The 72,089-nt window shown below is 40.3% G+C and overlaps 1 protein-coding gene across 1 annotated transcript; it reads right to left on the reverse strand.

The window, feature by feature from the left end:
• Positions 1-25,852: 25,852 nt before the first annotated feature.
• On the reverse strand, positions 25,853-32,621 carry CBLN1 (cerebellin 1 precursor). Its single transcript, XM_088471960.1, has 3 exons — positions 31,827-32,621; positions 29,825-29,944; positions 25,853-27,223 (listed from the first exon to the last, which is right to left on the reverse strand). The coding sequence occupies exons 1-3, from the start codon at positions 32,085-32,087 to the stop codon at positions 27,026-27,028; spliced, it is 579 nt and encodes a 192-aa protein (XP_088328086.1). The 5' UTR covers positions 32,088-32,621; the 3' UTR covers positions 25,853-27,025.
• Between the last annotated feature and the right edge of the window lie 39,468 nt (positions 32,622-72,089).

The following is a 72,089-nucleotide window of genomic DNA, read 5'->3' on the forward strand; positions in this document are numbered from 1 at the left end:
ATTGACTGTCTAACATCTGGGGTCTATCTAGACATTGTCTACCTTTTTACTGTAGATCTTTCAATCCACATCCGCACAGGAGGAATGGCCGGCACAGGGAGCAATAAAGCCCTGTTATCTAGCAAATGTCTACCTTTTTACTGAAGATCTTTAGACCGGATCCCCCCTGCGCGCAAGACATTATTATGTCAAGCAAAGGGGGTGGGGCCGCCAGTGCCGGGAACAGAGCCATCCCTAGCCAAACTGGTGCCCTAGGCAAGATTTTGAGTGATCCCCCCCATTACAGCACAGTACCCCTCACCCAGCAACCCTGTCCTAGCACAGCACAGAGCACAGCACCCCTCGTCCAGTACAGCAAACCTCACAGCCCCCTTCATTCCTCTCCCAGCACAACACCTGCTCTAACCACTAGCCATCATCCAGATGCCCTGTCCCCGCAAACCGCCGCTACCTGCTCACTGTTGGCAAGTCCCGATTGGAGCTGTCAGCTGAGCTCTGATCATAGATGCTGCATAGTGACAGTAGCAGCTGCCATAGTCTCTGCTCAGCCAGCAGCAGATGCCATGGACGTGCCTGCCCCAAACCTCTGCTGGCTGTAGGCTGCCTTGGGTGCCCCTAGGCATTCCAAATGCCCTATGCATTTGCTTAGTTTGTCTATGCCTAGGGCTGGCTCTGGCCGGAAATAACAGCACTGCCTGTAGCATCCACAGGATGTTCCGTGTGGCTGTACACGCTGTAGTGTGCATTTATGGAGCATCCAAAGGACTCTCCATGCGGCATTGCAGGGTGCCATTCCAAGAACGCTGCTAGCCAGATTCAGGGGCTGTGGCACAACAATGGTGCTGCCCACAGGGCTAAGCACTCTGTGCAGCAGCACTGCTCACAAACCTCTAGTTATGGCTCTGTACAGGAAAGTTGGAATGCATGTGTCATTGTTTTTGAATACACCCATAACCTTGTACTTACGTTCATATGCAAATGAGACAATCTGAGGAAGTTAGCAGAAAATCCAAGCTACTGAAAGTGGAAGCCTATTCCATCCACTGGGTAACCTGTAGACACAACTATATTAATTAGTATATGGACCTGCACCAGCCCCATGCTAGGTGCAAAACAGATGTTCTATCTCCATTCGAATGCCACAATCACGCATGGAAGCTGAATTACCCACCTATGACAATACTGCAATATGGCGCTGTACCTTGTGCATGCATATTCACTTCTCTATTACCCCAAGAAATTCTCATTTCATGGAATGTGTGGTCCATCAACAGACAGATCAATACATTCACAGTAGCGATCTTCATCAGGTGTAAGTATTATGCATGCACAGTCACCGATTTCTTTCTTTCTTTCGCACATGCCCATTATGCTGAAATCCACAAGATCTTTCCATATTAGAGTTGTGTAGTTTGGTTTTTCAGAAAACCGAACACACCTGAACTTTTTGGGTTCCGAGTCGAATGCAGTCCCAAATCGGATCACTCTTGGGGTTCTGAGTAGAACAGAGTCCTGGCTCAGGTCTGCTGTAATTTCGGAAATCTGCTTTAAAAAATAAATCTCTCTTTTGGATTGCATATAAACAGGTCCAAATTACTTGATTTTAGCTGTTTATATAAATTTTTAATTAATTCAAACCAAAAAAAAAGAACCAAACACTTGAGGGTGGTTTTGTTAAATCTAAAACACAGGGGTCCGTGCGCATCTCTACTATATGCTGAGAAAGTGTACTGCGTGTTACAAAGCCAAATTGAGGGGTTTATTATATGCTGAGCAGCTTTATTTTATTCTAGACCATTAGGAAGCTGCATTATATTGTGCACAATTAGCGTTTGCAAAACATGCACACAAGCGAGGTGCCCTATAGCATGATTAACTATAGTAAGCTGAGTTATCTGCTGGACCTCTGGGAGCTGTATTAGCTGCCAGACAATTATGACTGCCTTGTATAATGAACAGTTTGGGTTGGATAATATGCTTGAGGATGTTAATAGATGTAGAGGGCTGGGGATGAATACAGAGACCCATGTTAGGGCAGAGTATGAAGTAAGCACTTCATTGTTTGGCGTGCTAACCTGAGCGCTCTATTTCTTTATTATTATGCTGTTTGTTCCGCCTAGCCTGCTGCCACACAATATCAATTTAACACATTTGCAATTAAATTAATTGATATCACCAATAACTGAATTCAATGCCACAGCTTAATTGGGATTTTAAAAAAAACCCAGTAACCGGAAAAATCATAATGGTAGTATGAGATACCTTACGTTAACTTTATGTATAAATGCATTGAATAGAATAAAATGATTACATTTTGGATACTTATTCATATGCAAATGTAAAGTTAATATCATTAATTTAGGATTTACAGTGACCTGGGGGGAGATTAATCAATTCTTGGAGAGAGTTCAAGTGGAGAAGTTGATCATAACCGCCAAGCAGCTTCTAACTGTCATATTTGTAGCACAGCCCGTAAAATGACAGTTAGCAGCTGATTGGTTGCTATGGGCAACTTCTCCACTTTATCTCTCTCCAAGATTTTCATAGATCTCCCCCCTGGTACTGTAAAGATTTCGAGGTGGGATGCATCAAGAATCGCATTTTGGATGTGATGCATTCCACCACTGATATCATGCATAGTGGGCCTTTATTAACGCTGTTTGCATGTAGATTTAACCACAGGACAGCAATCCGGATAAGAGTTGCCCTTTGCCCTTTGGGGACTCCTGGGTTTATAAGTTCTTCTGCACATGTGTGGCTGTTGGCCACGGCATGTGTGAGCTGCGGGAGATTCTGGGATCCCTCTCTGTCCCAGATTCTATTGGATCCCTCTCGTGGAAGTCTCCAGAAAGTAGCCATCCGCTCCAAGCTCCAGTAAGTTTTACTTTCCAGAGCTTGCTGCCTATAGGAAATGCTGTCATACCTCCAAAAACTGCATTTTCGGAGGTTTGACCACATTTTTAGTGTTCCCGCCCTCAGGGGTCTATTTACTAAGCAGTGTTAGGAGACTGAAAAGTGATTAGGTGCCAGCCAATCAGCTCCCAACTGTCATTTTTCAAACACAGCCTGTGAGATGACAGTTGGGAGCTGATTGGCTGGCACCTTATCACTTTCTTATCACTTTTCACTCTGTCTCCTAACACTGCTTAGTAAATAGACCCATCAGACATGTCATAAATGCTTTATGGCTTACAACACTTTAATTAGTGGACTGCACAAGCCATTAACCAATCAGAGTGTGTCACAATTGGTGTCTGGGAGTTACCTGACTCAGGTGATGAACTGGATTCAGTGGAGACCGGCTTGACTGGATGACGTTAATAGCTCTATTGCATAAGAATTGTGTAGCAGTAAGAACTGCCTTTGGTGATAAATGACAGGAGCTAGAAATTTGAAATGTTGGAGTAGGATCAGTAGTAAACTTGGATGGACTGGCAGGAAGGCTTGCTGAGCTGGACGGGGTACCAATTGGTAGACTTGGTGTGGCTGGGAATCCATAAGGAGAATGATGGTAGCACGGGAGTTACTTGATGCGGCTGGGAAGCCGTATGGAGAATGGTGGTAGCTCGGGAGCTACTTGGTGCGGCTGGGAAGCCGTAAGGAGAATGATGGTAGCGTGGGAGCTACTTGATGCAGCTGGGAAGCCATATGAAGATTGATGGTAGATAACTGGACTCCAGGTATAATGGAGGACAACTGTAACTCCGGTTAGGACCGGTGGGTAACTGGACTCCAGGTGTAATTAAGGATAACTGGATTATCACCTAACTGGACTCCACGTAATTGGAGGACGGCTGGTTCACTGGTGGGAACCAGTAGGATTTCCAAATGCGCCAGGTATTTCTATTAGCAGGACTGCTAGATGAACTGGTCTGGGAACCAGCAGGTTTTCTGGATATGTCAGGTATTGCTGTAAGCAGGATTTCTGGATGTGCCAGGTATTGCTGTAAGCAGGATTTCTGGGTATGCCAGGTATTGCTGTTAGCAGGATTTCTGGATATGCCAAGTATTGCTGTAAGTAGGATTTCTGGATTTGCCAGGTATTGCCGTAAGCAGGTTTTCTGGATTTGCCAGATATTGCTGTAAGCAGGATTTCTGGGTATGCCAGGTATTGCTGTTAGCAGGATTTCAGGATATGCCACTAATTGCTGTAAGCAGGATTTCTGGATTTGCCAGGTATTGCTGTAAGCAGGATTTCTGTGTTTGCCAGGTATTGCTGTTAGCAGGATTTCTGGGTATGCCAGGTATTGCTGTTAACAGGATTTCTGGATTTGCCAAGTATTGCTGTTAGCAGGATGACTGGTCTGAGAACCAGAAGGTTTTCCAGATGCACCAGGGGTTGCTGCCAGCAGGAGCCTGGGCTACACTAGTACACAGAGAAACAGATATAGCACAATCTGGACACCACAGGAAGTAATGAGATGTTCAGGCACAGAATGCTATCAGAGAAGGATATACTGTATATACCCTGGGTCTGGCAGGAATTGGTGGACATGGTCAGGTGGTCTGGTAGTAGCACTCTGAGTGGTGGAGGGCACAACATGCAGAGAGAGTAATCATCTCTGCAGTACTGAGAATCAGAACTACACCTGCGATTCCAATCAAGGCTAGCAGTGTTCACAGACAGAGGAGGTCCCAGGTGAATAATCACTGTGGAAAGGAAAGCACAGTCCAAATGCACACACAAATCCACGGAGCAGCTGGCAGAGGTAAGTCTCAAGGCAAAAGGTAAAAACTAGCCAGGGTTGTGACAGAGTTATAGAGGTGGCAATTACTCATAGGTAGTTATATGACACCACAATTTAGAGGCAAAAATATAATGCAAATAGCAAAATACATACTGTTCTTGTTATTATCAAGCAGTCATTTCTGAATTAAATAATGCCCAAATGCATTTATGTGTCCCATCATGAAGAACAGAAGATTCTAAAAGAATATTTATAAAGGAAATTTCCTTTTTGTGAAACTGTCTAAATTATATTTTATAGGCCTCCTTTAGTAAGATAGATAAACTATCTAGTAGTATTTATAATAGCATAACTGAATGGGAAGAATATTCTTTTTTTATTGGGATGGTCATGTGCAGTCCAGACTTTCCAACATTTAGGCTCAAGAGGTAGTCTGTATAAAACTGCTAGTTTGGCCAATGGTGTATTTATTTCTATTTGGGTTTTCACCCTTGTTTTGCAGAGAGTTTAAAGATTTCTCACCCAAGTTTGCATTTAGTTAATTTGCGTATTATAAAAAATAGCTAAACACACCCGTGATTGACATCTCGGACCACCATGATTCTTCCTAAATTTACCCCATGGTGTCTTCACTACATTTTTTATTTTTCAATAATTATTGATGAGTTGACAAAAGATAAAAGACAAACTTTCATCTTTACAATAAGGGCAGATAAAAACAACAATGTCTGATGTTATTTGACATTCGCATACAGTCGAGGTAAAGCTATTGTTAACGGTACAGTGACAGTGACAGTCAGGGAGGATGGAGCATGTATTTTGTTGGAAGTTCTTTATCCTGGGTAATTGATAATTTCATCCCAAGACACATACACACTGTAGGTAAGACATACAAACAGGCATAATGAATATTATAACCATCAAAAACTGCATTTCAGAAAGGTACACCATTAGTGAGGATTTCTAAGTTATACCAAGAGGTTAGTTGAAAACAAGTTCTTAAGGCAGTTTTCAACTCAAGTGAGAGCTATGTACAGTACAGAGGGCATCAAGGTGTCAAAAAGTATTTCTACTAGTTTTGTGCTGCGTTGCCTCTGCCCAGTCCATCATAAACAATAATTATATTCTAGGAAATAATAAGGACATTGTGGGTGGATCTTGAGCTATCCATTGAGACAATATTGTCTTTTTGGTAGCTGCCGTTAATTTAGTGCTCAATAAACAAGTACCTTCCAAGAAGTCAGTACTAGTGTTATTAGAGTATTTGTTCCAGAAAGCCCATTCCTTGGAAATTCAAATATCTATATTCAGGGTGTTAATTATATATATGTATATCTATCTATCTATCTATCTATCTATCTATCTATCTATCTATCTATTATCTATATATATATATATATATATATATATATAGTTTTGGAGATCTTTCCAAACAATGTGTATTTTGAGGCAGTCTCAGAGGCAATGCACAATGGGCCTGGTTCACTACAGATCTCAGTACTGCTTATATGCACACAATGCAACATAGCGAAACAATCGGTAACATCGAGTAACATCGGACCCATATGCACAGTTAAGGCAGGTCAAACCTCACTCAGGAATTGCTTACTTCAGCGCACGCTATGAGACCTCAGGCTGCGTCTGGTATCGCAGTGGCTAATTTATGCACGCCCATGCAATGCCATTGAAATGCACTGACACACCTGCATTTGCCCAACCACCCCCCAGTTACCACCCACAAACTGCACTTCTTGTCAATCACTCTGCCATGGGTCTGTGTATCCTCTGCGATCGCAGTCCCGGTTACAGCGCCTGGCTTGCGCACGCACACTGCAATGCATACTCATGCACAGTGCAAATTAACAGGCTGATTACGTGTGTTTAAGCAACTGCGATCCTTGCTGAATCAGGCCCAATATCTGCATTGGGAGCCGGGCACTTACAGCAATTAGAATGTGGTGCAACCCCAATAAGAAATTTTAGTTTTGGTGTAAAGTAAGCCATATATACAATTTTATGGTGCATTCCCATATGTGAGATTAACACCAATTATTTGTTCATTTTAATATGATGTCAGGATGGTTTGCATAGACAACTCTGGAAAATCTGCAAGCCATTTCATTAGGCCTATAGTTCCTGAAGCAACAATTAGTAGAACCCTCGAGTGAGAGTAGATTTGAGAGGTCGAAAAGATACCGAGTTCCATGGCAGATTGCACCATCCAGTCCACACCCTAAATCATTAGCTGATAATGTATGTAAAACTCTCTGAGTATAGCTCACTGCCTGCTAGAATTGAAATAAAGGAATGGATAACCTTAGGAATGTTTCCTTCAATTGGGCCTGTAAAGAATGGTTGTAAAGAATCAACATCAAGAAACCATACACTACATTTTTTAATGAGTGAGTGCACCCATACTCCATTATTGGCCACACCCTCATCTTGCACCCCGTCCCAGAGTATTATTAGCCCCCATACACCTACGCGATTTCTGCACAATTGCACGATTCTCGACTCGCCGTACGATCGAACTTGTAAGAAACGTGTTTTTTTACTATGAAATGATACGATGCGCGCTCCCGCTGTTCGTACAATCGCCTCTTCTGATCATATGTGCAGCACATCTTGCCCATCGTATCCGTATGCGGATCGTGTGTTGTCAGCATCCGACAAATCATGTGTCCGAACGTCCGAATTCCGGGACTTGACTGACAAGTTCCTGTGTATGCCCACTGCAGACAGAGAGCCCGAACGGACAGGAGCAGCATTGAATCTGGAGAGAAGATTGTGCAAGTATATATATATATATATATATATATATACAAGGCCACTGACCACCAATTTTTTTATTGAAGCATAGCAGATGTATCCCTGCACAGACTTGTGTGTTTAGTCAGCAATGGCCACACCCTGTTTGCCCATCCCTGCTCCATGCCCACCATCTACCTATTGTGCCCCCCACAATGGCCACTGGCCACCAATGTTTATGCATAGTGCCCTTCCCTGCTCCATGGAACTACATCCCAGCATGCCCTTCCCCCATTTTTAAATTACAGTATGCTAAAAAAAACTGTGCTAGGGCATCCTGGATTCTGTAGTTCCACAGGAGCAAGAAGGTCAAAGGTTTAAAGACCCCTGCCATAAACAATTATGCACAATTAGTAACATATTTACACTTTTTTATTATCCTTAAAAGAATCTGTAAAAAACACAGGAATAGTTTATTTTCACACACATATTTGCATTTTTCAAATAACACAATGAAAGTCCACAGGGGGTCCCATAGTTCTTTTGGCCACCCCCACTGTAGGGGGTGGGCTTAATGAACCTACACAATGAATATGTCCTTTACATTATTTTCTCTAATTTTCTCCATAGAAATGTCTCTGGATCGTGAACCAGAATTCATCACTGGATTTATCGAGGTTTTTACTGGCAGCATGAGTGTCTTTGGCGTACAAAGTCAAAAATATACAACAACCGGCCAAAGTGTACCCAGGACTTAATGAAGTTGTCAGAGTATAGTAAGCCATATCATCATGATGCATCTTCCCTAGTGTGGGTGCATCAAAAGATACAGAATCTACGTACTGCCTTTGTTAAACAGCACAAGAAGGTGCAGGACTCCAAACGTTCCGGAGCTGGTGTGACAGCATATACACCCCAACGCTATGGTATTATGAGATGATGACATTCCAGGTGCAGCAGGATCCCGTGAGACCTTCTCTAGAGGTGTTGGCTAAGACAGAGGACTGCAGCCTGCTGGAAGAGGATGTTGGTGGTTCCTTAGAGTCATCTATGGTAAGTTTATTTAATTTTTTAAATTGACTGTTCTTGCCATGACACTGCACCCTCCCCATTAAAATAGGCCATATATTTTTCTCTGACCTTTTTGGCCAGAGTAGAAGTGGTTTCCATAACCACTGGGACCGCCACAGAGGAGAATGGAGCAACCTCTTCCGGATGATTGGGGTCTTCAACTGAAGGTGTGTCCAATGACCTTTGCTGGGTGGCTTTCTTGCGCGTGAAGTTGTGCAGGATACAGCAACCCATGACCACCCAGTCAATCTTCTCCACTTTTAAATTTATGGGGGTATTAAAAATCCGAAATCGTTTGCTCAAGATCCCAAAGGCGTTCTCCGCAATTCGCCTTGCACGTGATAGGCGGTAATTGAACACCCACTTATCATGGGCCAAGGCCCTCTGTGGAAATGGCTTCATTAAATGTTCATGAAGGGCAAAAGCCTCGTCAGCCACAAAGACAAAATTGAGGCCATGTTTTGTTGCCTCTCTGGACGGCAAATGTAGGGTGTTAGTGGTGAGCCTCTCGTAGAATGACGTCTTCTGAAAGGAGACTCCGTCAGAAGAACCCCCATTCTTACCCACATCGATAAACACAAACTCATAATTTGCATTCACCACCGCCATCAGAACTATACTGAAGTAGCCCTTATAATTATAGTAGTAGGAACCACTGTTGGCAGGTTGGTTAATCCTTATAAGCTTGCTGTTGATTGCTCCGCCGCAGTTAGGGAAGTGCCAATGGCTCTCAAACTCCTCCCCAATGGCAAGCCACTCTTCTGTTGTTGTTGGGAACTGTGAAATAAATTTGAAAATACATTAAACGCTTATATTTTTATGGTTTTCTATTTTTAAACAGACATCAGAGAACTCAAGCACAGATATGAGAAGTACACCGGAGCTACAAACAGAAGTTAATCCAGTTGACATTCCAACCACCACGACACCAATTTCCAAAAATCAAAAGAGGAAAAACAAAAATGCAGAAAGGGAAGAAGACCAACTAATTTGTCAGGCCAGACAGGCCTTATTGAAGCCACCCAATCAATTTGACAACTTTGCGGCCTATGTCAGTGCAGCAGTCCGAGAAATGATCAATGACCAACATATTCAATTTGAAAGACTGACATCAGACCTTATTTTTAAAGCAAGGTAATTACTACTGACCTCTGAAAGTTACATCATGACTCCACCAGTCGTCCAAACACCTGTACCTACTATTCCAGACAAACATACCATCCACCAATGGTAAACTACCCACCCTACCATCCAGAAACCCCACCTACCTCCACCTACCAAACTCTGCATCCACCTACCTCTTTCTACCAAAATCCAAACCAACCATCCTCTTCCTACCTTCCTACACCCCCAAACACCTCCAAATTCCAAACAAGTCAGCAACCACCCACCTCCTCCTACCAACCTATTCCTCCCCCCCACCTACCATCCTGGCCCAGCAAACACCTCCAGCCAAACAACTCAGCCCCCCCCTAAGCACTTGCACCTACCAACCTATTCCTCCCCCCCACCTACCATCCTGGCCCAGCAAACACCTCCTCTAGCCAAACAACTCAGCCCTCCCCAAGAACCTCCACCTACCAACCTATTCCTCCCCCCCCACCTACCATCCTGGCCCAGCAAACACCTCCTCTAGCCAAACAACTCAGCCCTCCCCAAGAACCTCCACCTACCAACCTATTCCTCCTCCCCCACCTACCATCCTGGCCCAGCAAACACCTCCTCTAGCCAAACAACTCAGCCCTCCCCAAGAACTTCCACCTACCAACCTATTCCTCCCCCCCCACCTACCATCCTGGCCCAGCAAACACCTCCTCCAGCCAAACTACTCAGCCCTCCCAAGCACCTCCACCTACCATCCTACACCGCCAAACAACTTCTTATTTGAAAATATCAATACAACCTCAACCTCATACCAAACGACTTCTAGCCCACCCTCTCCACCAAATTTATTTGCACTATTACATATAGATAATGAGGTCAATTATGTTTTTTAAAAATTAATAGGTGTTTGACCAAATCATTCAAACATTTTTTGGTTAAAAAGGAAGTTGCACACTCCCTTGTAAGTATGTTGCGGAATGAGTTTTGCTGTTTTGGCCCCAGCCTCTCAGGCGGCTTAGAACACATGCTGGAAGTGCATGACAGTGGGGCCGGGACCACTGATTTTGCACTTTCAGCTTGTGTTTGCGCCCCTGGATGCTGGGGCACAAACAGCAAAACTCATTCCGCAACATACTTATCAGGGTTTGGCTACCTTGCTGATAGTTTGAACATTTTACCCATGTTTATATAAACATATAAATCTATTTATATTTATACGTTTCACATAAGAGATTGTTTTTATGCTAATTTCAGTCACAATTAAAAAAATACAGAAAGTACTAATAAAAATTTTCTGATATTTAAAAAAAAAAACAATGGCGGTCTGTGTGTTTTAACTTACCTTACAGCAACAGAACTGCAGTACCTTGACAATAGCCTTGCACGTCTCCGGGATAATGCGTCCCAAAGCTTGAGCCGAGATGTGGGTCCCAAACTTTAGGTCCTCAAAGGAGGGTCCCATAGCCAGGTACCTCAGCGTAGCCATGAGCCTCTCCTTGGTCATGAAAGCTAGACAAAATTTGGTGCCCTGCTTCCGGATATAGGGGGTCACTCAATCCTCAGGAAGTTGCGGTAGTCCGGATTGTTCTCTCTCATCTCCATCAGCATGGGCATGTAGGATCGACTCTCCCTCTCCAGCAGCCAATCCTTGGTCCAGCAGGACCTCATCCTCCTCCTATGCTGGGCTGTCTCCCTCTCCTCACTCAACTTGACCACAGCATAGGACAGCAGTGCTCTATAACGGCAAGGATCCATCACCACAAAAATGCAGAAAACAGACCGACCACAGTAAATAGAGCAAGAAGCACTTTGTAAAGCCAGGCAATACAAGGCAATGCACAGTAGCTAGTAATGTGGAGCGTTCAGTAGGGTAAACAACAAGCCTCACTAATCACAGAGCAAACAGGAGTGCACAGAGCTGAAGAGGCAGGCTGTTTTTATACCCCCAGTTAAGCACAGCCCTCTATTTATATTTATGCCCAATCGATCGCATGGTTTTTGTGGTACACACTATCAAACGATTACACAATCTGTCGTATAGTGACGCAATGATCTTACGATTGATCGCAAGAAAAACGTATGTAAAAATAGCATCAAAACAACGGCTTGACTTGCAGTGATTGAAGGGAAATCGTATAATGAATCGGTTCTTATGTGAATCGTTTGGGTGTATGGGCCCTATATGACTTGACTTCCCTATACATAATTCAATGTAAAAATAGGCAATACATCGCATCCATGTACTTTTATGTTCAGTACACAATGGGATCAATACAATCAGAGGTGCTCCCGAACATCCCATGATGAAACTGAGGTCATAATGGGCACAAGCTTACCAAGACTGGATCGTTATAGATTTGAAAATGTCGCCTGGTCTGATGAATCTCAATATTTTCTGTGACATGCAAATGGCAGGATCATAATCTGTTGCAAAAAATATAAATCCATGTATACATCATGCCTTGTGTAAATGGTTCAGGCTGGTGGTTTGTGTAATGGTGCGGTGAATATTTTGCTGACTATGTGAATCCTTTATGGCCACACTCCTGTCCATCTCTTAATGAATACTAATGTGTCTTCCTACATCCTTGCCGTTTGCACTACAAACGTGTGCACGCATCGTGCCATGCAATTACACTCAGCAGCATACGGTACGCTATGGGGTGCACTGCGATTGCACCATGCAATCCTTTGGACTCACGAGTGTGAACGTAGTGCTCATATCCACTCGCGGGTGCATGCCTCGCACCATGGTGGCGTGATTTGCCACGTACGCAGCATAGATGCAAGAAGACACATCTGTGCTTCCAGCAGGATAATGCACCATGTCACAAAGCACACGTCATCTCAAGCTGGTTCCATGAACATAACAATGAGATCAGTGTATTCCAATGACTACTGCAATCACCAGATCTCATACCAAAGAGCTCCTTTAGGATGGGTTGCAATGGGAGATTTTAAACATAAATGCTCAGCCAAGAACTCTGCAGCAACTGTGTGGTTCTGTCATGTCACCATGGACTAGAACTTTTAAGGATTGTTTCAAGCAAATTGTTGATTTCATGCAATAAATAGTTTAGGAAGTTCTGAGAAAATGGGGCCCTAGCCTGTACTAGAAAGGTGTGGCTAATATGTTTAGGAAGTTCTGAGAAAATGGGGCCCTAGCCTGTACTAGAAAGGTGTGGCTAATATGTTTAGGCAGTTCTGAGAAAATGGGGCCCTAGCCTGTACTAGAAAGGTGTGGCTAATATGTAGGCCTCTGAGTGTAGTTTTATATTGTTTTTAGGTACAGGCTATGAGCACACTTAACAGCTTGACTGTAATACCATTGCTTACTCAGTAATTGTTTTATCTATAGATCCAGCAATACCTCCAGCAGATACAAAAGTTCACATCAGCTGCCTGGAGGTGAAAGAGATGGTAGTGCCCCCTTTCCCCCTCAATGACCCTACCCCCATCGCAGCCCATCAGTGTCTCTCCAGCTAGCACTCTTCTGTCTAACTAGCTAGCCCCCTTCTGTCTCACCAGCCAGCACCTTTCTGTCTCTCCATCCCCATCTGTCTCTTCAGCCAGCCCCATTCTGTCTCTGTAGCCCTAATTTGTCTCTCCAGTCAGCTCCCTTCTGTCTCCCCAGGCAGCACCCTTCTGTCTCCCATGCAGCACCCTTCTGTCTCCCCAGCCAGACCTCTTCTGTCTCCAGTAGCCTTCTGTCTCTTCAGCCAGCCATCACAGCCAGCCCCCTGCAGCCCACAAACACCCACCTTCTTCTGGGCGACTACTCCTCTGTCAGTGGTGCCCCGGCTCCACTGTCAGTTACATTGTTATGGTAAGTCTGTGCTAGACTCACCATAAATAATCTTGTTGACTGACAGATTTCACAATATTCTCATTAGCCGTATGGTTACATTCGTTGAGTTTCCTGAGTATCATCAGTATAACTAATTATTTAACTTATGCTTGTCAGGAATAACCTTGTCTTTCTTGACAAATTATAAGTGGAGGTATACCCCATAAAAACAAATCAGATTGTAGCTATCATTTTATAGAATAAACAAGATACAGTACATGACAGCTAGATTGTGATTGGTAGCTATAGTATGTGCAATACCATCGATTTGATAAATTTCCCCCTAAATTCCTAACAGTCCTCACCGTGGTGTACAGGTTCATTCCTTTTGCCAATGGCTTCATGCGGGGGGTGTCACCCTCAGAGAGGGTGACACCAAAATGCCAGCTCCTCTGCAGTGACTGGAGCTGAGTGCTACAGTGTGACATTCTCCTGCAGCACCTGGCTCCTGTCATAGAAGAGGACGTGACAGTGCAGACTGCCCAGTCTCAGGGGGCAGCCCAGCATCTCCAGTGATGCTGGACTGCCCCCGGAGTGATGTTTTCGTGATCCCCTACAAGGCCACACACCTTTATTTAGGCGATGACTTTTTCGTCCAGACATGCCTCCAGCACGCAGGGGGTATCCAGAGTGTGCACCCGGTGTAACCAGACCCGGCAAAGCCTCTGCCTTTTGCTCAATCTTTTTTTTAAAGTCCAAGCCAGGCATATAATGGTCATCCATTAAATGGTCTTTTGCTGCAGTTACTCATCACATTACTATTCTATTACTTATCTGTTTTTCATAATATTACTTGTTATGTGGTTATAGTTGTTTTCAGCTTGCTCTATTAATAATGACAAGATTACCAATCACTCTTAAACTGTACTTGTTGATTTTGTTCCTATCCTGCCCACATGACTTTCATTAGGTCCTTACTCTGTCATATTCATATCATGTTTCTCTATTTCTGGTCACTGAAAATCTGTAGACCTCCTAAGTAAAACCTCAGACCATGTACCTACAGCAACAGAACACTGGCGGTCCTATCCAGAAGACAAAGAAGCTGTTATAGGTGTTTATCAGGCATGTAGTCAAAAGTTTGGCAATGACAATGTCAACACTATAGTGTTGACTATTATGATGTCGACATTGTTAAAATGTCAACAGGCAACGGGTCGACATTCTCAGAATGTCAAAAGGTGGCATGTCAACAGTTCAGAATGGGGTTAGTGGTTAGGTTTGGGCTTTGGGCGGGAGGGTCAGGGTTAGGCTACGGGGGGGAGGTTAGGTATAGGCACCAGAGGGAGAGTACGTATTATGGTTTGGGGATGGGGGAGAAATGCTCACTCAAATACCAGAGGATTGAAGGTCTGACCCGGAATTTACAGTCACATGACTGCTGAGACCCGAAAGATGCCAATGGATGCGTCGTAAACAGGTCAGTCACTACTGGACTACCAGGGACAATTCACATTCTAACAAGAGATGTCTGTGGACCCCCATGTTTTGGCAAAACCACCCTTAAATGTTATGGTTTTGGTTTTGGCACTGATTTGATTCTAGTAACAAACAAGGCATCTTTAAAGGATGAGCAATGAGACTAGAGTGCAGCTGAAGACCAGTACAGGAAAGTATGCACCCAGATAATACTTAGAACAGATACAGCAATAGAAGAAATGTATCAGTAAAAAGCGCTCTCAAAGTGACATATTAATAGTAAAAAGCGCTGTTTTGGTTCTACTTAGGACCCTAAAAATTATTTGAGCTGGGTCTTGATTTCACTTGGATCTTCAAAGTTCGGGTATGTTCAGTTTTCAGAAAAACCAAACCATACATCTCTAATTCTCACATGTCACCACTGCATCATTGTCTATATGATAAGTGTCGACATGGTCAGCATTAACATTATTCCATTCATCATGTTTATATGAGAAATGATTGTTGATACATAATACCCAAACCATTTATCAAGTGTTTCTCAAATAACTATTGGTATTTTCACTACATGAAAACTACAAAATCAAATACACTTAACGTCTAACTTTAAATCAAATTCATTGTATTGTATTGGGGCCTCATTCAGATAGAAGCAAATCCAGCTAAAAGGTCCAAATCTGCACCTGGACAAATCATGTTTCAAGGGAAAGGTTGCAAATGCATACTTTTTAATATCTGCCTTTCACTATAGCACAAACAGATATATAAGGGACAGGTGTGCTGATTGATCAGTAGGATTAATATATTGTCTAATGAGCAGCTTGGAAAGGGGGAACTGCTACCCACTAAACATCAGAAAGAAAAAAGGTATTTGCAGCACTATAAGACTATATATAAATATATATACATTATATATATATATATATAATCAAGTAATTATAATTAAAATAAATAAGAAAACAAAAAATACCAGAACAATCAATTATAGAGTGCAAAGTAAGGCTTTTGCCATAAATTGTTGCCAATTTATAGTAATACTATGCCTTTACAGTGAGGAGATGAGAAAATAGAACATTCTCTAGTATATTTCGGGATATAATGTCAATCCAAGAATAAGTCCACAATATATATGTGACACCCCTCATACACAGGTAATGCTAGGTGTGGTGTAATAGATTGTTTTCTACACAAGCACACGGTCTCTGGTTCATCTGAGAATCTTCCAAATAATTTGAGTCAGATACAGGCAATAAATTGAACAATTGGGTGAATTAATTCAACAATGTTCGTTTCACAAAGTAGCAATTACTTACAACATCAACAGTATTGTCACACTAAATAACAATAGTGATATTAGTGTGTGAGCAGGGTGCAGGGCCAGAACCATGCCAGAATCCAGTGTCCGCTGGACTGGCTGGTGATGGTGCTCCAGGCGGGTTGGTATGGTGGCAGGAAATGCGGCTGGACGAGATTGCATCTGAAAAGATTCAAGCTCGTCCAGTCAAAGATGCCGTGTTTGAAATTGGCACCATTTGGCCAGTAATGGCTCACGGGACCCAATTAGGTTCCATTGCTGCAAGCCAATCACGGCTCGCCGAGTCATGGCTCCGCCCCGTCTTGGCTCCTTATATTAGGCGCTGAGCGGGGTGAGTCAGTCCATCGGCGGGGATCGAGAATAGAGGATCGCCTGCAGGAAAGAAGAGCTCCAGCGGAGCTAGAAGACGTCAGAAGATGCCGCGGTCAGAAGACGCCGCAATCAACAGCAGAAGGCAGAAATACTGCGGCTGAGCACTGAGGATGCCGGCTGTCGGCAGTGGGTGGACCTGAAGCTGAGGACTGAAGAGATCTGCAGCCCACTGCAGGCTGTCCCTGCATTATGGGTAGGTGGCCTTGGTCCACCTCCACTTATATGTAATCCTCCCTAGACCACCAGGGTTCAGACACCAGGCCTGTGGTTACAGTCAGGCATTAGACCTGTGGGCAGATAGGCAGGCACTAGGCCCCTACTCTATAGGGGGCATTAGGCCCTATAGCTACCTACTGGCCCTGTTAGGAGTGGGTGACCTGGGTGTTAGACCCAGGTAACTTATAGCCGAAAGCAGGTGGGCCTGAGAAAATAAAGTGATCTGGGTATTTGGCCCAGATCACTAAGTGTAGCCCCTCTGATAGGCGGACCTGAGCTATAAATAAAGTGCTCTGGGCATTAGGCCCAGATCATTAAGTGTAACTCCTCTGGTAGGCGGGCCTGAGCTATCAATAAAGTGCTCTGAGCATTAGGTACAGATCACTGGGTGTAGCCCCTCTGATAGGTGGGTCTGAGCCATCATTAAAGTGCTCTGGGCATTAAGCCTGGATAACTAGGCATATCCCCTCTAGGTACAGTGCGAGAGGCTGTCCGGTGCCAGCACTGAAATTGCCTCATATCCATGCTTGGGTAAGGGAGGGTTGGTTCTTCTAGGAACATTCTTCTAGGAAAACGCAATATACGGAGGGATATTTTGTGCTTCATAAAGTTGCAGACGGGAAGAAACAACTAACATTGAGAGTGTCGCCAAATCTAGTTTGTTTTGTAATGTTCAAAGGAATGTTTCAAAACTTTCTGTGTTAAACTTTACAGTTGCATTAGTAGAAAATTTATAAGGAAAATACACTTCCTCCCTTTTTATTTTCTAGCGTGGAGTTCTTGCTTTTGGCAGACAATCAGGTAAGCAGGTTTGTTCATACTTTCATCTTTTGTTTGTCAGTTAGGGTAGGTAGGTTGTTCTGTTTTCCAACAGGGGCTGACGATCAACTTGTGAAGGTGACAAGAAACCTAGTGTGAGTATCTCTCCTTGTCTGTCTATCCTTCACGTGAGCACCGTATAGGGGATCTCGCACAATGGTGCGAGATCCAAAAGTACACCTGCGTGTGCGTACACTGCATATGTGATTACTGGGTATCTGAGGCCTTGTGCCAATGATGACCATTCACCCAACCGGTGAAAGTCGCAGAAATCTTTAGTACTTGCAGTGTCACCAGAGGAAGGAGAGTCAGTATTGACTATCTGTTCGCTTAGCCCCAGGCATATTTGAATCCAGCGTTTAACAGACGAAGAGGATCAAAACTACATCAGGCTGTTATATCAGAGCAAAGCCCCTGGACTTAGACCTGGTGAAAGGGGTGAGTGCTGCCTAAGGGCATTCGTCCTCGACTCCCTATGTTTACATTTGTACACATACAGTTGCCAAAGCTTTATTAAACAGGAACACTTCTTTCTTGAGCTGCAATGTAAACAAATTAATACAACTCATATAACAACTCTAATATATTTAGATTCTGTAAGACACCAATTCTTAAGAATTATTTTAAGAGTTCTAGTCACTTAACCCCTGGCTAGTTATCTCACTTCGTTGGAACACATTAACAGTATAGACAATTCTCCTCTCTTATTTTAACTGTGAGGTAAGGGCTGCCACAGTCTCGGGTTATACTGACAGCTATGCTGGTTCTTGTATGATGTAAGCCCGGGCTTGCGTTGAAACTGAAGGTGATTTACTCTTCCTACACTGGCATAATTTCCTGACCGGAATCAAGGTCCACTGTATATAAACTGAGCCTTATAAGATCCTATATTATTGTACTGCAACTAATAGTTTATGATCACTGGCTGCCCTGTTGATAATACCAGAACTTCCCTTTATATTTTTGTTTTCATTTCTTTTAACTGGGACCATTGGGTTAATAACTTGAACTGCCTAGTTAAGAGCTGCTGATACAAGTTCTGTTTTAATCCTTACTGGAAGAAGGAGCTGCTGACTGGAATGTATATAACCATTTACTGTAACTTTCTGTATTGGTCTCTCCTCCAGTCCTGCAGTCAGATCCCTGGCTGACAGTCAAGGGAGGTTTTTGGGTGGTCCCGCTGTTGCTAAAGCTGCTTCCTCTCAGGAGTGTCCTCTCAGCTTCCTATGTGCTCCGATCCCGGATGTCTCCTCACAGCTAGGGGTGGCCGTTGTTATGGTGGCCTTCGATGGTAATCAACTATGCAAGAGATAACCATCGATTTACCGAACGATGGACATCCCTATTCCATGACTGACTGGAATCAGAACTTGAGGGCGGAGCTATGTTCCATGTCCAATCATCTTGAAAAAAACAAATAACTTTTCGATTATGTTCTTCCATCGATGAGCATTCTACCTGAATTGATGGCCAATACATTCAATACTGCCCATAAGCCATAGATGATTATGAATCATTGATGGTCAATGGCCATCCCTATTCACAGCAGCTGCGGATTATTTTAGTGCACTCCGGTAAGCACGGCACTCCTACTCCGGTCCTGTCACCTCAGGTTCTCATAACACCAGCGGTCACGTGTGGGGCTCCTTCCCGCCAGGCCGCACGCGCTGCTCTGCCTTTGCACTCCACTGATCTGCTATGACGACTGTTTTCCTCTATTCTGCGAATGGCAGTGTTTTGTATCTGGCGCGTGTCCATAGTCTAGTGAGGACAACTCACTCCAAGTTTCCCTCTGTGAAGGGTTAACATATATAAATTAACTGGCAGCTTCTCTAACCTCAACAACTGTGCATATACATTAACCAGCACTCTCTCCCTCCTCCAACTATTCCCAAAAGTAAAAGTAAAGATCCTTTGTAGCTGATTCCCGGTCTCCTATTTCCTGGGCTGCTTGATAATATAGTGTAATACCACCATGATATTAAGTGTCTACAATAAGGTTGAAACAGCCATAGCCTGCTGTTAGGTGAAGCAGCGCAGTCCCGGCGAACCTGCTCATGGGTTCGGCGGCTGACTAACCCAAAAGTTATTGGTGTTTCAAACAAATGGCAGTAATGATCCCGACACGTCTGCTCTATAGATCAGACAGTTTGGTGATGCAGCAGCTGTCTGTATTTCAGTCGGGAAGTAGCGCAGAAAGTCTCTGGGTGGTCTGTGGTAGCAGTTCCTTCTGAAGAAACTGGGAAATTACAATCAAAGCTTTTTGGCTATTGCCACATTCTTGCCAATAATACTATCCTATCGCCAATTGTCCTATACCCACACCATTGGACTTAACTGCTGCCACAGACCACCCAGAGACTTGCTGCATATATATTGTCTGATAGCACTGTAAATTCCTTTGTTCTTTGGCTATTGCACATAAATACTGGATAGCTTCATTTCAATGGGTTTGGTATATATATATGCTCACAGAGACTGACATGGTGTGTTTGGAGCTGCAGTCAAAAGTGGTTGGTTAATTAATCTGGTAGTAGACTGGAATTTCTCACATCATAACGTGAACATTTGAGATCGGATCCAATAATTTAATAGGACACGTTATGTCTTATGGTAAATATACGAACTCCGGAAAGAAAACCCTAAAGCAGTCCTTATAAGGACGAAACGCGTTGGGTTGTGTTAATTGGAGTCCTTAAATCCACTTTGTGGGACCTTTAACTAAAGAGCATGGATGTGGATATCCTTTGAATGTGATTACACTGTATCAATCTTTGTGGATTACAATTAATGTAAGCTGAATTGTCCAATTTTTTTAAATTTGTTCTTATATAGAATAAATATTTTATATTTACTAACGGAGGCCTTTGGGCCGTGTTTTGGGTGACTTTTTGGTGTGAGGGTTTATTTCAGTATAAATCAAGTGGATTACCAATACTTGGAGGAGCAGTGTGCTGCTACCCTATCATATAGAGATTTTTTGGAATTGCCAGGTCCATCTGCAGGAAAGGAATCTCATTGACTTCGATCCAGAACTGATTGATCTTTTGGACTTATATACACAAATTAACTGCTATTTGGAATTGTTATATACAAAAGTTTAATGATCTTCAACAAGGCAATTGCATTACAATTGTGCGGAGCCCTTTTTCATTGCTTTTATATATATATATATATATATATATATATATCAGCATGTCGAAATTCATCAAGGCGGCATGGTCATAATTTCAACGTTGAATGTCTACATGTTCATGATGTTGACATTTACCATGTCATTCAACATTCAGGATGTCGATGCGGATGGCTTCTTATTCTGTCCCTAACCATATCCCTTACTTTAGCCCTAACCAATGTTCATCTTCTACTGTCAACATTGTAAATATCCACATTTTCAATGGCGACATTGTCACTGCATAAACTTATATCACTGCAGGTTAGAATTCAGCTAGGACACACACCTCTCCAAAATGTTAATCTTTTCACACATGTTACCATATGCCGCCCTTCCCCCTGCAGTGTCAAGGTGCATCTGTTATGCTGGATACACACTACTGCATATTTTGTTCAATCGAGTGAAAAACAATATGTCAGTAGTGGATCGGCGGGTATGTACATCCGATTTTTACCCCTGATATATCTGTGAATGATTTCATTGAGGATCAGTCCTGCAGCACAGCCACTGCCAATATATCAATCAGAAATATCTGTGCATCTGCCTCTGTGTACAGGCGACCCTCTAACTGCCCGTACCCTCGTTGTAGAGACCGCCGACACTGAAATCACAACTGGGCGATCAAATTTAAATGCCTGTCCTGAGCGGCCGATTGATAAGTGTGAGTGGCCAATTGGTGTGTATAGTTTACCAAACCGGCCACTTGGTTGCGATGACTGAGTGGCCGGTTTGAATGTATGTGTGTACTTCAGACACATACATTCAAAACTCTCTACACCACAGGTTCTCAAACTCGGTCCTCAGGACCCCAAACAGTGCATGTTTTCCAGGTCTCCACACCAGAATCACAAGTGAGATATTAGCTTCATCTGTGGATCTTTTAAAATGTGTCAGTGAGTAATGAATACACCTGTGCACCTGCTGGGTGTCCTGTAAAATGTTAACTGTGTGGGGTCCTGAGGACCGAGTTTGAGAACCACTGCTCTACAAATTAAAAGTCATTTTATGTTGTAAGTACATTGGAGGATGGAGAACTGGCCATTAGAGAAGTGTGTGTGTGTGTGTGTGTGTGTGTGTGTGTGTGTGTGTGTGTGTTTGTGTATGTATATATATATATATATATATATATACACACAGAGAGCTCAAGAGAGCTGGGACCACAGTCACAAAGGTTACCATTAGTAACACACTACGTCGTCATGGATTCAAATCCTGCAGGTCCCCCTGCTTAAGCCAGCACATGTCCAAGCCCGTCTAAAGTTTGCCAGTGACCATCTGGATGATCCAGAGGAAGATTGGGAGAATGTCATGTGGTCAGATGAGACCAAAATAGAGCTTTTTGGTATAAACTCCACATACCCTGTTTGGAGGGAGAAGAATGATGAGTGGCATCCCAAAAACACCATACCCACTGTGAAGCATGGGGGTGGAAACATCATGCTTTGGGGATGCTTTTCTGCAAAGGGGACAGGACGACTGATCCATATTATGGAGAGGATGAAGGGGGCCATGTATTGTGACATTTTGGGGAAAAACCTCCTTCCCTCAGTAAGAGCATTGAAGATGCAACGTGGCTGGGTCTTCCAGCATGACAATGACCCCAAACACACCACCCGGGCAACTAAGGAGTGGCTCCATAAGAAGCATTTCAAGGTCCTGGATTGGCCTAGCCAGTCTCCAGACCTCAACCTAATAGAAAATCTGTGGAGGGAGTTGAAAGTCTGTGTTGCCCGGCAACAGCCCCAAAACATGACACATCTAGAGTAGATCTGCATTGAAGAGTGGGCCAAAATACCTGCTGTAGTGTGTGCAAACCTGGTCAAGAACTACAGGAAACATTTGACCTCTGTAATTGCCAACCGAGGTTACTTTACAAAGTATTGAGTTAAACTTTATGATTGTCCAAACACTTTTTTTCCGAAAGAATATACAAATTGTTTAAGAATCATACAATGTGATTTCTGGAATTTGTTGTTCAGATTCTGTCTCTCATAGTTAAAGTGTACCTATGATGGAAATTACAGACCTCTCTCATCTTTAAAAGTGCACCAACTTGCACAATTGGTGGCTGTCCAAATACTTTTTTGCCCCACTGTATAAATATATATATATATATATATATACTAGCGACTCACCCCGGCTTCACACTGGACCAATTTCCTCTCACCACAGCAGCCCCCTGCATCTCATAACAACTTATGCTATGTCACCATGGTCCCCTGCATCTTACCACAGCACCCTGCATCTCACAACAGTCTCCTGCTTCTCAATACTGCCCTCTGCATTTCACCACAGCATCCTATATTTCACCAGAGCCCCTTGCACATCATTACAGGCTGTTGCTTCTCACTCCTGCTTCTTACCACAGCCCCCTGCATCACACCACAGCCCTCTGAATCTCACCACAACCCCCTGCTTCTCACTCCAGCCCCCTTCATCTCACCAGCGTCACCACAACCCCTACTACTGGCTGGGGCTCGGCCACTGGGATGTGCTGGGAAGGGCAGGAGGATCATGGATGAGATATTTGTATTGCAGCTACATAAACATTATCAGCAGAATGGTTTTCTGATGGTTGTTTGTGTTTTATTCAATTCCTGATAGTTATGCCTCCTCTGGCTGCTTCCTGGCTACTGTGACTGTATCAGGGCATCTTCATGGGTTCATTGGAGGCTGTCTCTCACTCTCTGGACCTGATTAAGATTCGGGAATAGAGTAAGATATAGCATGTAACTCTGCACCTGGACAAACCATTTAGCATTGCAAGGAGTACAAATACATACTTTTTTTGTTGGGTAAGTACTGGCTGATTTTACATGTAGCTCACAAATGCTGGGCAGCTTTATTTATTATAAACTGGAATTAAGATTTCTGTTTGGACACCTCCCTCCCAAATCTAAATCTCTCTGCACATTTTAAATCTGCCCCACCTGCAGTGCAGCATGGTTTTACCAAGATGCAGTTAGTTGCTTTGTCTTACTCTATTCCCAAATCTGAATCAGCCCCTCTGTCTGCCTCGGACATAATCCTGCTCCAGTCATTGACTCATTACTAGCTCTGATTGGCTCTCATTTTGCTGTTTCAGCACTATAGGCAGCTACTGTACTTAAACTTGTAACATTAGATTTTTTTCTGTGACTACTTCACTAAAATAGTCACTGCTTGGCTCCCTTTTGTCACAGATGAATGGTTCAAACACCTAAGCCATCCGCGAACAATGTTGTATAGAATAGTGAAAACCCAATCAAAATCTGTTCAATGGTTCAAAAGATTAGCCTGAATGAACACACAGACCCCAGATTTGGGAACTTTATTTTTACATTGCTTCCTCACTGCTTTATATAAAGATTTTTCAGGATGATATCTAAACACAAATCTTACATATAAGTATACGCACAGCACATAAAGCATAAATTATTCTCTAATTATCCTAAACTTTCTTGGATTAAATAAAACCTTCCATGTTTTAAATACATCGTCAAACTTTGCAAATCAGTCAAATCCACCTCCTTAGTCCTAAACCAGTATCTTTACTTATTATCTTGTTGATATGAATAATAGGTTGTGTTTTATAGCAGCATGTCTAGTGTTCTCTTCTGTTGGGGTAAAGCAAGTAATCGTGCACCTGTTTACACGTATCTTCTCTGTATTTGGTGCAATATACTAAGCAGTTGTAGATAAAATAATAGGCTGCTTGCCAGAAGACCAAATACATAATATGCTCCAGACAACTTGCTTTCTGCAAAATTGAAAATAATGTATTTCTCTTTAATATACATTCTCTTCAGTATGTAAACAGAGATTGGTCTGACACAAGAACAGACACAACTAAATAATATTGAATAGGAAGGGCTTGTGTACAGGCAAAGCTTGTTTCCTTTATTAACCTCTTCATAAATTGTAATTGGTTTGAGCTAAAGCCACCAACCAGCTGCTGCTAAAGTATCTGGATGTGTTTATAATGAAGACTGGGTGGCAGGTCTTGTGTATCAGCAGATGAAAAGCAGCCAGATTTCTTTTTTGTCTTCTAGACAAGAGCTGTTCATCAACTGAAGAGCACATGGGGGACAAAGTATATGAGAGCACCCGGAGGTTTGTGCAAGAAAAAAGATGAAGAAAAAGACTTCAATATTTACCCTTCCTTTGCCAGATTTATATAAAAAGGTTTTGTTTGAGTTAAAGGAAAATATATACCAATCAACAAAGCAAAGGCTCTTGGAGCAAAACATAGAAAGATTCAATACTTTGTGAATTTTTGAAAAATTGGGATAATATAAAATTATTTGCTCAGTCAGTGACGCAATCTACTGAGGAACCTATATATTGAATTAACAGTAATGTCTGATTAAAAGTAATATGTTTTCAACAGTTTTTTATGTTTTGGTCAAGTATTCCTATTTTATTACGCTTGGGGAAATATATATATATATATATATATATATATATATATATATAAAATCTGTGGCCATACTGTATGTAATTTTTTTTTTGCTAAAAAAAAGCACAATAGACACATTTGCAAATCTGCAATGTAAGGAAACAATGGTATTTGTGTATATATAGCCTATTTACACTTCCCATAAATGAGTCTAGTAGTAAGGGAATTGCATCTTGTCATTGTAATAATAACCTCTAAAGAAACAATCAGGTTGTAGCGATGATGGAGTCACCTGGCGTGTTAGAAGATTTTGCAGTGTCCCCACCAGCTCAACAAAACTATTACTAAGACAAAACTGAGGATAAATAAGGAGACTTTGCTTATTATGCTGGTATTAATTTTCCCCTTAGGAGCTAATTAAATTCCTTCTTGAAGCCAGAAGCTTGAAATAACGCCATAGAATATTAACTCTCCCATATCCACTCACACTCTGTAGTTTGTCTGGAGAAATGCAAGATTCCGTAATAGCACAAATAACGGAATTTGATACATTGTTCTGAGAAACGTTATACGCATGTCTTTTCTACAAATAGCTGCAATGAGAAATTAGAAAGTCAGATTTATTACACCTTTATTTCACTGGTATTTAAGGTACAATCAAATTTCCTCCCATATTCACTTTCATAAAAGTAGTCATCTCTGAGTGCTGCAAAATTATAGTATTTAATATTTATATATTTTTTTGGAAATAACAATAAAAATTCTAAATTAGCAAACAAATAACAATAGTATGAAATTATAAACAGTGACATACCAGACGGCTGCATACAGATAACATCTGAATAAAGAAAAAGGCTTTAAGTATATTCTAATATGTCTATATACAGATATTTCTATGCATTTGTATACACACCATCACTTTCTGTGAGTGTGTTGGTTTTTTTTTTAATTATTATTTTGTTTCGTTTTTTTTTATGTATATTATTTTGGCACCGTGTATGTCCGGATAAAATTATTTAACATGCAACATTAATAGTTTAAACATAAAAATATTAGATTAACTGAACTTAACACAGAAAAAAAATAAACAAATCCAAAATTCTATTCTGTAAAAAAAAAAAATATTTTACAATATTTGATCGTATTTGAAAATATGCACAGATTCATTCATTTGGCATATGACTTCAGAAGCTGGGTTTTACATTTCCACATTTTTTTTTTTGATTTATAAATAAAAATAAGACCCCTAAATAAAGATTAGGGACATGAAGCAAATGACATTCCAGCATTCACACTTATAGTACAGAGTATAATACTGAGAGTTGGATATACTTTTATCGCTTGTTATTGGGCCACATATAACAAGAGCAGAACAAGCTATCAGACATGTAGCAGCCTTTATTTCCACAATCACTCAGAATTACAGAGAAATATTGAAATTACACCCTTCTGTCACTCTGCCTCTTTAGATAATACTGGTGTTATGTTGGACACTAGCAGCCAATAGAGATTATATCTTTATAGTATTCTCTACAGGTTGTCAAAATTAGAAAAATAACATTACAGATGGCATTGACGAAATAATAAAAAGTACACCTGTGTGACAATTTAGAACATAGTTCATTTTTGAAGAATATGAACAAAAGACTTATTTTTATAAGTGCTGTGTAATGAAATGACAGCTGATCTCACCAGTTCCTTGTCTGTTACAATAATAAAGATTCCAAAGCAGGTGAACACACAATTAGATATGCAGGGTCTTCTATATTTCAAAGTGAAAAATGTCTTGTCTGAGTCTCTAAGTGCAGCTAAGTTAGAGCAATAGCAACTCATTTCCTCTCCTTGTCACTTGCTGCCCTGGGATAAAGTCATCTTAAAGGGGGAATACCAGAAATCCAGAAAATGTGGAAAACTTCCATCCTCCCATTAAGTTCCCCTTGTCTAGTTTTAGGTAAGCTCTGTCCCCTTTTTCCATTTGAATAAGAACACCATTGCTGGCTGCTTCTCTTGTCACGTCCTGATCACCCGCAAAAGCAGAAATCACCGGCCATCCATTCAACATCAAACTCACCTGGAGAGGAAGAAAATAATAGATTTTCCCATATATATATATATATATATATATATATATATATATATATATATATATTTGTATATATATATATGTGTGTGTGTGTATGTATATATATATATATATATATATTATATTCAAATAAGTAATGCAAATATTCTATATTAATCCAAAGCACTCAGAAACATGCTCATAATCATAACCTGGTGTAAAGTCACTGGATAAGCCAGCAATACCTAGAAAATAAGGGATGGGGAGCAGTCACAGTATTCTGGCTTGGTCAATGTTTCAGCTTCCTGACAAGTACATTATTGTCTAATGAAAAACATTGGACAAGTTGGAGTTGATTATTAATTACTATAAAGTGTATACAGAGTTTTTAGTCCCAGAAATAAACTAAAATTCACAAATGGTAATGTTTTTTTTTTTAATAATAGTATAAAACAAAAAATATAACCATACCAGAAGCTAAATACATATGGCACTTTATTTAAAAGCAAAGAGGGATAATGGATTGATCTTTCAGTCTATGTACTATTGCAGAGTAGAGTCCTTGTCTAATGCATATATTGTTACAGAACAATTACAATCCCTGCAATCAAGATTAGGAGTTCTAGATATTTCATAGCTATTATATGGAGTCATAATGCTTTTATTGCTAGGCATACTATTCAGTGATGTCCATATTCTAGGACATTGTCCATATTCTAGGACATTTTCCATCTGTAATTGATAGACTAAAAAATGGGTGGGGATTAAGCTTTTTGAGTTTTTTTTATTTTACTTTCACTTTAATTTTTAGACTTTTAATTTATTTTTTATTATCTATACATCAAGGACACACTTTAACTTAAAATTATATATCTTGTGATGTCTCATAGGACACTTGACATTATAGAATCACCAAATATTTTTTTTTTATTTGTGTCTGGCATTATTATTTTTTATAACCTATGTTTGTATTTACATATGATTATTTCAGCTGCTTTCATTTTTTTTAAAGTGCAGTTATCCAGGACCTGTAACATGTCAATCTAAGTGAAATACATTTTCAGCAGCCATATTGGACAAAGGAAGAAACTGCTTGTTGGTCACAATACACTCTTACATTATCACAAAAGAAAGAAACATTTTCTTGTTCACTCCTATGCTACTAAGAGTTAAATGAAGAGTCACATAATATAAAAGGTGCAATTTACTTGCACCTTCACGATAAAGCACTTGCTCATTCTAAATTCTTTGCTACAAAATTTGTGCTAAGCAGAAAGGGCAGATGTTTGCTTTCTAGTCACAAATACTAAAAGACCAGCACATCAGATTATGAAAGTGTCAGACTCCAGAGACTCTTCGCAAGCACCTTGCAATATTTTATCCCCACTAGCAGGAATAGAAGATAAATGTCATAGATCTTCACACTCACAATGTCGGGATGTCCATTCAGTGTTGCTCACAGTTTCTGTATTTTAACCATGCGTCCCAATTTTTGTTTTTAAATTCTAAATCCTAGTATGTAGTTTGCATTTTAGAAAAGACACATTGTGTCCAATAAAATTATTTTGCCTTATCTGCCCCATTTCTAAAACCCTTTTCACTAACTACTACCCATTGCTAATCTGTTTACAGTGTTTTGCCAAATAACTACCTTATTTGTTAGACTTGATGACAGACTTCATGTAATAACTTGTCCATGTCAACAGGGATGACGCTACATGATTTATCACACCAACAGCATAAATAGGACACATTAGCATATTTTGTCTCATGGAACCAAAATGCTGCTGGTGGAAGTATAGAGATGGTAGCAAAAAACAGTACCACTAATATCTCCTGAACTGTCCTACTCTCCCAATAGAGATGGTTTCTATAAACGACCATCCACATTAGCACTTATTTTCACAACACTGTCTGCAAATTATATTTGCCAGTATGATGAAAGAATAATAAACAGTCAGTAATTATCGCAACTAATTATTTATTTTTATGAGCTACCTATGCCTGAAAAATGTATATGACAAATATTTATAGAAAATATCACACAAATACAAGTCCTATTTGTGTGATTCAAGCTTTAACTTGGACACCAAAGGATTTTAAAGTACTTTATTACAGCGATGCTACCTCTGGCTCCAAAGGTGGCCAAACTCTTGAACAAATGGGCCTAAAAAAAATGTGAAGCGAACTTCCAGAGAAGATTTAAATCTAAGCACATGTTATTTTAATGACTAGGAAAATGTATATCTGAAGTTACTGTGTGATTATCTAATAGACCAGAAATTATTTGAAATAAAAGTTTACATTTTTTATTATATGTTAGCAATTTTTTAGATGACTAATAAATGATAAAGAGATTGCTCAGTATAATAAAACCTTACAGTTATTAAGTGTTGGGTATGTTTTGTTTCTGTATTTGTTTTATGTTTTTGAAGTCATATTTTAAAATCTTGTATGCTGTAGAAGTAAAAATAATAATAACATTGTAATAATAATACTATTTAGTAATGATTGCTTAAAAGTTTAATTATGATGCAATAGGTATATAATATGTCATTGACTTCTAGGCCTAAGACAACTGGATACAGAATAAAATGAATATACAAGCACCTGAATGGTTTGCCGGTTATACACTTTCACCACGTAGAAATTGAAGCTGTAAATGCCTTTTCTGGGTGATATGAATGTGCTTCTTTCTGAATCGAAATTGCTTCCAATATTGACCAATATCTAGAGTCACAGAAAAAAATAAATGAAGGTATACTCAATCAGTAAATATGAACTTCTTCAGAATTATCAGCATTGGTAGGAGAGCAATGTATATGGATGATAGTCAAAATGTCACCTTTAGCTCATATATATAGGGGCCTTTTGCCGCATTAGATGTGCTGCAGGCGGTTCTGATATTAGAAAAAGCGAACACAATATATACAACACATTCATAATATTCTCTATGTAGTTTCTTCTACTGTGTATTTATAATAAAAATGTAATATGACTGTTTGGATAAACTGTGTAAGTCTTGCATATTTCTTGGTATAGAAATAGTTCAGAAAAAAAATCACACAAAAAAATAAATAAATAAGAAATGTGTTGATGAACCAAACCATTTAATTAAAAAAAAATATTTGTGTGTTTTAAAAAAGTGTAGTGTTTGCAGGGGGCCCTGGAAATAGTGAAATCATTTAACAAGGAGATAATGATAATTGATTATATATGACAGTGCTGCAGGCTATACTTGTACTGTAGAAAGCTGATAACTTAAACAATATGCTTTAGTGGAGCAAAATCATAAAACAACCAGGCTGGCCAAACGTAGAAGGACAGGTTTATTACTTTTATATATGGGCCACTGCTTTATACTGTGGCGTTTACAGCATATCAATCATTGGGTGGCATTTAATCGTGACTTTTGCACCACTTAAAATTAAGTGCCCTTTACATACTGTTACAAAAGTCCATATACAGTACGTTCTCCATGTGGAGCAACAGGCATCTGATCTCTAGATCCAGGAGCTGCCTTTAAACGTAAATGCCACATACAGAAAAAAAAATAACACATCTAAAAAAATATATATTTTTTGCGGAACTTACATCTCCAGCCTGGGTTGTTCTTTCAGGATAACTATTAACAGTTTATGGGAACGCTTAAGTGAAGGCAATATGTGAAAATGAGGCACCCTAAGACTGGGGACTCAATGGTGATTCACACATATTTTGCATTTAAAAGATACTTTAATAGGCATTTGCAGCATGATGTCTTTCTACAACACAGACTATCCAATGATGCAATATGTCACATACTGTACAGGAACCACACTGGTGCTGAACATACCGTAACTCACTTCACACCGGATAACATGTTAGGTGACCACAGTCCGACCTGCCATGTGATCATTGACCGTCAGCATTATTAGCTGATGGTCAATGGAAAGGCAGATGTGTTAACCCCCTCAGGGAACACCTGGGCATAGGCTACCAAGAAGTGCCCAGGGAGGGATAATACTTGTGCCTTCCATTTACCATCCGCTAATAATGCTACGAAAGTGTGACACTGATTTATCACTTCAACACAAAACATTATTTCATCAAGTACAGATCAAACAACAAGGGTGACTTTCAACATTTTTGAAACACATTTTTTTTATAATCTAAAACATATTTAAAAGTGCATATCATTTGCCACCAAATAAGTAAAATACCTTTAAGCTATACAAGTTGTAAATGCTACGATATAGTAACATGCACTAATACTTTTCTCATTGGCATGCTTGGGACCTAAGACACCAGTGTTTAGATATAAGCATGAAACAATAGGAACACAGCAGAGATAACAGTGGGCATCTAACCAGCTTGATTGGAGTCTGCTATATATACCAAATGCTTATTAGGTTTGCTTAATTCTACTCGAATAGGGTGATGTTAGAAATACAGAGCTGCCAGTCACAGTGCATGGACAAACACTTGCCTGATTTCACCCATTCATGTATGTGTTGCACAAACAGAACCTGCCAGTCACCTCTGCCAGTCACTAGCTGAGATTATCAGTATTACACTCGCTTGGTGAAATAAAACATACAATAACTCCCAGCCTACTGTATCCATATCTTACCTGGTCAAAGTATATAGTCATTGATCTGTTATTCATCTCAGAGGGTTCGTGGTTGGTGCTCCTCATGGCAGAGAAAGCCACCTTGGCACTCCCTGAGCGCACGGAGATCCCCAAAGCGGTCCCGGTGGGATCAGCAGTCGGGTTGGAGTCACAGACCACCAAGCACTTGCCCTCTAGCAGGATAGGTTCCGTTTCGTTCTGACAGCTCGATAGCCCTGTCAGCCATGCCAGCCCCAGCACCAGGTGCTCCAGTACCCACATCGCTAGTCTGTAGCTAGAAGCTGAGCACTCGGAGATCCAAGGGAGCACCCAAATGCTTAAACGTCCGCTTGGCTTCCAAACCCCCTCCCTTCTGCTGCTTCTCGCAGGAAATATAAATAGACCATCCACCTCCTAAGCGATGCCCAGGGTCTTGCTAGTTTGTGCGTAATCAGGGAGAGCGCAGCTACTCTTATAAAGCACTTTAGTCACTTACAGGGGGCTCCCCGCCTTTCAGAGCCACCACCTGGTTATCCCTGGTCTACAGCCTCTGGTGTTACTCTCCTAGGACTCCCTGCACTCTCAGTGCCTCAGTGCTTGCATCCCAGCTAAGAACCGTGCTGCGCCCTTGGACTGGCAGATGCGCTCAGGACATAGCATAGCTCCTGTCAGACTAGTATCGGTGCATCCAATACTATGAGCAGTGCGCAATAACGCGCAGGAGAGAAGGTGGGGGCCACGTCCCAAAAAACACTCCCTCCCCACCGACCACCAATCCACAGTCACAACCTCTTGCAGGGCAACGAATCTTCTGCCAGCTTTAGTCCCTCCATATGACAGCTGGGGCTTTGTTATAGGAGTCAAAGGCAGGTGGTGAGTGGCTCTCTCTCATTCCTGTTCAGGTCCGAATATGGCAAATGGATGATTCCTGCTCTCTATCCCTCTGCACTGCTGGCTGTAGATGTTCTGCCAGGTAAGTGAGAGTGTGGCAGGTAAAACACGTGCACAACATTACCTAGGGGGCTCCGCTTTCTGCTTGGTATAGTTTGATAGTATAGAGAACGTTCTACACACGTGAGTGCATTCCTTCCCACATTGCTTTCATTGCAGGGATGCACACGTTTCACTATATAGGTAGCATCTAGAATTAGGTATCCTTGGAAACTGTCAAATAGACTTTGTATCTGAGGGCATGCTACTGTAGTTCATTATGAGAGAACTGTAGCAGTTAAAATCTGGGCTTTGGGTCATGGGTTAATATTGTATTCCCTTAAATTGTTATCACACATACATAAATATATATGTGTGTGTGTGTGTGTCTGTCTGTCTGTCTGCCTAGCTGTCTATATATAATCTATCTATCTATCTATCTATCTATCTATCTATCTATCTATCTATCTATCTATCTATCTATCGACTTTAGGGTCAGGGCACACTGTCTGACTCTATCACTGGAACCTGTTGTATTGGCACACGGCCAAATATGTTATCTAACACAGCAAATTAGTGTAATATATACACACACACACTATATATATATATATATATATATATATATATATATATGTGTGTGTGTGTGTGTGTGCGTGTGTGTGTGTGTGTGTGTGTGTATGTTTGTGTGTTTCTTTGTACTTAGGTTGCATTAGGAATATACTTTCATTTCATGCCAGTCTATTGCATTTGTCAGGATGTATATACTCTCTGTATATTAATAGTGCACGGCTGAGTTTATTTCAGAAGGAGTTATGTTTTGCTCTGTACTTTATATAAAGGAATTAGCAGACTGTTTTATTCCTCTTGCAATAACTCCTGGGTTTATATGACAGGTAACCTGCTTTTCAAGGACATAAACAACTGGCCTGAGGCTAAACATTTTTTATTGTAGCAGTTGTTTTTTTTACCACCAGCTGAAAGATTTCCAATATCCACTGAACTGCCTCCATTAAGAGTAATATCACATAGACTCAGGTTACTTGTGCTACTTCTCATTTTAGGAACTTCACTGACAAATGTCAATTAAAAATCAAATACAGTTTGTGTTACATTTTTGAAGATTTGCCCACCAGCATCTGTTAAGCCTAGTATAAATCTGAGTTCAGTTCAAAAAAGGTTAAAGCCACAGAGGTTCTAGACTTTTTATGACAAGGTTTATATATTTTTAGTATATCTTTATCATTAGCAATGTAAATCTATACATTTACTTTGTTGCAATTTGAGACAGTGGAAGCTGCTGGAGCATGAAAATATGTACAACAAAATAGTAATTGTACTTATTCTAAACATAGTGAACATTTAATTTTTAAATACTGCATTTATAAAAACAGACTCTAGATAACATGGGAGGAAAATGTTACATTTTGTTGCAGAGATACAGTTGGAAATAGCTGCAAATAAAGATTTCTTACATATTGTTTACTTGTAATGTTACCAGTGTAAAGGGGCCTATCCATTAGCAGATGTATTTCTGAGCGATGAAAAACAAAAGATATCCCTTGAAAATTCCGGTGGCTGTGCTGAACGATATCTGTCATGCACATGACAGATTTTGTCAAATGACGAACGATGAACGATATCACATGACATCATTCAGGGAGTGGATTTTTTTCTCTGCAGCGCTCTGTAGCTGCTGCTAATATCTTTCGTCGTTTATCGTTTACCACATATAAACTGCACGATATTGCTAATATCGTACAGCTATATGCGATAATTGACCAACATGTTGGAGAGATGATAGATGCAATTTATCGACCGCGGGAGTGTGCATCCATCATCGTTCAGGGTCTATCCATAGCAGATATAATGATATATAATATATGGTTCAATCTTTCATTTTATCTGCTAATGGATAGGCCCCTTTAATGTGAGCTTATAAACTGTGTAGTTATAAAGCTGTTCCACTTTCTGGACTTTCTGGACTAACTCCCAAACAGCCAGATCTATCAAATATGGTATTCAATGAGTTTGGCCTCAAATTCAGTTGTTTGGTTATTTGCTTATGAGATTAAGTGGAAAAAGATAAAGTACCAACCAATCAGCTCCTAACTGTCATTTTTCAAACACAGTCTGCAACATGACAGGAGCTGATTGGTTGGTACTTTACCTCCATCCACGTTATCTCTCTCCAAGGCTTAGTATATAGACCCCATGGTTAATTTATTAACTGCACATTCAATGCTGCTATTATACTTCTAAAAAAGTTTTGTCTGTGTTTCAAATAATTTTTTCAATATTTTAAGCTAAAAATATATATTTTAAGGTCTTCCAATAGTCAATATTTTTTTTACAGGAAAGCCCTTTTTTATTTTTCCAGTCCTCCTTTCTTTGACTCAAAATTATTTTCTCATAATTTACACTCTGGATCACAGGTGGGCTATAGGTGGCCCTCCAGCTGTTGTTGAACTACACATCCCAGCATGCTCTGCCACATTTTTAGCATGCCCTGATAGCAAAACTGCAGCAAGGCATAAATGGATGTGTAGTCCCACAGCAGCTGGAGGGTCTCTTATTGCCCAACACTGCTCTGCCACATTTGCAGAACATTTCAGAATAGGCTCCTATAACTATTTTACCTTTTTTGAGCCTAAAGATGATGTATGCTCATATGACAGTCCTGGTTTTTCATTTAAAATGTATAGGAGCCCCAATTATTGTTTACTGTTGGCCCAATTTGAGAAAATGAGACATCATCATATTAGTTCTAAGTCAACGATAGTTGTGACTATGATTTTTTCAGTTAATTTTTATGGTAGTAAAGGTGTACATGTTAACAGTGCTTGGCAAATCTGTCTTCACTTACATTGTCCATTAAAAAATAAAAAAAGATTTCTACAAAATTTTTCCTAAACTGAATATATGAGCACGTAGGCCATGTTGGGAAAAATCCTATGTTTGTAGTCAGAAAAGCAAAAACATGGATGCATTAGTAGCCTAGAAATCTCCATTTTCACCCTCTTCCTTTGTTCTCAGTAAATCTAGTTTTTCAAGAAACAAGTAATGTTTTCACTGTTGCTTGCTGAAAGTTGTTATATATCAGAGAATGTCTGTTACACTTGAGTCACTCTTTAGTGTTTGGGCCATTGCATGCATACAGATGCATTACAAAGATGGTCTTGAGTATTATTCATGCAAAATGTTTTCCCTACTTCTGATGTGGCCTAGAGCAGGGGGTAGCCAACCCTGGTCCTCGAGAGCTACCAACAGTGCCTGTTTTCCAGGTCTCCTCACAGAATCGCAAGTGAAATAATTAGCTCCACCTGTGGATCTTTTCAAATGTGTTAGTGATTAATGAATACACTTGTGCACCTGCTAGGTGACCTGGAAAACGTGAACGGTTAGTAGCTCTCGAGGACCGAGGTTGGCTACCTCTGGCCTAGAGAGTTTGAAAAATATGTTTTGGGTGAGAGCATAAAAAGCATTTTTAAACCTCCCTCCACCTCTCATCAAAATACAGTGCTCTTTGTAATTGAGCCCCGTGTGAGGAATAAATGAGATCGCATTAGTTACAATGGGAATAATTGTCTAGTTTCTATATTAGGTTCATAAGATGTGTTTAATCTTTGTACAGAAAGTAAATTCATATTATAATTTGATTAAAATGATCATTGCCTGGATTTTCTTCATACTGATTACTGAGAAATAAAAATGAAGGGTCCTCCCTCTTAGTTGGAAACTAGTTCAGTGTGATGGCCTTGAAGCAGGGGTGTTTCTAGAGAGGAAGGGGTCCATGTGCAGTCTCCGTCACGGGCCCCCTCCTCTCCGTCTGGCGGCTGGCAGCGCAGTGAGTGGTGCACGGCCAGTGCCGCACTATTAGACTCTGGGCACTAGAGTGTGCCCGGAGTCCATAGTGCATATGCAGGTCACGGGGAAAATGGACACGGCAGCCATATTCCCTGTACTGCTCATGCGCAAACAACGGGAAAATGGCCGCGGTGGTCATTTTCCTGCCGTTTTAAACAGGGCAGACATTTGCACCGACGTGGGACTCCAGAGAGGTAAGTATAATATGGGTGCAGGGTGTGCGGTGCAGGCCCCCCCTGGACCCAGGGGCCCGTGTGCCCGAACACCCTTCACGCATTATAAATTTGCCCCTGCCTTGAAGTGCTTCCAGAATTGTCGGCAAAATAACATGCGCAGTAAAATAACAATATTTGGTTACTGCATTAATAGGTAATGTGAGCAGCCGAACATGGTAGAGACATATTGCACTGGATTGAATTCCTCCCTTAAAATATGTTATTATTGTAGTTTGTTCTTTTGTGTATCTAGGGTATCTTAAGTTTCTGGTGGTGTAGGTATCTCTGGTGGTGTAGGTAGGCAACGCTGTGTACAGGGGGAGCTAATATAACTGTATTGCAGCTCCCAGTGTCTACTGTATGTCTACTCTGATAGGGGAGTGATATCTATGAGTGATATCTGTGCCTGGCCTATTCTGTAGATGAAATCATTTGTGCAGGACAAAGAGGAGCTTCCCCATAGACACATCTGCAATAAAACATATTGTCTTGTCATGTCTAACATTGAAAAATCAGTCAAGGGTGGAGAAGGGAGACAGACAGTGGCAGCTGGACCTTATTTCTATGTGAGTGGGATCCTGATGGGTGGGAATTTATTTATGGTCAGTAGTGGGTGTCTTCAGACCTGTCACCAGAGATTTGCGACCAATGCCTCCACCCAGATTTCGAGGTCAACAGGGCGGGACAGTCACTACTTTGACGGCATTCTGTTCTAGCTGGTAGAGTAACTTAAGCGGTACCTTGCTGCATGGAAAATTATGGCACACACCATCTTCCTGCTCCTCCAGTGCTCCTCCAATGCTTGCTGTGTAGGGGTGGCAGCTGGGATGGGGGTGGCAGCCAGGGCACTCAGGCTCACTACTGTCGCACAGGGTGTCTTTCTTTAATTTCTTTGTTTTAAAATCGTCAGATTTACTAAAGGCCAATATGCTCAAAAATGCTGATTTCCAAATAATTTTTAGCAAGGTAAGTATACAAATAATGAAATCTATAAAGCCTTATTGTTAGTACTGGCCATATGTGCAACAATATTAAAAGTAAGAGGGCACAAATAACCAATATTTAAATTAAGGAGACATAGTTTTATTTATTTTTTAAAATTGTTGCATTATTTAAAACAGACCAAAGCTTATAGTGGTCAGTCTTTTGGCATTATAAGTGCAAGGATGCACTGGTACTCGTGTCACAGCAGTGTCCACTACATTTTAACCAGTGCTAATTCATATTAGATATGACGTTTTGTCACGGTTGTGTGTTTTCGATGATCTGTATCGAGACCGAGGGGTCTAGCCGAAGCACAGTGTAGCTGAAGCTGGGAGCCTTGATTAGACCTCTGCTCATCTAGAAAGTACCAGAATCCAGAGTAGCATTGGCACGTGGGGAAGAATCCCAAGACCAGGATCTGGACCTGAATATGGAACTGGAATCCACAGCTATAGAAATCTGGAACTGAACGTGGAGAGCTCAACCATAGAACCTGAATCCTGGAGCACATAGCTGGAACCCACTACTGAGAACTCAGCAAGATACAACCAATGGAAACTCAGAACCAAAATAAGCTAAAACTGGAATCAAGAACTCAGAACTGAGAACTGAGTCCAGAAATGAGGAACATACACACTGATACCCAGTACTGGAATTGGAATCTGAGACTCACCAGTCTCACCTGCAACCAGACACCCAGAACAGAGAAACCAGTCACCCACAGCTGAAAATGTTCTAGCAAATGGATCTGATATAATGGTGCTTGCAGGGTAACAGACTCTGGGCCTGATTCATTAAGGATCTCTATTGCGTTCGCAGCTGCAAATTTACAGGGAATGCAGCTGCAAATGTATGCTAATGTCTGCCACATCTCAGCCAGTATAGAGACGCCCACTGCTGCTTTCTCACATCTGTACTTCCTCACACTCCTTCGTACACATCGGTACCATCGACAGACATTGGCACAATTTACACCAAGTTTGACCAGCCGCAGAAACTGCAAGTCTCGTCGCTTGCAGTGAGTACTGAAGCTGTGTATGCAATCACAGTGGCTAATTGATGCACAGTCATGCAATATCGTTCCAACAGACAGACACTCCTGCATCTATATGACTACTCCCCCGTCAACACCCCCAAACGCTCACAGCCCGTCAATCACTCTGCGCGTGCAAAATCGCAATTTGTTCACAGCGCACACGCAGTGCGGCCTATACGCATGCGCAGCAGTGAACAATTGACCGATGTGCATACGTAATTGCAATTGTGTACTCTGCTCAATCAGGCACTCTGTGTATAAGCAAAGCACTTGCTGAGAATCAGGCACTTTGGAGAATGCACAGTTTTTGCTGAGAAACAGGCACTTAATATAGATGGAGTACTTGCTGTGAAACAGGCACATTAGAGAATGACAGGGTACTATCTTCATGAGTAAGAAGTGAGTTGTTCTGGGCATGGGCTGATATCAGTCGAGGTTTACACAGGGTGCTCCTAGCATCAATTGGAAGAACAGATCATGTTATCAAAGCTGCTGAAATCCGGTTGGACTAAAAGAATCACGAGAGTATCTAATATTGCCACTCACATGCAGCCAGACTATTAGTTTACAATTGGGCACAGTGCTCAGGAATGACGTAGCTGACCAGGGAATGTACGGACGACCATGAGATCGTATTGCGACAAGATAAGTGGGGCAAAGACCCCAAGGTGTGACCCTTTTTCCCTCGCTCTGAGATCCAAACTTGGCGGGAAGATCACAGCCAATGTGAAACTGCTCATGTCTACTTAGTTTTCAGCAAGGTGCCAGATCATTTTTATGGCACTCTCTCCCCCTAAAACACCAAGGGCTAAATGTAAGAGCCTGCCCACTGCAGGCATCGGCAAGATCCTCTTAAGACTTACCGATGTTTTAAAGTAGCAGTCATTTAAGAGGCAAACTCAATATGGTTTTGCCTTTGACAGCTACTTTAAAACATCAGGCAGTCTGCCCAGAACTTGCAGTGAAAGCTAGCACTTGCAAAATTCCATTGGACTCCATGGTGCAATTTTATTGTATGATAAATCAAGTTTCTCTGTGAATAATAGCATATGGCTATATATAATATAATGTCAGGGAAAAGGATTTTTAGAAAGTCTGAATACCATGTAACTTCAGCTGCTGGACCTATGAGTGTTGCCAACTCTGTTTCTCCTTTGGTGATCTCTAAAGCCTCCTTGGTGACAGCAGGAGCTACCAAACATGGGAGATAACTGTCCTGGATGTGATCCATCAGCGAGAAGTTTAGTAAAGAAAAACACAAGGTACACAGCTACTCCAAGCTAGCAATAACTACTGTAGTACCTACTAATGTGGGGAATGTCATATAAATAGACTGGTTCTTCATGCTCTGTTCTCATTCTACTGATCCGAACTGCCTGCTACAGTATATGTATTGTTACATCCACAGCATTCTTTTATCAGTGCGGTTGCTTATTGTTGGCATAAACATAAAAAAGTACAGATTATTATATTTCTTATGTAGTTTGCTGCTCAGTTTATTCAGGTGATAAAAGTTTGTTTAAAAATATATACTATAACTAAAGCTGGGTACATACGTAAAGATTCTCTGTCCAACCATCCAACTAGTTGATTAGTTGGAATGAAAATCTGATAAGGTATGAAAGCAAATGACAATCAGCAATTTGCTCCCAAACGCCGGAAAATGGACAAACACTGTTGTTTGAACAAATTGTTTAGATCAAACATTTAATAAACTTGTCTGACGACCATTTTCATCTGTTTTCTGGCATTTAGAAGCAAATTGCTGATCATCAGTTACTCCCATATGTTACCAGATTTTCATTACAGCCAATTAACTAGTTGGATAGTTGGACAGAAAATCTTTACGTGTGTATGCAGCATTAGGAGTATAACTATAACTATAACTGTTTGTTACAGATGTGTGCAGGACCCGTGAGAGTCTGTTCTGTCACAGGGCATCTTTTTTTGCAACTAGGATACACCAGCAGACTGTGCTGATTAATTTGATAAGCAACACTTAATATCTGTGTGCGACCGAGTCTCTGAATCTGTATACAAAGTGCTACAATGTAGCAACCGCAGCTTTTTTCATGCCAAGTTCCGTTGTGGTTCATATACAGACTCAGTCGTACACAGATATACAAGTGTTGCATATGAAATTAATCAGCACAGTCTGATGGTGCATTCCAGTCACATTGCATTATGACTTAGATGCATTTTTGGCGACAAAGACGCAAAAAAAGTTGCCTGGCGTTAGCAGAGTCTCACGGGACCTGGCGGCTCACTCACACCAGGCAAGTCACACTTCATGGCGTATTGAGGCTAGATGTAGGAGGACACATCTGTATTCAGGGTTTGTGTTGTCCACTGTAGGTTTTGGGCTCTGAACATTTGGTGGTCATTTGAAATCTAAATATGTTGATTGTGTTATATAGACTTATGCATTGAGCTGACACATCACTTTCTTTTTAGCTCTGGAAACACAGAAGACACTGAGCCTCATCCTCAGGAAGGAACACAGTTGTTCAGACAATGAGTATTTCCTAGGCCTGGAAATATATAGGGAGTGGTAACAGGTAATTGGTCAGTCTGAGCAGGTGGGGAGCCAGGTTAGCGGTAATCACGGGCATAGTCTGTTGGAGGTTTTAGACACAGCAATGAATGAATGTTTAACCCTGAATGGGCAGCTAAGACCACAATTCGTGACAGCACCCCCTCCTTTACGAGTGGTCACTGAACACTTAGGATGGGGCTTAGCCAGATACTTGCAATTAAATTTACTGATGAGATTAGGAGCATGAACGTCTGAAGCTCTGATCCAAGATCTCTCTTCAGGACCATAGCCCTTCAAATCCACTAGATAATACAAGTTATATTTTTGAAAATCGTGAGTCCACAATCTCTTTGACTTCATATTCCTCATCTTGTTCCGTATGAGGTGCAGGAGATGTCAATTTAGGAGAGTAAAATTGATTCAGGACCAGAGGTTTAAGCAGAGAAATGTGGAACGAGTTGGGTATTCTGAGCTATGAAGTTAAACGAAGTTTGTATGAGACAGGATTAATGACTTGAATGATTGGAAAAGGGCCAATAAATCAAGATGCAAATTTCATGGAAGATTCTCTCAATCAAAGAGCGTGGGTGGATAGCCAGACTCGGGGCCTCATTCAGAGTCGGTCGAAGCGGCCGCACGGTCGTACGGAAAAAGGGGCCGGATATGCAAATGATTCCCTCGCAAGTTGCGTCCCTAAGTTCGGATCGGCAGCTGGCCGACCAAGGGGAGGAAGCGGACGGAAGACAAAAATATACGTCCCCTTCTCGTACGCATTGCACATCATCTCCAGGCATATAAGGATTAATCGAGACCATCGTGAACCATCGAACTGGTCATAGAGCTTAAGGTTGACCATACCCTCTCTTAAGCTCTACGATCATGTCAGTGTAAAAACCTCCCAGGTCACATGTGCCATGATGCTACTTTGTTAATTATGCACTCCCATAATCTGTATGCACTCCCATAAAACGCCGTTCGCATAATGAGGCACGCCTGCATTCGGATCTCCACTCCCCCATTTTCAAGCACCTTCCCCTGTTACCACCCACAAACGCCTCCATCTGTCACTCAAACTACCGACCTGGCTGTGTTCAAGGAGAGAGAAATTTCTGATCGTAGCGGCTAGTTTGCGCACGTGCATTGCGAACTTTACGCATGCGCAGTATAGCGAACAACGGTGGCGTACGACTGTGTGGCTGCAACGACCGACTCTGAATGAGGTCCTCTATCTCCAATTTTCAGTATTTTGTCTGCTTGGATTTTGTACGTTTTAGAAGTTTTGAGTAAAGCATCTCTCACATAATAGCGGAACTCTGGGATGCAGACCAAAAACTGTAAAAAATGGAGTAGAGTTAGATGATTCATGGTAGTGATGATTATAGGCAAATTCTGCCCATGGGAGAAATTGAAGCCAGTCGTGTTGTGAAGATGATATGAACATTCACAGAATGGTCTCAAATTCTGGTTAATTCTCTCTGTCCATTGGACTGTGGGTGATAAGAAGAGGAAAAAGTTAAATTTAATTTAGAGAGCTTGACATAAAGACCACCAGAACTTGGCAACAAATTGCACACTTCAGTCCAACACGATATCTTCTGGACACCCATGAAGATGGAAGATCTTTTTAACAAACAATTGGGCTAAAACAGGAGCAGAAGGAAGACCTCAGAGAGGAACAAAATGTGCCATTTTAAATACTCTGTCTACTATTACCCAAATAGTAGTGTATCCATCAGAACTGGATAAGTCTGTAACAAAATCTATAGATATATGGGTCCAAGGTCGACGAGGAATTGACATTGGTAGTAGTTCGCCTGCAGAACCAAGTTGAGAGCTTTTATGTTGGGCACAGATGGCACAGGCGGATATAAACTGCTGGACATCTTGACAAAGTGAGGGCCATCAATAACTTCTGGAAATGAAGGTATAAGTTTTACATACCCCAGCGTATCTTGCAAATTTAATGCAATGAGCCCAGGACTTTGAATTGAAGATCTTCTGCAACAAAAGTTTTACCAAGAGGTGTAGAATCTGCTGATTTGCTGACTGCTATGCTGAGAGGATTAATGATGTATTGCGGTTCAAGGGACATGGAAGTCTCTTCTGCCATCATAGAATGTGACAGAGCATCAGCTTTACAATTCTTGGTACCAGGCCGAAAAGTGACTCATAAATCAAATCGTGAAAAGAAGAATGAATATATCAAAATGTAAAGTATATCAATGGCACAAAAAAGGTAAAAGGTATATTTCAGCAGCCCAATTTTGTCTTAATCCTGCCCCAAAATCAGGACTAAACCAATAATCTACACAATCAAAAAAGAACAAAAACAATAGGTGCTATACTCTCAAATTTTAGGAAAATTGTAACAGCACATAAATTCAAATCACATCTATGCTTATAGCCTGAAATAGAATGACCTGGACATCCTTCAGATCTGTTCAAATGTCCTGGTTAATTCCTCTTCCGCGATGTTTTATACATGAAAGACAAAAAATCAAGTAGGCGATGATGTGTAGTACGTTTATGATTATCAAACAGATGTAATAAGGATAGTAGAGACTTTTCCTCAGGTACATATATAGGGAACTAATGTACCATACACACTTCAATGAAGTGCATATAAATGCATATAAAGGTTTCTCTATAACACCCGAGTATGATGTGTTAAGCAGGCAAACCACCCAAGTAATAGAATGTATCCTACTCACTTAAAGACACATTAGCAGAATAATATAATGGTTTCTTCATCAATAAATCGTAGAGGCATACCACACTCACATCTAAATAGGGATGTTCTTTCATATATTGGTTTATTTATATCCAATCATCTATATGTACTGTAGCAAATTCATCAACTCAACAATTGCAGATACTCTCTCACCCAAATGACTCAACGATACAATCGAACTTAACAATTGCTGATATCCATGTGACCGGAGAACCCCACACCCTAGGTCCCTAGAGGGGGATTTCCCTAATGTCACAAGGGGATACTTTGACATCTACATGATATCAGTTGCTAACTTTGATACCAGACACCTTTCACAATATACATAGTGCACTACTGGTCATTCCCTATACTTTGAGTTTAAATATATCTCACTGCTCTGATTGGCCACTACTGCAATACGTATACTCACACGTGGTTTTCAACTCTCTTTTCTTTATTTATATTTCATAATATTCTGTAATATCTATTTATCCATTACTTAGAGATATCGGGTCTCCCTATTTGGGACAAATTCTTCTATAAAGTTTTTTTAATTGACCTTTACTTTTGAATAATATTTATTTTATATATATTTTTGTCATGTTTATTTTTTTGACCACATTAATATGAACACTGTGTCCTAAGAAACCTATTTTAGGTTTAGTTTTAATATAATTTGAGGATATTGTCATCATCCACCCAACATGGTGAATATAAAGGCCACATGTCACCTATATCATACATTCCTCTTAAATCCATTTATACCTCTGTGTTCTTTATATGCTTTTATATACTTTTATAATATCCGAATATTGTCTCTTAATTTTGCATCTATAACTAGCTTTTTATAATCTTTTTTATTGTCATTGTTATTTTATATGTATTTAGTTTTCATTATTCATTCATCTTTATTCTTTATCTTTATTACATTCTATTATTATTATTTCATATTTATATATATTTTTTTTTAATTTATTTTCTTATTTTTGATTTCCATTTTCATTTTATTATATAAAAGAAAATTTATTTTGTTTAGGTCGAATATAATTTCATAATCTGTTTTCAATATGTGATAATATGCATTTTATTTAGCAGGAGAATTGTTATTGAAAAGTGTGTTACTTTGAAGACGGTTTCCCATATGAGTATTCTGTTTAAAATTCTGCTGTTACAAAGTGTTTTACTGCTAATCAATTTGCAACAAATGAGTTTTCCACCTGCAATGGATAATTATAATTCTCTGGAGATATAAGGCCGATCCATCTGAGTGGGAATCTTTACCTCTGAGAAAACGGCCAGCTGACTAAGGCCGAGAAACACGGTAGGTGTCCCCACTCTGATTATCCACTGCTACAGGATTTGCCTATTGAAGCTACTCTGCTAAAATGAGAAGCATCGTTTGGTTCTGGAGCTTATCTCAGCGAGTCATAGCTTGAGTAGAAGCGGCTTTTTGTCCTTCCTAGCCGCACTTTAATTAGAGCTTTACCAGAACAGACGTCTCTCTTACTCCCTCATTTCACCTTCCGGCCGGGATCCACGATTGTGTACACAGCGGAGTTACTCTATTTACACAGTGGGTAAGCCACCCGAGTTATTTACTTTTACAGCACAATTCACTCATTTACCAGCATTTCCACTGGAACTGTGTTGTTATACTGCATCTGCTTTATGAACAACAGTTCTGGGCATTCATACTAATACAGGAACTTCACTTGTCTAAGACTATATTATCTATATTATAGAACTTTACATGATCCTGCGGATACCTCTTATGGAGATGGGACGGTCTATCAATATCTGCTAACAGCTATTTTATTATATTTCAAACGTATTTTGTATTGCTGTATTACTGAATTTTTGATTGTCTTATTATTATGCATTTTAAATGTTTTTTATGATTCATCATTTTTATTTTATAAACATTGTATTTTCAGAATCTATGTCATTTTGATATATATTAAATTTGAGGTTAATTTTTCACTCCAAATAGCCACTTCTCTGTATTACTTTATTAATTTCACATATCGTTAGCACTCCCGTACTTTTTCTTTTCATTTACTCTTGAATTGGTCTTTTGGGGCTTGCCTATCCCCTTAGTGGTGAGCTGCTTATAGATTTGTTTATTTCAGTTCTTTCTGGAGCGCCTATATTTGTTTGATTCATATTAGTTGACAAGGTGAGCAGCCAAGTGAAGAGTAATCACTGGCATAGTCTGTTGGAGGTTTTAAACACAGCAATGAATGAATGTTTAACCCTGCATGGGCGGCTAAGACCACGATTCGTGACACAGTATGAACAAAAAAAAACAGGAATAAAAGTGACATACAATACAGAACTTTGCAGAACATGGACATTGTTTATAAACATTGCTGCAGCAGCAGTCATAAAATTTGAATAAGCAGAAGGGTGACAGAACCCAAAGATTAGATGCCATTATGGGCAGTGGGTAGGATATGGTGGTAGAACAAGGGAAGGAAAAGCACATGAGGAAAGAGGACCCTGCTCATGAGATCTTACACTCTAAAGGAGGGGCAGACAGGGGTGACACAGAGTGGAGAGACAGTGAGCAAGGAGCATGGGGCAGTGAGTTACAATGTGAGCTGGAAGGCTTTGATGAAGAAGTGGGCCTTGAGAGCCCGTTTGACATTTCTTAGAGAGGTGGAGAGTCTGATAGGAAGATGGAGAGAGTTCCAGAGGTGAGTAGCAGCATGGGCAAAATCTTGGAGGCGAGAGTTGGAGGAAGTAAACAGCTGGGAGGAGAATCAGCATTTATTGGTGAAGCGAAGTGGGCAGGCGAGAGTGCGATGGGAGATGAGGTCAGCAATGTAAATAGGAAAGGACTGGGTGAGAGCTTTGTAAGTTAGTGTGAAACATTTGAAATAAGTTCTGAAGGTAGAGGGGAGCCAGTGTAGGCCTTGTAGTAGAGGGGAGGCAGATGCAGTCCATTTGAGAGGAAGTTGAGCCAGGCAGCAGCATTAAGGACAGATTGTAGTGGAGACAGGTGGGAGTCAGGTAGACCAGATAGGAGGAAGTTGCAGTAGTCCAATCTGGAGATGATCAGTGAGTGGATGAGGGTCTTATTTACCTCCAGGGTGGGGAAGGGTCTAATCCTGGCAATATTTTGAGTGACAGGACTGTGGGACCTATTCATCATCACTTAATTTTCACAAAAGCAGTTGAAAATGCACATTTTCACCTGCAATTGTAAAATTTAAGTTATCGGGCCATTCATCAAGAAGGTAAAGCAAGATATATCACAGATATTTTCCTTCTTACCTTTCCTTTTGCGGAATGGCCCGCTGTCCCCATACACTAGTTTGGGGACAAAATTCATCAAGCTCCAAAAATATAATATTTTCGGAGCTTGACTGCTGGTGCATTCACCATCTTCAGATGGTGAGTGCTCCTGCTCCGGTAACGCAACCCGCTCCTTCCCTATAGGAAGAGGTCTGAGTTGCGGTGAGGGATCTTTTTGGCTCCTTCCGCCGGACGTCGGGGATCTTTTATCACATATAAAATATATATAAATGTACCTTTAAAATGAAGAAGCATAACATTTTCTGCTATATTTAGCTGTAGTAACATCTCTGTGTCCAGCAATAGTCTGCCAACAAAGGACCATATTCAATTAGAAGCGAAAAGCTGTTTTCACATGGTTTTTAGCAATAGTCTTGCATTTTTTTTTACTCCATATTCAATTCCATTCCGTTTTCGCCTATGCGGAAAGTCAAGGCACTAAAATAGGCAATACTTTTTCTCCACAGAATAGCAGGTGACAAAAAAGTGTTAAATCTATATTTTGGGGTGCAGATGTTGGGAAACCACTCAAAACCCTTGGTCCACCCCCCCCTCCCTAAGGACAATTCACCCAAAAAAAGAATAAAAATTTGCAGAATCCCCCCAAAAAATGCCTTTGAAATTGGGGGCGAAAAATACAAAAGTGGGGTGACAACTTCAAAAACTAGCGAAGTAAGCTTCTGGGGGTACTCTAAAAAGTGGCCAAGTGTTTTTTGGGATTGCAGGTGCTTGTATGATGGAGGAATTTCACTTTTCAAAAACTTCACTTTAGAGACAATAAGGTATGCTAGTACCCATTTTCAGGTACCCCAAATTTGATGGGACTACTTAATGCAATTCTTCACCATTATGCAAGGACACTAATAATAAGGATTTTAAACAACTTCAGTACCCCTATTAGTTTTATTAGGGCTATTGGAACACTTCTACATTGATCCCCAATGTTAGTGCATCTTTTTTGGAGGGTAAGGCTGATTTCCCCAAGTCTGAAAGTACTTTCTGCCTGTTCTACATTCGCAACTTGCCGTATTCGCCAATTTTGGAATTGAATACGGCGGAAAGCAGGGACACGCACGATAAGTTTCCTTGTCCAAAACACATGAAGCAGGCAAAACTTTTCTGCGGGTGCAAAACTAATTGAATACCACCCATAGCCGGGCTCCACTTTCCTTGGTACCGCTTTCCCATGCCGAAGATATCCTGATGAAATCGCTTTCCGTGTTTATCACTGACTAACCCAAGAGTTTCCACGAAAAAGTCTGAGTGGGATTCCTAAAAGTGAGTTTTTAGCATCCAAGAGCTCTAAACGAGGTCAGAAGGTCATTTACATCATCACCGTAGGTTTCTGATTTGTGATTTCCCAAAAAAAATCTTGAAAATTCACTTAAATGACAACAATGCAGATTTTTCATGTTCATTAAGGTCTGCATCGTATTTTTCATCTCAAAGCAGTTCCTTGATTTGAGGTCCTACAAAAATACTCTCCTTTATTTTTGCCTCGCTGATTTGGGGGAATTAATTCCTCACATAGACGAATCCACCACTGGTTTTATCCACAGGATAAAAACTAAAAACCAGTGGGCAACATCTCCACTTCTAAAAACCTGCACTTTGTAAATATACCCCTTGGATTTATAGCGATTTCGGAAATTAAAATAAACTAAAGACATCACTGAACCAAATTGTATAAATTACTCTTTTGTATTTAATATGAATCAGACGAATAACAGAGTTAATCATACAATCAAATTAATAAAGTGCCATAATAAGCAAAAAACTGAGAGCTGCCTTATAATCATATGTCTAAAGTCCCAAGTATTGGCAAACAGTTTAAACTCCCTGCTCACAAATTGCATGGTGTTATATGTGATCAGCTGTTGTGTTATTTTATGTAGAGTGAAGTGTCTTTTGAGTTTGGAAATGACCAGCGTACTAGTGAGACTAAGCAGGTATTTGATCTTTTATCACCCAGAGTTTATAACCAGAGTGCACAACCCCCAAATATACCTTAACACAACATTCAAAGCTATAAGCTGCAGTAATAGACCAATGTATGTCCGAAATGAAAGTAATATCACCTTGAACATTGCGATTGTTGAAATGTCGTGTTCCTGCCAACACCATTCTGTCTCATAATGTAGCAACTGCCACAAAGTTATAGTTATCTCACTCTAATGGGGGACACATTTGGACAGAACAGTGAGACCCAAGATTGCTGCCATCCAAACTTGTCCACCGGAGGTGGCATTTGTCATATGGCCAGTTTCCCCTGATACGGGCTTGGCTCCAGTGTTTGTAGGGAGGTACCCAACATAAGGGATCTCTGATACACTGCAGCAACTTTTCTCTGGATCGAGCTTATACCTGTTCCAAGACTTTCTATAAGCACTCATGCACCTGCATGGTATGTCCACACACCAGGATACTATCAACAATAATTTCACATGGGTAGCCAGTAAAGAGTTATCCAATGCTACATTATGAAACTTCACTGCCATGTAGTCCAACTTAGGGCATGAACCGCAATTCACATCTAATTGGGTTCATACTGGTAGTGAATTTTGGAGGACTCTGCATTAAGAGAAATCTGTCAAAATCCACATCAAATGCACTGAACACATTAACTGCATGCATACTAGTGATCAATGGTCCTAAGAGAGGACTAAGGCTGCAGGAGTGCCTTGCTAATATATACTGAGTTGATGCATACAGATGTTATCTCATACACCTAGCCTCAATACCCCATGAAGCGTGAGACATCCAGTTTGACTGAGCCGCATGGACAGGTGTAGCATATCATATTTTGCATCTTATTTTCATTGCTGATGCAGCGAAAACACCACTCTAAGTGTACTACAGTAGCTGGGCACATAGGCAAATGCAGGGGTTTTGGTGTTACGGTTGCCAGGAGACCCCCCACCCCAGCCCACATCATGATGATCACAATATAGATAGCATTTAATACTAAAGTTATATGTTTTTAAGATCCCCTCAGTGTCACAAATTAAATAATTAGCATCACATGTTGATCTTTTAAAATATGTGAGCTAGCAAAGAATACACTTGTGCACCAACTAGGAGATCTGGAAAACATGCACTGTTAGGGATGCGCTGTTATAGACCATCATTAGGGTCACTTATTAATACTGTATAATAATACACTTTCCAGTACATAAGGAGACCAATATGTGCAAATACAGTATGTCCAGGGCTAGATTCTTTTGCATCCCCAGACCCCCAAACTTGTTCAAATGTTCTGGAATGTAGCCCACATCTAAAATAAAAACATTCAGCTCAAGCAGCACTGCCCTAATGCCACGTGTAATGGCTTACTGTGATAGCTGGTCCTGTATTCTGTATATGTCAGAATTATTACATACACTATACTTTGTATGATGTATATTATAACTGGTAAAGTGCTGATTATGCCCTCTTCATAGACAGGACACACTCTCTTTGCTTTAAAATCAAGCATTTGGAAACCCCCCCATCCTGCGTTTGCCCCTGGAGCTGTAACTTTAACCACACAAGAATTTGTTTTAAACACATACAAAGTCAAACATGAAGCACTAACTGGATTTAATATGAGAAAAAGCCAAGGCCGCTGCATCACAGCACTTCGCATATACAGATTCTGATTCATTCGTACACATATGTGCAAATCTCTCAAATCAAGTTGATCAGTGCAGTCAAGCAGAGTAGTTTTGTCACTTTCAGTTTATTTGTGTGAATAAGGCTCACATTTAAGCATAAAAGATGCTCGTCGCAGCTGAGTTGCCGGGACCTGGCGTGACGAGAGGGGCTGTTTGCTGTGTGTGAAGCTTAAGTCTATGAGTGCACATCTGTTTTCAGACTGTGCCATCTTTTTTGACTGCAGTCAATATGTTGGAAACCCTTCTGTGTTGTTACCTCTACAGTGGGGCGATAACCCTTTGGACATGCTATCAAGCTCAGCGACAACTTTATCTTTCATAGTAAAACATTTATCTCTTCAAGGAATTTACAAGGAACAGTGTATGTAACTAGCAAACATATTTTAGCATATTTATTATGCTTTATTTTCCTATAACATATTCTTTATTTCATGGTGTTACTATTTCTCAAAATGTGTTCATAAAAAAACAGTGTGCTCCTATCCCAACTTGGTTTGCTTCCCATTTAAGAAAAGAAAATGCAATTATTATCTGCTGTAATTGTGGTTACATTTTCTTTCCAGTACTACAGTATTAAGTGTTGTTACATTCCAGAACATTTGAACAAGTTTGGGGGTCTGGGGATGCAAAAGAATCTAGTACTTCCCTGGACATACTGTATTTGCACAAATTGGTCTCCTTATGTACTGGAAAGTGTATTATTATACAGTATTAGTAAGTGACCCTAATGATGGTCTATAACAGTGCATCCCCAACAGTGCATGTTTTCCAGATCTCCTAGTTGGTGCACAAGTGTATTCTTTGCTAGCTCACATATTTTAAAAGATCAACATGTGATGCTAATTTAATTTGTGACACTGAGGGGATCTTAAAAACATATAACTTTAGTATTAAATGCTATCTATATTGTGGTCATCATGATGTGGGCTGGGGTGGGGGGTTTCCAGGCAACCGTAACACCAAAACCCCTGCATTTGCCTATGTGCCCAGCTACTGTAGTACACTTAGAGTGGTGTTTTCACTGCATCAGCAATGAAAATAAGATGCAAAATATGATATGCTACACCTGTCCATGCGGCTCAGTCACACTGGATGTCTCACGCTTCATGGGGTATTGAGGCTAGGTGTATGAGATCACATCTGTATGCATCACCTCAGCTTATATTAGCAAGGCACTCCTGCAGCCTTAGTCCTCTCTTAGGACCATTGATCACTAGTATGCATGAAGTTAATGTGTTCAGTGCATTTGATGTGGATTTTGACAGATTTCTCTTAATGCAGAGTCCTCCAAAATTCACTACCAGTATGAACCCAATTAGATGTGAATTGCTGTTCATGCCCTAAGTTGGACTACATGGCAGTGAAATTTCTTAATGTAGCATTGGATAACTCTTTACTGGCTACCCATGTGAAATTATTGTTGATAGTATCCTGGTGTGTGGACATACCATGCAGGTGCATGAGTGCTTATAGAAAGTCCTGGAACAGGTATAAGCTCGATCCAGAGAAAAGTTGCTGCAGTGTATCAGAGATCCCTTATGTTGGGTACCTCCCTACAAACACTGGAGCCAAGCCCGTATCAGGGGAAACTGGCCATATGACAAATGCCACCTTCGGTGGACAAGTTTGGATGGCAGCAATCTTGGGCCTCACTGTTCTGTCCAAATGTGTCCCCCATTAGAGTGAGATAACTATAACTTTGTGGCAGTTGCTACATTATGAGACAGAATGGTGTTGGCAGGAACACGACATTTCAACAATCGCAATGTTCAAGGTGATATTAATAAACTCTCTCTTTTCCTATAATTTAAGCAGGATGGTGGATATCAGAAAATAAACACTGGCTGGTGATTTCTGCAACTGTTGCATGACTATCAGCTATCCTACAGACTATTTCAGCAGAAGTTGCACCCATTCTTTGCCATGAGAAATTAATTCACCCTATATGAAGGCATCTAGTTAAGGAGATAACATTTCATTATTCCATCTGTTCTCCAGAAGTATTACGCACATATGTACCAAGGGTACACTGGCCTTGATTTTTCCCAAACACAGTACTCGAGAATCCATCTTGTTGCTCGAGAATCTATATTTTGGTCCAGGATGTCCAGTGAAATGGAAAGATAAATCAGTGCATATGCACCATGTAACTACCTCATAGTTCTCCAACCCAAGGAACTACTGTACCCTCATTTCATTTCGGACATACATTGGTCTATTACTGCAGCTTATAGCTTTGAATGTTGAGTTAAGGTATATTTGGGGGTTGTGCACTCTGGTTATAAACTCTGGGTGATAAAAGATCAAATACCTGCTTAGTCTCACTAGTACGCTGGTCATTTCCAAACTCAAAAGACACTTCACTCTACATAAAATAACACAACAGCTGATCACATATAACACCATGCAATTTGTGAGCAGGGAGTTTAAACTGTTTGCCAATACTTGGGACTTTAGACATATGATTATAAGGCAGCTCTCAGTTTTTTGCTTATTATGGCACTTTATTAATTTGATTGTATGATTAACTCTGTTATTAATCTGATTCATATTAAATACAAAAGAGTAATTTATTCAATTTGGTTCAGTGATGTCTTTAGTATATTTTAATTTCCGAAATCGCTATAAATCCAAGGGGTATATTTACTAAAGTGCAGGTTTTTAGAAGTGGAGATGTTGCCCATAGCAACTAATCAGATTCTACTTAACATTTATCTAGCACCTTCTAGAATATAATAGCTAGAATCTGATTGGTCGCTATGGGCAACATCTCCACTTCTAAAAACCTGCACTTTACTAAATATACCCCCAAGAGCTGTCCTTTAATACCCAAATTCCTCCAGGATTATTTAAGCATACAACTTTGAGCCTTGAGACCAATGTGCATTAATCCTCCATCACTGCACTAATATCTACTGGTGTCCTACAGGAAATATATATATTCTTGTTTTGTAAAAACTGAATTTTTATCTCTACCAAAATGTTAAAGGTATTCTTAGGTCATTAGTTATTCTATAGTCCATTTATTTTATTTTCATCCAAATGTACTATTTATTTATCAATTTAATGTGTATATTAGTTTCATTTAGTGCGTTTTATTATATATAATATTTTGTAATTAATAAATGTTGAAATTATTTTAATATTTTAACACTAGTTGTTAATACATTTTAATCTCTATACTGTCCACTGCTCTGCTGTTATTGTTTAGATATACTAGAACTCATGCAGATATTTCATCCTACACCTAGCATCTTTACACTGTATGGCGGTAGATGCTTGGCGCGTCTGAGGTGCTCCAACATGGGTAGCATAGTGTTCTTTTTCACTACATATCGAGTCATAGGGGTATATTAACTAAAGTGAGAGTTTTTAGAAATAGAGATGTTGCCCACAGCAACCAATCAGATTCTACTTAACATTTAACTAGCACTAATAGCTAGAATCTAATTGGTTGCTATGGGCAACATCAGAGCCGTACCAAGACTTTTTGGTGCCCTGTGCCAGAAAGAGCATTGGTGCCCCCCTAAGGGACACGATGCACCCAAAAAAGGGGAATTGCCTCATGGGGAAGGGCCAGGGAAGAGATAGGGGAGGCCAGGAGATGCTGGGGATGAAATAAGAGGAAGTTATAAGTGAGAATGATGATAAACAGAAATTTGACAGGTCCAAACAGTGCCCCCTGACCTGTGGTGCCCTGTGCGATGGCACCGGCCGCACTACCCTAGCTACGGCCCTGGGCAACATCTCCACTTCCAAAAACTCTCACTTTAGTAAATATACCCCTTATACACATCATACATGTAATTGCTTACAAAGCGACTCACAGTATTTTAGAGATGCTAGGTTGTGAATTTTGTGGCAGAAAAATTGGTACAACCTACGTACAATGTCTCACATTCAGCAAGAGGCAGGAGCGGCCACCTGACTGCAACAAGGGAGGTTAGTCTCACTAAGGAGGGGTCAGCGTGTAAGGTTCCCAGAAGCCCACACTGCTCTATCCCCTCCCCAGACAACAGCTGTGCCCACTAGTACAGTACTGCATGTGTACATCTGTGTTCCAGTGGTTACACTGGCACACTATGCCCAGAGGGAGGAAGCTTGTGCAGAGAGGTCTCACTGTTAGCGGCTGAGTGCTAGCCGTACTCCTACACCGAGAAGATCACCCCACGGGGAAAGCACCCTCATCGTACTGCAACCAGACCAGCAGGACGTCCCTGGTCTGAGGATTAGTAATCTCACATACCTCCCACCCTCCTGCGATACATTAATCTTTTAGCCACTTCAGTGCACATCATATAGACGTGACATTGTCACGTTTCAGAGTACCAGCGTTAATTGCTAACATTACACTGATACACAATTACCCCTAAATGGAAAAGTTTTGTTTTGGATTAATGTATGTTTAGTGGTCTCAGTGATTGGCTATACTGATGAACATTTCTGATTTGTCATCTGTTAACGTACCAAGTTTTTTCTTATCAATCATATGAAATGCACATATCTCGCAGTCCTGTCATTTTCATCTTAAAAATATTTCCAAGATCAGACCCTTTCTCCCCCAGGATGCCACTAAAACCCTCATACACTCATTGGTCATCTCCAGATTGGACTACTCTTACCTCCTCCTATCTAGCCTCCCCAACTCTCTTCTCTCCCCTCTACAGTCTGTCCTCAATGCTGCTGCTCAGCTCATCTTCCTCTCAAAACACTCTACATCTGCCTCCCCTCTCCTACAAGCTCTCCACTGGCTCCCCTTCCCTTTCAGAAATCAATTTAAGGTTCTCACACGCACTTACAAAGCACTCACCCATTCTTCTCCCATTTTCATCTCAGATCTCATCTCCCTTCACTCTCCTGTCCGCCTTCTTCATTCAACAAATTCATGCCGCCTCTCATGCCAATTGATTACTTCCTCCCACTCCCGCCTTCAAGGTTTTGCCCGTGCTGCTTCCCACCTTTGGAACTCTCTCCTTCTCATCAGACTCTCCACCTATCTACAATCCTTCAAATGGGCTCTCAAGACCCACTATTTCATCAAAGCCTTCCAGCTCTCATCTTAACTTGCTGCTACATACTCCTTCCATCCCTGCCTAACCCATCTATGTCACACCTATTTGTCTGTCCCTCCCCCTTAGACTGTAAGCTCTTATGAGCAGAGCCCTCTACCCTCTTGTGCTTCTCCTTACTCTACTTTCATCTTCTTCTTACTCCCCACTAGGGCACCTAACACTTGGTTGCTTTGCTCTGTTGCTTATCTGGGTGTTATGGTCGCGAATATAGTAATGTATATTATCCATGTCCTGTATTGTATTGTACTGTAAGTTAACCAATTTGTTTAAGCAATTTGTAAGGCGCTTTGGAACACTTGTGGCGCCATATAAATAAATGATAATAATAATAATAATAATAATATCTTTAGTTCATATGAGTGGACATATGCGGTCAGTGTGATCTGCCCGCAGTTATAATTACCACCAGTCACAACCTCATTGTCTTAAGTGTATAATCTGGCCCTTAATATATTGTTCATTACATTATGTTATGCCTAGGTGAGTTTTTTACTTATTATTCTTAGTAAAGGATTATTTTTGACTAAACATTAGCCTGATTTATATTCCAAATTCAACCACAGAGTCTTCCATTAGATTCTAGTTGGACCAATCCACCCATCATACCACATAAGTTATTAAGGGTGTAGCGCTCTTTATTGTCATATATGATTTAAGAGATGGGATATCTCTTGCATTGGAGCAGCTCTCCTTATAGGCTTGCTAGTATGCAATCGAGTGCAGGTTATTCACCCATACTGTATAAATAACACCATCTTAAGCATTATTTGGACATTAAAACAATGCAGAAAGTAGTACATACAAACCATTATAACCCTTAGAAGTACCGGTCTTTAGTAAAATTGCAAGAAAAGTCAGAGAGTCCAGTTTCCTACACTATCAAAAGTTGAAAAAGTGAAAAGACTGAAGGGAAGAGGTCTGGCAAACCCAAAGGGGTTTTGGACTTTAGACAGACAGTAATTAGTTAGACAATGTCTAGATAGACACCAGATGTTAGACAGTTAATAGTTAGGCAAGGATAAAAGTTCGACACAGACAAAAGCCAGGCACTCTAAAGTTAGACATGTAAAAAGTTTGACAGGTACAAAAGATCGACAGGGTCAAAAGTTCAACATGAAAAAGATCGACACAAAAATGGTCGACACATTTTGTAAAAAAATTTTTTAGGATTAGGGTTAGGCACTTACTGGAGGGTTAGGGGGTTAGGCACTTGCGCCCACGGTTAGGGTTAGGCACTTACCCAGATGGTTAGGGTTAGGCACCAGGAGGGAGTGTTAGGGTGAAGATTAGGGCTAAAAAATATTTAAAAAATTGTCAACTATTTTTGTGTCAACCATTTTCACATCAAACTTTTTACCCTGTTGACCTTTTGTACCTGTCGAACTTTTTACATGTCTAACTTTAATGTGTCTGACTTTGTTTGTTTCTAACTTTTTTCCCTGTCTAACTATTGACTGTCTAACATATGGTGTCTAGGTGTCTATCTTGACATTGTCTAACTAATTACTGTCTATCTCTTATACCACACCCACCCAAAGCCTGGTGGCTTCAAGAAGCTTAACAAAAAGCAAGTCTCAATTGCAACTGTGAGAAGACTCCAAGGAGCAGGTTTCAGGGTTCAAGTAGCAATAAAAAAAGCCATTGCTATGATACAGAAGCAAAATAAGAAAAAGAGTCTTGTCTGAGCATGATGCACCACCAGTGGACTACTGAACACTGGAAGAAGGTCTTATGGACAGAAGAATAAAATGTGAAAGTTTGTATTCATCATGCAGGGTGTTTATATGCTGTGAAGTAGGCAAACTAATGGTTCCTCAGTGTGTGATACCAACTGTCACACATGAAGAAGGAAGTAATGAATGTGTGGAACTCTCAAGTTGCTCTACACATATTTGGTGTTTTCATCCTATAACAAGAAACTTACCCAAAACATACTTCCAGGCTATGTCATAATTACATTTGAGTAAAAGAAGAAGATGGTAGGCTTCAAAACATAGAATGGCCAGCACAGTCTCCAGACGTAAGCATCATCAAGTTGGCCAGGGATGAACTGAACAGAAGGGTGAAAGCAAAACAGCCTACAAGTGTATCACATTTATGGGAACTTCTGCAACAGTGCTGGAAAGAATTTCCCAAACAATATTTGTTTTCCATTGTAGAAAATACATCAAGTGTGTTTGGCAGTTGTGTCTGCTACTTTGATGAGTTAAAAAATTAAATTACACTTTGTTAAACAAAATAATTGATTTCTTGTTTTTATTGTCTTTTTATTCTGTGTCTTGATTTCAGAGCACTTTGGGACATTAAAGTGCAGAAAGATCAACAAACACTGGAAAAATTTGCTGTGTTCTAAAATGTTTGTCTAGTAGTGTATAACCAAACATCTAAAGCTATGGAAATGCAGACCAGTCATGATGCTAGAATTTAGTATACAGTAGTCATGATATTTTTACTTTTGTTCTACCTCTTTCACCTCCTATTTTGTTTGATGAGTAGAGACTTATAAAATATTATCTGTGGGTTACAGCTCAGAATTCTTTCTGAAATATGTTTTAAAATTACTACTGCTGATATGTTTGCTTACAATAAAAAAAACCCTTTTTATTAATCACATCAGCAATGGCCATTGGAATCATTATTACTGCATTGACAGCTAGGTTCTCGGTGGGTATAGGGTCTTTAGATCTACAATAAAACGTAGACAATGTTTAGGTAGACACCACAAGTTAGACAGGCAATAGGTCGACAGGGACACAAGGTTGACAGGGTCAATATGTCGACATACTAAAGGTCAACATGTAAGAAGATCGACAGGTACAAATGATCAATGTTGTCAAAAGGTCGACACACAAATGGGCGACACAAAAATGGACGCCGCATGTTTTTTTTAAAGGTTAGAGTTACCATTAGGCACTTACTGTAGGGTTAAGTTTAGGCACTTACCCCAATGGTTAGGGTTAGGCAACAGGAGGGAGGGTTAGGGTTAGGCACTTACCAGAGGGTTAGGATTAGGCACTAGAACGGACTGTTAGGGTCAGGCACCTTCCCCAACGGCTAGGTTTAGGCACCAGTAGAGAGGGTTAGTGTTAGGCACCAAAGGGAGGGTTAGGGTGAAGATTAGGGCTAGAAAAAAAAATGTGTCGACCATTTTTTGTGTTGACCATTTGTGTTTCGACCTTTTGACCATTGACTATTTGTACCTGTCAACCTTCTTAGATGTCGACCTTTAGTGTTTCAACCTATTGATCTTGTCAACTTGTGTCCCTGTCGACCTATTGACTGTCTAATTTGTGGTGTCTACCTAAACATTGTCTACCTTTTACTGTAGACCTTTTGATCCACACCCGTTCTCGAAGTTGATCATTCTTCATCTCCTTCTAACTGATTCTCTGTATCGATATTATCCCCAGTGGGTAGAATAGAGACAGATATCCTATTGTAAGAACTATGATCTTTTATATCTTTTTTTTCCTGTTTGCAGTATTAATATGGTGCACTAATCTGTGTACAGTGAGTGATAAATGGTAAGAACTTATATTTTATAGTTATGTTAAGATGAAAATTGCATATATATAGACATTTTCATAAACTGACATTTTGGGCAAATAGCTACATGTTGTTTAGGAGACTATTTTATTCTGTTTTATGTGTCTTTAGTATCTGTATGGCATTTTGTGTATAGAGACTTTTGTTCAAAAACTTAGACTTCATTATTGTTAAATGATTTTTCTGGTTTTCAAGGGCATACTGTAAGGGAAATTCTGGGTTATACTTAAACAGGGGCATAACTAGGGTATTTGGAGCCCAGGGCTAGTTAAAAAATGGAGCTCCCCTAAAGTGGACGTGGTCACATGCCACAAGGGGCATGGCCACTGGCAAATGGGGGCATTTCAACATAACACACCGCCATTTCTCGCCACTTTAGGAACATTCCTATCCATTACACATGCACCTTAATGCCCCCAGTAGTAGTTCCCCTCTTGCAATGACCACTGTAGTAGTGCCCCTTATGCAGTGTCCCCAGTAGTAGTGCCCCTTATGCAGTGCCCCCTATAGTAGTGCCCCTTATACAGTGCCCCAGGAGTGCATGCTTATACAATGCCCCCAATAATGTACCCTTATACAGTGCTCTAAGCATTGCCCCTTATACAGTGCCCCTTATGCAGTACCCTTTATACAGTGCCTCTTATACAGTGCCCCCAGTTTTGGTCCCCTATGAAGTGCCCCTCATACAGTGCCCCCCTATGCAGTGCCCCCTTATATAGTGCTCCCAGTAGTAGTCCCACTGCAGTGCCCCTCTTAGTGCCCCTTATATAGTGCCCCCAGTAGTAGTCCACTCTATGCAGTGCCCACAGTAGTGCCCCTCCTTGTGCAGTGCCCCCAGTAATACCCCCTATACGGTGCCCCCAGTAGTGGCCCCCCTAAGCAGTACCCCCAGTAGTGCCCCTTATTTAATGCCCCCAGTAGTGCCACTTATATAGTTCCCTTTTATAGTGCCTCCAGTAGTGCCCCTTATATAGTGCCCCCAGTAGTAGTTCCCCCTATGCATTTCCTATGGTAGTGCCCCTTATATAGAGCCCCCAGTAGTATCCCTTATATAGTCCTCCAGTAGTGCCCCTTATATAGTGCCCCCAGTAGTAGTCACCCCTATACAGTGCCCCCAGTAGTGGCCCCCCTATGCAGTGCCCCCAGTAGTGCCCCTTATATAGTCGTCTCCTCCATCCTCTTGGCCCGCTCTGCACTATGGGAGAGACACCAGTGTCCTTGTCCCCGCACTACACTGACCAGTGTCCTGGACCATACCCGTCAGCGCCCCCCCCCACGCTCCGCCAGTACGATGGCGCCCAGGTCATGTACCCTGCTCAACCCCCATAGATACACCACTGTACTTAAATGTGAATAACACATGTCTGGAGAACAGTGTAAGTCACTTTGTGTATTTCTCAGTGGTGGATGCACCAGATTAGACTTGACATTGGTAATTTGAAGATAACATGCATGGTTTACATACTTAATGCAGATAACACACATCAAGTATATTTGTAAGTGTCAGAAGTTAAAATATTCTTGCTATGCTGCATTTGTCTAGGGTTGGGTAATGGATCCCGGTGGTCAGGATGTGGGTGGTCAGCATACCGACAGCAGCATCCTAAATACAGAATCCTGACACAAGTACATAAGCATGCTATCCCTAACCCTCCCCTACTGCAGCCTAACCCTAACCTTCCCCTCCTGCAGCCTATCCCTAACCCTCCCCCCCACAAACTAACTGTCTCCCCATGCAGCCTTACCCTAACCCTCCACCTAGTACCTAACCCTAACCCCTAACCCTCTACCTAACCCTAATACTTACAGTGGGTATGTCAGCACATGGGATTCTGGAGCCACGATTCCAACTTCTGTCGGGATTTACACGCCGGTATTCTGAATTCTGGTATTCCCTTTATGTAGTACTTAGACATGTTGTGACAGTATGGGAAACAGTTAGTCAATTCAGAGTTTACCTGCAGAGATGACAGCAGCTTGAATGGTGTCCAAACATCATGAATGCAGTTACATTTTGTAAAACATGGCATTAGATTACTTAAATATCGGAAAAAGTATTTCCTTATAAAGGCATGTTTTATCTAACAGTACTTCAATTGCCATATTAAAATATATTTGATAGTTCAAGAAAAGAAACATGAGCTTAAATGAAATATTTTTATTCATGGGTAATTAAATTAATAACTTAAATTCTCTGTTCTGGAAACTCCATTACTTCCCTATAATGTATCAGTACCTACTGCTAATCTCTTACCCTATAAAGGGAGATAACCCATTGTGGTAGGAGGTTGTTTTAAAATGCAGGACGAAAACAGTACAAAAACATAGGAAGAATATAAAAAAAGATGACGTTTATGCAATGCTTAGGCACCAAACTGTTTTAGTTGCACAGGCGCCCACGTAAGCAGCACATCCTATAGGAGAATGTAGAACATGACTCTGATAAGGATGGTAGGGACAGCCCATCAGGATCATTTCTCCTCGTCCCACCTAAACTCTCCAGACCAAAATCACAAAGCAAATGTTCTAACCAGTGGGCAACAACAGCTTGATAGAGAATGTCATAGAAGTAAACCTGTGGCTAGACATAATTATATTCAAATGAATTGCCCTTGTAGGTCAACCTCAAATACTTACCACTCTACCTCTACAACCTCTTAAAAAAATAAGGATTCATGGTATAATGGAATATCTGGCAAATGCAAACTTCTTGAACAAAATAGTTTCAAATGACCAAAGAAATTCCTAACCCTAGAACTAATCTTACAAACTGTGTAAAATAAAATTTACAGCCCATCCCATACTGACATGAATCAGTTTCTGGCCTTATGTTTGTCAGAAGCATATGCTGAAGCCTTCATTACAGCTGCGGACAAAAGCAGTTCTGACATGTATATCCACACAAATGTGATTAGCATAACTTGTTATCACAGATGTTTGTTAGAATGTAAGCTCTCATGAGCAGGGCCCTCATTTCTCACATGCTTCTCCTCCCCCTTCTAATTGTATATTTTAATCCAAACTCCCCAATTGGCACCTAACATTTGGTTTCTTGTGTTATGCAGCTATGTGTATAATCCATGTCCTTGTCCTGCATTGTTTTGTATTACTATTAACTGTTTTTCTTGTGTGCTCATTTATGTACTGTGTAAGGCGCTGCGGAACCTTTGTGGCGCAATATAAATAAAGGATAATAATAATAATAATAGTAATGTAATTCCAAAATATACTAGTGAGTATGAGATTGTTAATGACACTGCTGATTTAGTTGTGATTTCTTTGGAGGCTCTTAGACAGCTTATCCTAGTACAAACTGGAAAGAGAGCCATCACTTCCTCTTCTTTGGAAAAAGACAATGCTCATGAAATAACATTGCCAATAAAGAAAAAAACTCTGTCTTCTAAACCTTTACATTTACAGTTTTAAGCAGCTGAACATGATGCTCAACCATTGCCATTCCCCCATCAAAATTTGAGGCTTCTTGGTTTCATTTTCTATAACTGCAATCAACTGGACACATCAGAAGCAAATGTCCTCATTTTAAAATACCGCACCCATCAGGAAAGGGGAAAGAACAAGTAGTGGGGAATGCTAAACTCAACCTGCAGCAATACCACACATAAGTCCAAATATGCACATATCCCACAGTCAGGCCCAGCCTTCCTATTAATGGTGGTCAGGTCATTATCCAGGTCTTATGCAAGTACACACATACACTGACACTAAGATGGAACCAACCCTCTCAGTTACCATTAACCACCAAACTATTCCTTTCTTGTTAGATACTAGGGTGGCCAAATCTGTTTTGTGTGGACTCATCAAACTCCCACCTTCCAGGGACACCATGGAGGGTCTCTGGCATGCCACAGGAATAACCATCTCTACCCCCAACCATGTTCACAATCGAATCTTTAACCACACAACATTCTTTCTAGCTCAATGCACACTAATAAATATACTTGGCAGGATGCATAATTCTCTGTACTGCTGATGTGGTATTTCTAAATATCCCATCATAACATCAGGAACATACTTTAGCCTGCCCAATAAAATTGTTTGCTTCAGGTTCATTTGAGTAACTTTCAGATGATGTAGTCTAGGTACTAAAAAGTACTTCATCCTATTTGTGGACCACATATGCAAATGTTATAGGATTTATGAAGCACATAAGAAGAGCATTGGTTTGTAGATGATCTTCTGTTTTCTCCAACAGAATTATTACACTAGTGAGGATTCAGCAGGCTTACTCATTTGTCTTGCAAATTAATGTCACAAAGTTTCTAAGAAAGACAATCTACAGTTATGTTCCCAAGTCATATTCATAAGGTATTATCTTACAGAAGGCCAGATATTCCTCTTACCTGAGAGATTACATGCTATACATAAAGTTGGGAACCCCAATTAAAAGTCTTCATTATTAAATGTCTTCATCAGTAGTTCCCAACAAACAGTGGCATAACTATAAATTTTGCACCCCCCTGCCAAAAATGTATCTGCCCCCCGCTTCCCTTGGCAATTTGGTAAAAAAAAAAAAAGGATCTCTCGTGTGGGTTCAGAGCAAATGCTTTTGCTGGGCATGTGTGTGACCAGCAGTACTCCTCCTTATCTATCACCATATGTAGTCAGGCATCCATCCAACTCCAGGTTTAGTGGAAACAAAGCACTGGGCTGCAAGTGAGCTTAACATTATAAGGGATATATGTGTACTGGGATCTATTACTGATCTTCTGCTTCATAATCTGCATAATTGCTATGCTACAAATCAGAGGACCATGGACTGCATGCAGCACACTGTCCTTCATATATACCCTATAGTGTAGAAAAAAATCAAATGAATTCCCTATAATGTCCTTCATGTATACCCTATAGTGTAGTACATCACATAGATTCCCTATACTGTCCATCATACATATCCTATAGTGTAGTACATCAAATGGATCCCCTGTGCTGTCCATCATATGTACCCTATAGTGTAGTACAGCACTTAGATCCCCTATACTGACCATCATATACACAAATAGTGTATACACCACCTATAATGTAGTACAGTACATCACATATACACTATATTATGCTGTAGTACATAACATAGATCTCCTATGTCCAGGTGACAACCTCCAGCACTCACCTGTACCTCTGTACTCCCCGGTTGCTCCATTCCTCTCATTGCTGCCAATTGTGTCCCTCCTGGAGGCAGATAACAGGGACTCACACCACAGGGGGGATGTGGCACATGCTGTCAAATGACATCTCAAACTCCTCTCCACGAATTGCAGTAGGCCTCTGACTGACTGAGACCAATCACAGCTGAGGAGGGGCAAGGCTAGGGAGACAGTGCTGAGGTTTTAAAGAGTACCCATTCTCCCTGGCAAATGTGAGGCATGGAATGTGTGCGGGCCTCCCCCCTAGGCATTCCAATCCTCACAGTTGCCCCCCCTTAATCCAGCCCTGCCAGTGCCCCCAAGCCACTGCAGGGTCTGCGGGGACCGTGCTATGCCATGGTCCCTTCAGTACTCCCATTACAAGAACTTTCCTTAAAAAAAAAATACACACCTATGAGACTTTTGCAGCATCCAAGATCTCAAAGATGCCCTTAACATAACCTGGCCTTAAGCATCCCAAGTTACCATAAGCTTTAACTTATTTTGCACTGAGAACTAGGGATGTGCTGCAATAGTACTCATCCAACATCATGGAGATTCTTAAAAGTCTCTTAGATATTAAAGCAGTGGCATAGCAGTGGCAGCAGCTGCATAGTCAAAAAGACAGCAGACCTAGTTTTCAGCCACCAACTGTGCCATATACAGAAGCATCTCTTCTCAGACAAACATGCCACATCCCTGCATCCAGACTTATAAAATAGGAACAGGAACTGATCATGCTTTTAAACAAATTCCTCCAGATGAATACCATACTCAGTCCTCTTACCCTCCTCCTCCCATATGTATATAAGGAATTACAGAGGGAGGAGGATGAGAACATAGAGTTTCAAGGATGATTTTCCATGCCTGTATCAGATGAATCAGATCATGATTGTGTAAAATACCTCAGTCAAAATTTTTTTGCAAGGCCAGACTTACAAGACATGCTATTTATGCAACCATAACTCACATTCTATTTAGATGGTATACTAGTTGTCATACACAGGCGATCACAGCCTTATATCTTAGACACTATGGTCATAGGATCAGTACCACTGAGCCCACCACACTCTTCTCAAGTGGCACAACTTATAACTCTAATCAGAGTATGCGATAGGGCATAATTAATAACATATATACTGATTTAAGGTATACCTTCAGAGTAGTGCACAACTTTGGAAGATCAGCAACTTTCTCAGAAACTACTGCAGGTAATATAGTTACCCACACAGGTGGGAGCAATCAAATGCAAAGCACATGGAAGAAGTCAAGATGTTATTGTAATACAAAATACTAAAGCAGAATAAGCTACAGAATTGCAGCTAGAAGATACCATGCAGAAAAAGAAAATGTGTAAATACAAATATCTAAAGAATTGGTGAACAAAAAATAAGCGAAATGCAAATGTCTAGGCATTCTGGAAAATGAAAGGATGTGAAACAGAAACTACAGGTTTGTGTAGAGCTGGGCAAAGTACACAGGTTGCTTCCTGCCACACCTGTTTAAAGCAAGGGGGTATATTTGCTAAAGTGTGGGTTTTTAGAAGTGGAGATGTTGCCCATAGTAGATCCTAGTTATTTTCTTCTAGAAAATGCTAGATAAATGTTAAGTAGAATCTGATTAGTTGCTATGGGCAACATCTCCACTTCTAAAAACTTGCACTTTAGTAAATATTCCCCTTTAAGAATTTACTCGCAATGGAAGGAATAGTAAAATTTGATTGGTGAAGGCAGGCTGCTCAATTCATATACATAAGAAGTCTGTTTTTTTCTGAATAAGAACCCAAGTAAGTTTGTGCCAGTGGAACCATTACACATTGTCACTACAGAAGAAGCATTCCAGGAAATCCAGATTTCAGTGAACAACAGAGGACAGAAATCTACAATATGTACATATTGTAAATATTTTTAGTGACTGAGTGGAAGTCTACCTAGCTGTGCTGCAACCTTTACAGCTAAGAAATTTGTACATGCAGATATGATATTCCCAAAATAATTGAAAGTGTTCAAATTACCCACTTTACAGGAAAATATTTCCAATGTTCTTCTATGGGGATTGACAGTAAATTACACACACCTTATAGATCACAGTTGAGTGGCAAAGTAGAAAGATTTAGGGGATGATTCTACATTGGGAGCAAAGCAAAAAATGACGTCATTTTGTTCCTGGAACAAACTATGTTGCAATGCAAGGAGTGCAAATACATTTTATTTTTGCATGCAGCTAAAACACTGGCTGCTTTGGCATGTAGCCCACAAATGATGGACAGCTCTATCTTTACACTGCAATTTATATTTGACTTTGGACATTGCCCAACCTACAGTGTAGCATGGCATTACCCAGGTGCAATGTTTCTTGCTCTTTTTTGTTTGGCTCTCAACTCAGGCTCAAGCCCCTAATGAGATTAAAAAAAAGAATAAGCTGGGAAAATTGACACAGTCAACAGGGTTGACTTGCTTACTGACTTTACTTCTAGACTGGCACAGCCTCAGAGTCACACCTAGACCACCCCTCAATTTCACACCTTATGAAGTTTTTTGGAGAACAACCAAGACATGATAGATCCTGACACAGATCTAAAGACTCAGGGTGTGATGTATCAATGATGTATCAAGCATTGAAAATAGTGGAGAAGTGGACCAGTGGAGAAGTTTCCTGTATCAACCAATCAGCATCAAGGTAGTACATTCTATAAAATAATCGATAGACGTTGATTGGTTGTTATGGGAAACATCACCATTGGTCCACTTCTCTACTCTTTTGACTACTTGATATATCAACCCCTCAGTCTGGTGACTGGTTCAGTACATTGAAAATATGAACAGACAACTTAGAGGCAGTAAGAAACAGATAAAGCTCATGTAGCCAGAAATGCAAGCAATGTCCCTATCATAAAATAAGCCCAGGAAGTTTTGTCATGGTTATAAGATTTTTACATTCTGGTTTCTCAATAGATCAATTCAAAAGAACATACCAAGTGCTATTGCCATCTACCACATCTGTCAGGATTGCTGAAAGTGATTCTTGGATTCATGTTTCCCACTTTAAGAAAGTCTCCAACTCAATTAAAGTCAGGAGGAAAAATCCAAAAACAGGTACAGAGCAAAATCTTGTTTCATTACAGATACTCTTCAAAGAAACTTAGAATGGCCTGGCATTGCCTATCTAAAGATGTAAAGTAGAAAAGAAGATCCACTATTGGAGTCATCATGTTTCAAGCTAAGATCCTGGGTGTTATGGCATGGTTTCCTATCCTCATAATATTCTCTCTTGTAGAATATATGAGTATTAGAACTAGTGTAACCTCAGATGAATGTGTGAAAGGTGTATGTATGGTACTATTCATTGTTGCTGAGTAAATTTATACTTATACCCATCCAATAGACCACTGCCATCTACACATTCACACATCTCTTTCAGAAACAATTACAACTACTGTATGCTTAAATCTTCCATGCACACTGCTAATATTTGTATTGCACATTTGTCTACCATCAACCCTGGTGATGGTAGTGAGCTTCCCACTACTGTAAGTGATGCAAATGGGCCCTAGATGAAGACTGAAACCCTTCTGTTTTTGAAGAGTACCCCCATGAATGGTGACCCATCCATGTTCCGATGTACTATTCTCTCTCACATAACAAACTTCATATCTTTCATTAAAAGCCTCATATGTCAGAGTCATATGAAGGTGTCAACAGTTGTGAAGGTATAATAAGACACAAGCAGAACAAAAGGATGATATACCTTATAATAATAAGGTTATGAAGTAATGTGTGTTCTAATAAAAGCCAAGCATCTGTCTACAGTGTCAGAGAAGTCATCCTCAGAGAGTGGCAAGACAGAGGACATACAAAGTATGAGGTTAAGAATAGATCGAAAGGTTGAGATGAAAGGTTTATACTGTAGATCATAGGTAAATAAGAGGACACAGAGGAAATGACTTAGAAAAGACTGACACAAGGTATTTGGAGGTGGCATATAATAAAGGTATTAGTAGTTATTCTGTAAAAGATTGTATTGGAGGTATTGTAGTCATCAATCACAGCAGAGATGCATTAAATGGTCTCAGGATGACCCAAGTCATTTTGCAGAGCAGCAAATGTGGAACTCACCCTCAGAGTGTTTGATTTGTTTCAGGTATTGATTGATGACTTTAGCTTGCAGGTTGCATGTGGTGTTGTAAATTCATACTCAGTGACATTCGCTTATATTGATTACGATTCAGTGGAGTTTAGAAACAGTGTGCAATAGAAATGGGTGCATTTCCAGACTTTCAGATAGAGTAAGATTTAGGGGAGATATTTAGTAAAGTGCAATTTTGCCACTGTAAACATATGAGATTTACTAAAGGATAAGCCACACATCAAATTGCATCATTTCCAGTCATTAGATCAGAGATTTTCATCCCGATTTTTAGACAGCTGACTAATACAATTTGTGTGATTTATCAAGTTGCTTTTGGCAAAACCAAAAGTCAATAACAAGATTGCTGAAATCACATGTTGCGTAACCTATCTTTGCTATCAGAAAAGAAAGAATGATTTTAATACTGCATTTACCTGTATCACAAGTAGAGATATGCGCCGACCCCTGTGTTTTGGTTTTGGATCCAGAATCATCTTCATGCTTTGATTTTGGTTTTGCAAAACCACTCTCACGTGTTTTGGTTTTGATTTTGGATCTGTATTTTTTTTAATAAATATAAAAAGAACAGCTAAAATTATGTAACTTTGACTTGTTTACATGCAATCCAAAACCCGAGTTCAGTTTTAAATCCGAGTTCCGAACCGCTGGAAGATCTGAACCGGGACTCGGTTTGACTTGGTACCCCAAAGTGATTCCGAACTTGTACTCTTTTCGACTCGGAACCCCTAATTTCGGTTGTTGTCAGTTCTCTGGGAACCAAACCCCCACATCTTTAATAACAAGTACAGTTTAGAACAAGGTCAGAAGATTCAAAATGTCATAATTTTTTTACAGGGTACTGATAAAAATGTCATTACTATTGTTATGTGATGACATTATTATAAACACAAGTTGTGCAAATATTCAAAGCAATACATTTTATGTGCAGTAAGTTACATTTCTAGGTAACACAAACGGATTAATACTAACTCTAAATAAATCTCAAAGTGTATTCAGATAATCTAACCACAAACACAGCTAATCTAACCACGGTGATACAAGATCTTATGTGGCAAGAAGGAAGTTCTGACACTTTGAGGACATAGTATATTGCAATAACCTATAACCACAATAGATTTAGTAATTTCAGCGGTAAACAATCAATATAAATCTGTGTGAGCAAGTGAGAAATCTAAGTTAAGTTATTAAGGACATATATTATAAGATGTGTCTAAACTCTTTGTTATCTGACATATATGTGCAGTGCGTACACTGAACGATATAGGCAGCAATATATGATAGTGTATTAGCAAAGCTGTTTAAGACTTGCAGCCGGATAGGAGTTACCCTTCACTTAAGAGTAGCATGTGGAACATTTCTCTTTTTCATATACCAGAAAGATTGATGTTCAATTGACTTTGAAACTGGCCATGTGCTGCATTTGTAAGCTTATGCTCATGTGCTTGACAATAATTTTTCATATTCAATCTTGTTTCGATAAGGTCCAATTTACTAATTTATTTGTTGTAAACAAATATAATAATTTTCAACTATTTACCAATCAATTTACTTGATTCTATATATGTAAATCTGATCTGAGAGTAACCTAAACTTACTTTTCCACTTTTGCATTAGACGTTTACACATTTCTGCTTTTTAATTTTACTACAGTATTTTATGATAACAGTAAAAACTATTAAGGGGAAATTTTACTTAGTCACAATGAACAGTAATTTACTTTCCCTGCAGAATTGATAAAACTTGCCAGCCTAGTTCCCAGAGATAAAAGGTATGGCAGTGTGACTTTAGCTTTTCTTAGCTTCACTTTATATGACCTGGATAATCGCATTTCATGCTTGGATGGAAGAAAATGTTTGACCAAGCCTGCAAGAACGAGAAGCCATATTGCATCTCTTACTTAATGAAGATACTGTGTAAACTTTTCTATTCAAGTTTCCATGTAATGGTATATGACTAATTGTTGTGCCGATGTGCTAGGATTTTCATTTTAGATAATTATCCAAATATATAATGCTTCAGCGATAACATTTAATTGTAATGTTCAAGCATTTTTTAAATAATTCTGAAATAAGATATTTGGGTTAACCCTGAGGTTCCCAAAGTCAGTCCAGGTTTTAAGGATATCCATGGTTGAGCACAGATGGTTAAATCAAAACACTGAGTTATTAGTTAACTCATAGAAACATAGAAACATAGAATTTGATGGCATAGAATTTGACTTGGCCTATCTAGTCTGCCCCATTTTTAAACATATTATTACCTCAACCCTTATTGATCCTTACTTCTTCTGAAGGATTTCCTTATGTCTATCCCATGCATGTTTAAATTGCTCTACCACCTCTGATGGGAGGCTATTCCACATGTCCACAACCCTTTCTGTGAAGTAATTTTTCCTCAAATTTCCCCTGAACCTACCACCCTCCAGTTTTAGAACATGTCCTCTTGTTCTAGTACTTATCTTTCTTTGAAGAATGTCTCCTTCCTTTACCTTGTTAAAACCCTTTATATATTTGAATGTTTCTATCATGTCCCCCCTATCCCTTCTCTGCTCCAAACTATATAAAGATCTTTTAGTCTTTCCTGGTACGTTTTGTGGTGTAGACCTTGCACCATTTTAGTTGCCCTTCTTTGTACAGTCTCTAATGTATTAATATCCTTCTGGAGCTATGGCCTCCAGAATTGAACACAGTATTCGAGATGAGGACGTACAGTACCAATGACCTATACAGTGGTATTATCACTTCTTTCTTTCTGCTACTGATTCCTCTCCCTATGCAACCAAGCATCTGACTTGCCTTCCTCACTTTGTTACAATGTTTGCTTGCCTTTAAGTCACCTGAAATAGTGACTCCTAGATCCCTTTCCTCTTCAGTACTTTCCAGTATAGTGCCATTAATACCATATTTAGCCTTTGGATTTTTCATACCCAAGTGCATGACCTTGCATTTTTTGGCATTAAACTGTAGTTGCCATGTTCTTGACCATTCCTGTAGTCTACCTAGATCATCAATCATTTGTTTTACTCCTCCTGGTGTGTCTACCCTGTTGCATACCTTTGTGTCATCTGCAAAAGGGCATAGTTTCCCTTCAATACCATTTGCAATGTCACAAATAAAGATATTAAACAGCACTGGCCCAAGTACAG

This window comes from Taudactylus pleione, unplaced genomic scaffold, assembly GCF_031769625.1.
Source record: "Taudactylus pleione unplaced genomic scaffold, aTauple2 ptg000117l, whole genome shotgun sequence".
NCBI lineage: Eukaryota > Metazoa > Chordata > Amphibia > Anura > Myobatrachidae > Taudactylus > Taudactylus pleione.

Bases quoted from the DNA above. Each gene is read 5' to 3' on its own strand.
- CBLN1 (XM_088471960.1), bottom strand. From the start codon at position 32,087: ATGTGGGTACTGGAGCACCTGGTGCTGGGGCTGGCATGGCTGACAGGG. The intron at 29,945-31,826 runs GTAAGATATGGA...CTGTGACTCTAG, and splicing joins TGACTATATACTTTGACCAG to ATATTGGTCAATATTGGAAG. The intron at 27,224-29,824 runs GTGCTTGTATAT...CTTCCTCTCCAG, and splicing joins ATAACCGGCAAACCATTCAG to GTGAGTTTGATGTTGAATGG.